Source organism: Drosophila elegans, unplaced genomic scaffold, assembly GCF_018152505.1.
Source record: "Drosophila elegans isolate 14027-0461.03 unplaced genomic scaffold, ASM1815250v1 contig_149, whole genome shotgun sequence".
NCBI lineage: Eukaryota > Metazoa > Arthropoda > Insecta > Diptera > Drosophilidae > Drosophila > Drosophila elegans.
Genome location: NW_024545513.1, coordinates 21,498,028 through 21,570,116, shown reverse-complemented (window position 1 = coordinate 21,570,116; position 72,089 = coordinate 21,498,028). Strand labels below are relative to the sequence as shown.

Genomic DNA, 72,089 nt, shown 5'->3' with positions numbered 1-72,089 from the left:
TATTAATCTGAAATTTTCTTAAGAAATACTTGGTTTTTCTGCGATCTTGAACTGAAGGTCAGAAACTCAAGACTAACTACTCGAGATTAAGAATCCAATATTAAGAACTTTTGAGTTCTGGATCCAGTTATAGACGTCAGCATCCGGATCTTGAGCAATTCAAAAATATATAATATAAATATATATATATATAATAAATGTTTAAAGGCATTGAAGCTTTGTCGAATATTCGAATTTTTCAATCGTTTCTATGGCAGCTTAATAATACAGAAGATATTTTTTAAAATTTAAAACCCGAATTCTGAATTGGAAAAGAACCAACTATTTTTTTATCTTTTAAGGGGAAAAAAACTTAAAAACTACTTTCCGTAAGTAGTTTAAAAGTTCAACCGATTTAAATGGCGCTTGGATTTTCGGTTAAAACCATACCATACCATACTTGACTAAATCTTAAATTTAAATTTAAAAACTTATATTTAAAGAGCAATCGGTATAAAAATACTAAAAAAAAAATAGATTCCCTTTTTGGATCAATTGAGTTACTTTCGTACTCAAATTAAATACACAATTTGGTTAATTTGGGAAGATTTAGGAAAATCTTAGGTATAGCGAAACTTTTATTTGCTGTAATTTCAGAAATGTTTTGTAATGCATATTAAAGTTAAAGCGTTTTATTCTAAGCAAATAAGCCAGCTTAGAAATTCAAAAATAACTGATATCATTAAATCGGTATGCATTTAGTAATCAAACTTATAGGCTTGGCTCGCTAATTTGTACACTTTCAGTGGGAACATCAAAACGTTCTACCCTGCAACGGGTTTACCGGAGTACCTACGATGATAAGTCATCAATATCCATTTATTTCGGAGGAGCAACCCCAGTCACTGCGTTGCTGTGATCCAAATTGCTCAGCCTCAACCCACTCCTGGCCAACAAATAAATGTTGGCAACTGAAAAATCAGAAAAAAACATTTGATTCGTGCTCAAAGCGTTTTTCTGACAGCTGCCTCTGCTTTTGCCTGTGCCTGTGCCTCAGTCCCCAGTCCCCAGTCTACAGTCCACAGCCTTCAGCCTTCAGGCTTCAGTGCGGCTTCGTGGGCGATCTGTGGGGAATGGTTTTCGAGACTGGCAAATCTGAAAGTGGAAACTCAAAGCCGGAGCTGGAACTGAAGCTGAAGCTGAAGCTGAAGCTGAAGCTGAAGCTGATGCTGATGCTGATGCTAAAGCTGATGCTCGAAAAGAAGCCGCAGCCGAAGGAGGAAAGAAACTGGGCAAGGAATAAATACATAACTGAATGTGACACGTTCGGCGCAAAGTACGGCAGAAGCCAAACAAAAAACAATACGACAAAGTGTCATAAAAGTTGTATACAAAACTTGAGAAGTAGCTGCAACGGCAGCAGCAACAATTACCCCACTGTGAGGGGGCCAAACAGAACAGAATGCGAATCAAGTGGAGATGCGGGGAGGGACTGGGGGCCACTAAGCACTTGGAAAATGACATAGGCAACTGCAATTGTTGCAACTTGTTGTGCAAAAATAATAAGGAAGTGAACTTAAAATGATTACACGATAAAGTTTTACCCTGCAATTTGCCATCGAGGCGGAACAAAGGCAGCGGCAAGAAGGCACAAAGATTTACATCCTCAATCTGCAGTTGTTGAACTTTGCACATGGACGGCACCACCATCATCCTCCATACCCCCGACTACCCCCTACTTCCTCCTTGCCCATCAATTTCGACTAGGGACAGCCGACACGCTTTCATTTGTATTCAATATGATTTTGGCAGGCCATAAAAAAACGTTTAACATCGGAGGCGGAGGTTGGTATGGAATTGGATGGTGATGCTGATGGGGATGGGACTAGGTTGCTGTTCACAGAGCAATGAATTGTGCGGCCGAAGTGAGTCAAGTGCTGGTGCTGAGATTTTCATTTCATATATTGCCCACAGCAGCTGCTGGGCCATAATCATCACCATAACGTATACGACCGAGGGCCCTGGGTGTTTCAGTTTCCCATCCCAGCCCTCACGAATGCGGCCGTCCATCTGGTGGGGCCATCTAGCATGGTCAAAGTTTATGGTAAATGCCAACCCTTTAACGCTTATTTCGGCTAACTTCTGCCTCGCTTTGGGTGATCTATGCCCTTCAGAGAGTGCTGAATATTTATACGGGTTACGTCTCAATACAATTGGTGCAAATAATCACATTCATATGAAAATGTGTTAAATTGAAATGGGCGTTTTCGTGAGAGAGTCAACCAAACTTAAATTAAATGGTAACGAAAAAATATTGTTATTGCTTAATTTATTACAAAAAAGAATCAAGTTTTAAGTGAATTTCAGTTGCTAACAACATACTGTTTCGTTTCACAATAATAATACTATTTAATATTCCGGTGACCTGGTTTTGATAATAAATTCAATTTTAATATAATAATAAATTAAATATTTATGATAATAATTAAATATTAATAGAAAAGCTATATGCTATAGTCGTCCGATCCGGCTCCTTCTGACTTATGTACTGCCTGCAATAGAAAGACAACTTTTGGGAAAGTTTCATGCAGATAGCTTTAAAACTGAGGGAATAGTTTGCGTAGAAACGGACTGATAGTCGGACAGACGGACATGGCTAGATCGACTCTCCTAGTGATGATGATCAAGAATATATATACTTTATAGGGTCGGAAATGTTTCCATCACTGCGTTGCAAACGTCTGACTGAAATTATAATACCCTCTGCAAGGGTATCAAAATACAAAGGAAAATGTCTGCATTTCAGTATTTTACATGGGTGTAGAGGTGTTTGTTTTTTTATAGTTTATGTTATTAACAACCATTTTGACTACCATTTTGGAATTTATAGTTTTTATTTATTTTCTTCCTTCTCATAATTTATAAAAAAACGACCTTTTCACATAAAATAATTGATGCTTTGCTGGTCTTACAAACAAAATTCTATAAATTACAAAATTAAACTTAAAGTTTCGGAAAATGATATCATACATATTGTTGCCACGAAAAGGTCGAATAATTGAGCTGAAAATCATCATAGCTTCAATGTTTTTAAATATTTACGCCTACAAATCGAATTTTAGATATTCTAATTGCCAAAGTTTGATTCCATTATTGTTCAAATTATGCCAGGCAAAAAAAGGGTGTGAAACTCATTTCCTAGGCTATGGGCTTCAACTGATTTTGTTTTTCTGTGTAAAAAACTATCATATTTTACAGGAACATTGCTATTATCCATTAACCATTTTGCAAATTAAAATGTAGTCTTAACAATTAAATAGTTGTTTTTTTTTCATTCCGTGTAGCCGTGTAGCTGTGTGACGTTGCTCTGTTTCGCTTCTGATGATAAGTTTTGCGACGTTCAGTTTCGAAGCGCAACTGATAGCGAGCTGGTCGGCCAGCGGAAGAATAAAATATTATTAGTTCAAGTTTAATTCACTCTTGAGCAATTAGCCAGAGATAAAAACAAATGGCGAGCAAAGTCGGTGGGTAGATGGGAAACCACCGCATCTATAAAAAGTGGTTACTAATACGGTTTCTTCCAGCAATCCTTCTTTTGGCACTGGAGCTTCTTGAGGTTGCCCAAAGCCTTGCGAAGCCAGAGCCCGGAGAATGTCTGGCGCCCACCTACATGACCCGCTTCACCGCCAAGCTCTTCCAGGGAATGATAAAGTTGGAAAATCGGCACGGCAACGTTGTCTTTTCACCCTTCGCCGTGCACGCCTTGCTGGCACTGATCTACAGGGCATCGGAGGGTGAAACACTCAGCGAAGTGCAGCGGGTCGGCGAGTTCAACCAGCACCCTGTTTTCGTGGCTCTGGACTTCGAGCGACTGATCAAGTTCAAGGAGCATCTCCAGAGTGCCAATCTAACTTGTGACTCCAGAGTATTCTACAACCACAAGCTGGGTAAAGTCAATTCCCGCTACGACGAGTTCTCCAAATTCTATTTTGACATCGACACAAGGCCTGTGGACATGAATAGCGGCAGGGACATGTCAAGCTGGTTACCCTCATGGATACAGGGTTCCGACATTAGTTCCCAGATGCAGGCGATACTCACGAACCACGTGAAATTCGAGGGTTTCTGGAAGCACAAGTTCGAAATAGGCAACTTATCCAAATTCCACCTCGCCAAAGGTAAAACGATCAAAGTTCCAATGATGTACAACCACGAAGTCTATGGCCTGGCCGATCTGCCCGAACTGGACGCCACCACCTTGGAACTGCCCTTCGAGGACAGTGCCACCAGCATGCTGATCCTGCTGCCCAATCAGCTCGACGGACTGGCTAACCTCGAGCAGCAGTTGGCCCAACCGGAGTTCGATCTCAACCGGATCGCCAACCGCCTGCACCGCCAGTCGGTCACGGTGGGCCTGCCCAGGTTCTGGCTCGACTTCGTTTGTGACATGGGCGATCCTCTGAAGAAGCTGGGCCTCAGCCAGGTGTTCACGGACAGCTCGAAGGTGACCAAATTGCTTGAACAGACGGTGCGCTTGGACAAGATCCTGCATAGGGCCTACATTAAGGTGTCGGAGTTGGGAACAGTATACTCGAGCTTTTGGGGTAAGATTTCAGCTACTTTTCGGGCCTAAAAACTACTACAAAGCTATCAATTCTATATATCCAGATGATGTCAAGTCACTGCCTGCCAATTCCAAGGAGTTCGTCGCTAATCGGCCATTTGTCTTTGCCATCCGCACCCCCAACTCAGTGTTATTGATGGGTCACGTAAAGAGTCCTAGGGAATAGAAATAAGGATCCAAAATCTTGCAAAATGAGGACTTCAAATGATTACACATTTTGATAATAAATTTCTTTAAAATGTACTTGTTCGGTTAGCAACATCAAAATATTCTAGTTTATTGTTTTATTTTCGGGGATTTTTGTTTGTGATTTTTCGACGAAAATTGGCGTAAGAAAGCTAATCACGACTTTCTTATCGTGGGACTCGAGCAACAAGTTCATCGGGGGCTTTCGCCAGAATTTGTACTTATTTGAAATTTGTTGTATTTTAATATTTGCTCATATATATTTTGTAATGCCGCCATTATTATATGTCGAAGAACTAAAAAAGAAATTAAAAAACAGCAAAGTTTTAATTTTTTTATTTATTTTGTTGACGCAGGTTTATATTATTTATTTCAATTCTTGAGTTTTTATTTTATTTAATTTCTGTTCAGCTTAGCTTTTTCACGTCTGCTTCCAATTGTCTCTCTTAATTCAAGTGTTACCCTATTCTGATCTTCACATAGTCCTTACTACTTATTCTACATTATTGGAACATCGGAATGGAACATAAGTGTTATTATTATTAAATTATTAAATAGTCACAACTTATATCCACTTGATCTATACAGCTTCCAATATACTGCAAACAATTTTTTCGATTGTTTCTATGGGAGCCATATGCTATAGTCGTCCGATCCGTTCCGACAGCAGCAGTTGGCCCAGCCGGAGTTCGATCTTAACCGGATCGCCAACCGCCTGCACCGCCAGTTGGTCACAGTGGGCCTGCCCAGGTCTAGTGTTTCTTCCGATGTTGACATGACCTAACCATGAAGATGCTGGGTCTCCGGCAGATGTTCACAGACAGCTCGAAGGTGACCAAATTGCTCGATCAGCAAAGATCCTGCAAAGGCCCCTTATTACAGTGTTTGAGAACGGAACTTCATTACATTACCCTTGTGGTAAGGATTTCAGCTACTTTTCAGGCCTAAAAACTACTACAAAGCTATTAATTCTATATATCCAGATGATGCCAAGTCACTGCCTGCCAATTCCATTTGCAAAGAGTTCATCGCTAACCGGCCGTTTGTCTTCGTCATCCGCACCCCCAACGCAGTATTCTTGATGGGTTATGTGAAAAACCCCTCAATAAAATGTTTTACAAATATACGCTTTACAATTGATTAAAGTTCGAAAACTTTACCATTACCATTAAACTGAAAATTATGGTAGCTTCAATGTTTTAAATCAGGGATGCTTACGCCAATGCACAATGTGCAAATTTCTTTTTGTAATTGCACATAGTAAGGGTTGGGAAGGGTAAGTTGTGAAGGCCAGCACAATGAGTAAGCTTGCTGGGCACAATTTGTTATAAGCCAGCAATTTTTCGTCTCTTACTTGAGAACCATTTTAGAAACGTTGCTGCTTGCAAAAGATTATTGTATTTGCATTGTCTGACGATTGTTTTTTATAACTATAACTGATTAATTTACACATTAAGTGACGAAACCTAAACTTTAACGAGACTCCATCGAAAAGTAGCCTATTTCGATGAGCCTAGCGTTTGCTAGCTATGACTTTAAAAGCTATTGTTTCACATAACCAAAGTTGGCTATCGCTATCTATTAATATAAAAGGCTTGTCTTATTTGCAGCAGTTGATAAGCTCATAGGTGTAGAGGCATTGAGTTAATTTGGCAAATGGTTTGCCGCAGCAGTAAGCTGGGATTGCTGCTATATTAAGGATCTGATCCAGGCTTAATTTCCGCCTTCTAAATTTTGCGCCCCAATCAGTATTATAAAGTCAAGTGCGAGCCTGCCGCATGTTATCCGGCTGCGATTGAACAAACGCAAATGAATGGTGTGGGTGTGGGTGTGTGTGCGGGTGGGGGTGTGGATGCGCAAGGGTATGAGGGTATGGTGAAAGTGCTGGGGAGTGGCCTTGTGTTTGTGCATCATTTGATTAACGTAATCGAATGACACGCCATATGTCTGTCATCCAGAGAGGCAGTCATCCAGAGACAGCCGACTCATCCACGTCCTTCTGCCATTCAGCGGGAGCTGAGTGAGCCTGCCGGCGGGCGAGTTAAACGAAGTAAGTCGGTAAAAAGTCACCAAGGCGTACATGTGAAAGTCACTTGGGCTGGGCTCTCGCATGTCTCTGTTTGATAAACAATTGACACTTATACGGCAGGGCGGATCTGGGGGCGCACACAACACATGTAGCAAAATCAATTTTCACCTTTTCCATTGATCAATTTCTTAACGGCAATGAAAACTTTTCTGCGAAGTAAGCTGAGCGCACGGCTGCGGAATGTCAAGCAGGCCAGGCATGCCAGTATGCCAGGATGCCAGGATGCCAGGCATGCCAGGACTTCAGGGATTGAGGACCACACAACTCCGGTCCTCGGCAGGGTAAGTGTGAGCCGAACTGGAGGTGGAGAGCCAGGCAGGCACAGATAGCATCATTTGCATTTCCACGCACACCCACCCACACCCACCCACACACACCCATACACCCACCAATTCACCCACCCATCCACACGCACGTTAACAGTTAGTTGGCCTGCGGAAGTGGGTCTATAGAATGGCCGTGGGTATGGGTATGCCCAAGCACAGTGGGCGGAATTAGACAGAAATCGGAGACTGAAATATATTTTATTGAGTTACCAAACGTTAACGGCTACTCCCACAGCCTTAAAGGTCATTGGGCCGAAAACAAACACTTCCATAACTTTTTCTAATTACATCAAATAATATTGTTTGGTTTAACGATAATAGATTATATGCACTTTTTTTGAGTTTTTAAACGAATGCGCATTGGAAATTTTTGAAAACGGTTCAAGTTGTCTCATAATGCCAAGACGCTCATCAAGTGGACATCGAAGCTACTAATCGATACATCTATTTTTTTTTTTATTTGTCTAATGAAAGGGAAAATCTTTCGTTAAATACAATAATTTCTCGTTACAAAATTTAAAAACTCTTAATCTGGGATACAATTTTACCAACAAAAATAAATTTTTTGGTCAGATTTTTTTTGCCATTTTCAATGAAGCGATGGAAAACAAAATAAATTAATAAGATCTTTAACAGTTAGATCTTAATTTTAATTTTAAGATTGTAAAGGATATCGGTTTTGAAAAAAAGCTAGTACGAGTCTGGCAGAGTTTTTATTGCGTTTTGCAATCAAACCTGTTCATTGTTAAAGAAAAAGAATCGCTGGTTTTTATAAATGACGGAAAGCCTTTTTCAAAAAAATTAAACATACATTTAAGCTTAAGCCCACGGATCCTGATGTGTAATATAAAAAAAAAAGTATTGAATATTCTCCCCACCATTTGTGAATATGTCAGCGACCACTGTGCATTGCAGCTTTCTCACTTTTCGTTTCGTTGCGTCCCATTAAAAATTATTTTGAAAAGAAAAGCAGTCGGAATCGGAGGCGGAGGCGGAGGCGGAGGCAGAGGCGAAGGTGGAGCAGCAGAAGTAACACACGGACATGGTCACGGATGCGGCAGATTCGGATACATTGCGAGGGAGATGGGTCCCCGTCCTCGGCCGGAAGCAGCAAATTTTCATTTTATTATTCCCGTTACGAGCCGAGAGAAAGGGGTTTCCGATTATATACGGTATAGGCTACCGATTCGTCTGGCCGTTGGCAAAACTGGATCCTGGGTGCGATAATACCGGTGTCTTCGATCTGTACAGCAATGGTATTTAAGATAAGGTTACTGCTACTACTAGTTGAGTTGACTGACCACTACTATCCGGTTTCGAAGTATAACAAAAAGAATGCATAGGGGGTATCCAATAGTCAGTCAATTCGACTACAGTTTTCGTTTTTGTGTATTTTGCAAAGTGCCTTGACAAACGCCTGCTAGGGGTTGACGGCGGGAAGGCGGCAGGAAGGCGGCAGGAAGGCGGCAGTAAGGCGGCAGGGAGCGGCATGAAGCGGTAGGAAGCGGCAACGACGTGTCACGAACCCGACAGGCATCGTGTCACGGCAACAGGGCGGATGAAGTTTGCTTCATTGGCTCAGCATAATTGTTTCCTTTCGAGCCACACACCCTGTGAAATTTACATGCCGACTCGGGGGAAGACGAGTGGAAGTGAGTGGACAATAGACACTGGACATTGGACAATGGACAATGGCGAAGTGAGGCCTGGTCTGGTGACTGTGAGTGAGCTGGTATCTGGAGCTGGACATGGTCCTGCACCTGATTCGTTATGCTGCGTGACATGTCCTGACTGGCGTCGACAGGCGATAATGATGCCAGCCGAAGATCGTCGAGTTTTCGTTTGGTTCTGCGGCCCCTCGTTGAGTCGGGGTCACTCACTAATTGATTGACCTGCCCAATTTTATGGCCTGTCAATGTCGCTGATTGACTGACCGACCTAACGACCGACCGACCGACTGCCTGATTGACAGATGCACAAGGCGTGATTGCCTCACATCCACAGCCATATCCACCCACTGCACGTCTGCCACCCGGTATTTTGTGCGCTGTTACTTTTAGTGCGACTCGTTGGCGACGGCGATGACCTCGAGATTGGTTGTGCAGCTCTTAAACGGACTCGTTCGGAGCAGCCACAGAAGTCGCATTTAATTGACCAATAAAACGGAGCGGATGACCAAATTGAATGCCCAACAACAGCAGCAGCAGCAACAGCGCAAAACCTTTTAATGAGTACGTTTCGGTGCTTATTTTTCAGGCTAAAAATGAAAAAATGGCGCCCAACGTGGGGCCCGCCAAGTAAAGGGCTGAAAGAATGGGCTTAAGCATTTTACCCCAGGGTAGACCCATTCCCTATTTAACAAACAGCTCCGCTTTCCTTTTCTTATTAGCAATTGATGTGCATACAAAATACAAATTAATTTTGTCATCCGCAGACACATCTATGTATATCTCAGTGAGCTGGTGTTTGGTTAACGTTTCCTTTGGCCTCTTTGTGTGCCGGCGCTCAACAGCAGCAAGAAGAGCAGGCGGTAATCGAAAGAGGAGCGAAAAATTGCCACGCAGACATAATGGCAACGTTCGAGGGGCCAAGTGGAGAATTTGAATGGAATCCTATGTCAAATGTCACACAGACCTACTCGATTGTATGACTCATTCACACACACACACACTCATTGGTACAGGGATCTCCCATGCATACGATAGGTACTCAGTCGGTTGGTCGGGGCGTCAACCAGTCTGTCAGTCAGCCAGTCAACCAGTCAGCCAGTCAGTTAGTGAGTTAGTGAGTTAGTCCGTCTGTCAATGGGGCAGACATTTAGCTAACGTGAATTCGTAAACGAATTGGGAACGGGTGGGAGCGATATTCTCAACGATGTTCCCCATTACAAATTCAATTACATGCTTAGCTACACTTTAGAGAAATTGAATTTTTATGTGCATTTATATTTAGTATATTTTTACATCGCCCACCCCATGAACCAGGTGGAGTACTGGAGCTAGAGCAGAAATAGTAGCAGCAGCAGTGGCAGCAGCGGGAACTTAAGGCTCTGCGGTTTGCTAAGGGATTCCATCAGCCATTTTCATAGTCGCATAGAGTCGACATCTTAATCGCCGCGCTGTGCATAAGTGGAATCGAAAATGGACCCATGGCCATGTGGCCACCCAAAGCCCCTCACTGAAGCTTGAGCCATCGAGACGATTGGGAAATAGATCGCTTCGGCTTGTTTAACTGCGGCGACACCTTAATTATGGCATTTGCCAGACACCACGAACACAAAGAGAGACGCGCTTGCATTTTGTCTTCGGCTCAACAGCATCCTTGCATCCTTGAATCCTTGAATCCTTGCATCCTTACAGCCATCCAGCCATCCGGTAAGGAGATGCAGAAAGGATGCGTGACAGACAAGAGAAAAAGGCATTGTCTCCTGACGAACGAAATTAGATTTCGGTTTGGCGAATGCCAGGGCCAAGACTTGGACGAGCACAAAACCACGCAACGCAGTTTACACACAAAACAAAAAAGCTTAACTGCATGGTAATCTGTGTAGGTATCGCCTTTAATTTAAACATTAAAACTGCGAATTAATTTCGATTCATGAAAAATTGTTGGTCTGGCTTGATTTACCTTCCTTTCTATCTAAATATCAAAGGGTGCCTTTATAGATATATAATTGTTGAGAACTTTGAGGTACAGTCGGAGAAAATTGTATAACGTTTTTAGGTTCGATAAATTTAGGGGTAAACTTTTTTTTAAATCAATTTTTTTTTTGCCTAATCAATAGTTTACAGTTTTAAAAATATTTTAAGAAACGATGTTTTTTCAAACCAATGCCATTTTGTTGATATATCATTGTGGAGGAAATATATTTAAATTTTATAATTCATTCGCCCGGAATCATGTCAGCAGAGTAAATTTTTTTTTTTTTGAGCCTCCGCTGGCAGCCCATTATCCCGTTATTTCTTAATATTTTTGCAAAACAAGAAATCTTAAAATAAAATTAAAAATTGCATTATTTTGTGCAAAAAGTTTTAAAACATTCAGTCTAGTACTTTCTTGCGAAAAAAATTGTAAAGATCATCTATTATTTTGAAGGTTAAATTGGCGCCTTAAAAAAGTAAGAAAATGAAAAATGTCTTTTGCAGAAAGCTTCTCCTGGCATTTTAATATAGATTTGCTGATCGTCTGCAGTCTCTTTTGACGGTTGGCTGCTATAACTATTTGATCCAAGGTCAGTAACTCTAGGAACTGGGTTCCTCGGTCTCAGATCAAACGGAGCTACTTCTTATTGACAAGTATTTGCTATAACTTTTGAGGAACAGCCAGTTGTATGGTTTTGAGTGTAGAGGGTTGCTCTGGCGCTGACATTAATGTCGCCAGCTCCCTCAACTCGGAGCACGATCCGCACATGTTCGTCGTACGCACAAGCTTCGTCTTTGAAGCTATCCCATCCTCATCGCCATCCCCATACCCATACCCATACCCACGTGGATGCGCTGCTGAGACTGGAGATGGAAAACCGGAGTGCATTGTAGACTTGTAGCCTGGGTCTCCGGTGGCCCAGCCAGCCAGAGTGGTTTAAGGCTGCTCCTTTCGGCTCTTGTGTGGCCTCTGGGTCGGCCTTTAATTTTAAGAGCGAAACAGCGAAATAACATGAAAGGCCATCCCACGAACGGCATGGAAACAATACTCGAAATTATTATGCCCCAGCGCGACACCCCTTTAACTGCCACAGAGGCGAGTCCTCGAACTTTTGCCCCCAGTCAGACAATGATTCCTAATTCCAAATGATGGTCACGGGCAAGGCAAGTGGTTTGTTGTCTCGTTCCGCCAAAAGACCAAAACCAAAACGAAGACGAATACGAATACGAATACGAAGACCAAGACCAAGTTCCCTGGGCTAATTGAAGCCACTGAGTCACCGCAACTCGGTGAGGGTATGCAGTCTTTGACTTGGTCGTAGAGTTTCGGTGCTGGCCTTCTTTCTTTTTGGCCGCTTGCTTGTCTCCTCTGCTGGCTGGCTGGATGACTGGCTGGCATTCCATTTCAATTTGTTGCAGTTACTTTAAACAATTACCAAGGCACACGAACAGCTGCAACGGAGCTGGAAAACAAAAATATTGCAAGAGAATGGGTTACTCAAGTGCTGCTGCTTTTGCTGCTGTTGCTGCTGCTGCTGTTGCTGCTGCTGTTGCTGCTCTTGGTGACCCAAACAGGTCGAGTTCTGTTCTTTTGAAAATGCCCCAATATAATTTAATGATGAACAAGGACAAGAGCTGCACCCCCTTTTTGGGTGTAAATCTGTAAATTTTATGCGACAATTGGAGCCAAAATGAAATTTGTACCATCCGAAAATGGGGAATGGGATGCGCTTTGTGGTCGGGATTTGGGACTCGGGACTCGGGACTCGGTACTCTGTACTCGGGCTTGATGATTTGATGAGGCTGCTTTTCACATATCCCAGATATCCTATAACCAATCCTTCCAACCTCCCCCCCCTTCCTCACCTTTCGGCCCGATTTCGACTCCGTTTCTACGTAAACGTGGAATACAAATTGCACTCATTTTAGTTTCTCACGTTTGTTGCATGTTGTACATGACTGCAACGCGTACGCACACAAATTGACACACACACACACACACACACACACACACACACACGTGCCACACACAAATACATACATGACCGAAAAGGAGGTAGGCCTCGACCTCTGCTTAGTTTCGACCCTCCCTCCCCTCTGCCTTCTTCGTCCTCTATATTCCATTCTCGATGGCAGAACGAAATGACTCCAGGACACCAGGACGAAAGGACTCCCAGGCACTCCTGCCCGCAGCTTCAGCCCGCTGCTGCTCTGTTTTCCTGTCGCTTCATCGGCATGCGACAAACGGAAATGTTGCTTTTATGCTTTAAATATGGCAACTTTGTGGTGTCGACAGACACACTCTCACACACACACACACACACACACGGTGACTCATAGATACTCTCACGAGCACACGGCCACATCTAGCACTCAGAAAAAACCAATACTCAATATTATACAAAAATCTGCATCTGCATCTTATTTTGTAAGAAAAGTTGGAGAGCTGTTCAAAAAATCATACCTATCTGTTTTCTTCATTATTTGCAATGCAATTATATATATTTGTTAATACACATGCAACTTATAATTCTTAAGTGCGTATTCTTGGTTGCATAAAGTATAAATATACTTGATCTCAATCATCCCTCTCTTCGTCTGCCTGTTTCTACGCAAACTATTCTCTCTGTATTAAAGTTCTTTTGAATGAAACTATCCAAAAGGGCATATTTCTATTGCAGGTAGTATACAAGTCGGATTGGACTATTATAACTTAATACTAAATCATACTTGCTTTCACAGGAACAATAAAAGAAAAAGGAAAAACATTTTGAGTTTTCTATTTATTTTGACCATACTTCGACATAAAGTCATGGTTACTATTACAGAATAACGGTTTAAATATTATTGAAATCGGTAGGCTATATCATATAGCTTCCATTTTACTGAACAATTGTAAAAAAATACATAATTATAACATAATTATAGGTACGAAAGCTTATAAAAATATCAGAAAACTATTACTATTTACGGCTTTAATCTTATCAAAACGGGACATGATCTAAAAATTCATTAGAAAATTGACATGGCTTTATTGTTTTTAAACATATACAAATTAAAATATAGCATTTTTTTTAGAATTTTATTTTATATGTTGTATGTATATAAACGTAGGCTTTTTGTTAAGCTCAAATGGGGTACGGTTCAAAGAGAGAGTTGATCTTAGAAATATGTTTTTATACATTTGAAATTGGAGGGATCCAACGGATGTAGCTGGTTAACCAGGCTTATTCCTGTTATACCTCTTATTTCAATTTGTTTGTTCAGTGCATTGACAGTCGTGTCGATTGCACGTCTTGCCTGGTCCTCATCCAGCGGCTGGTTGGGTTCGCTGCCTATGCATCGGCCGCATCCCCTTCATCCTTCGTCCTTCATCCTTCGTTCTTCGTCCTTTATCCATCGTCCTGAGCTCCCCTTTTGTGTGACTATATCGCAACGGGTGTGAGTGTGTGTGTTAGCGAGTGTTTGAGCGATCGACCATGAGGCCTTCATTATTGCATTTCATGATTTTGCGGTTCTTTATGCTCGTTCCTTCACACTAGGCGGGAACACAAATAGGGGAAGGATGTGTGGCTGTGGGGCGACTGAGCAGGTGGGCGTGGCCGTGGGTCTGGGACAGGACACTGGACGAGCAGCGTCTGCCATGTGCCATGTGCCATGTGCCATTTGCCATGTGTTTGGCCTGGCCGGGACTGGTGTCGACACTTTCACAACATCCACATCCACAACTACAACTACAACTACAAATACAGTGACAAAGACATCACAGTCAGGGCCAGGATATGGCTTTGCCCCTCGTCCCGCATTCATTTCCATCTCGAGAATCGACTCACTCCTCGTTTCCGTGTCCATGTGCCTCATTCAAATTTTCAATATCTTCTATGTGTGCTGCCGGTCGTTATCACGCATTTCCTGCCATTTGCATCGCCATTTCCATCTACATCTACATCTCCATTGCCATTGGCATTGGATTGGTAGCGGGAATGGGAATGGGACTGGGATTGGGACTGGGAATAGGAGTGGGAATGGGAATGGGTATGGGACCTGCAGCCACAAGACGCTGGCTACGTGGCCAGCAACCGACTTGACCAATTTGCCGCCCCTGCGGTTCCGGGCTGAGCGCATTAGGCCGCACATTGGGCCAGCATAAATGCAAAACCGATCGTGGACTCCTCAATGGCAGTACAATGGCAAGGGTTAAGGGCTAGGGGGTCACCAGCTCAGTGAGTACAATCGGTACACTTTGCACACATTTCAAAGCATTTGAAAACTGGCGGTGTTACTTTAAAGATACCTTAACTGCATCTCAGCAGAAGTACTAAATTAATTCCCTAAGGACAAACAATTTGGCGAGCATAAAATTAAACAAATTTTTACTATTATAAATCGAGTTATAAATACAAAATAAGGTCCAGTAACCGGCGCGTTATTAAACCTAACAAATATATAACAATTTATAAAAACAATTTTTGTATATATATATATATATATATATATATATATATATATATTTATATTGATATATATGAATTCACCTCAGAATCATTGCTGCTAGAACTATAATAAATGTTGAAAATTTATTCTGAAAATTTAATCCCCTAAAAAATATTTGTAACATGCCCTAAAATTTTGTTTTTCTATTTTGTTAAATTATTGGATAACACACCATAATTTTAAGTGACTAACACAAAAAATAAAGAGTTTTAACTTGTAGTGCTAGGATGTCAAATGAAGAAATAAAAAGATAAATAATGTCGCTTGTATTAGTAAAAACATAGTAAAACAAGAAATAAAGCAAACTTCGGCAAGCCGAAGTTCATATACCCTTGCAGCTATTGCAAGAATTAAACATTTTTGAAAACATTAAAATTATGATTTACTTTCGTATTTGTTTAAAAACATTGAAGCTATGATGATTTGCAGCTCAAATATTTGATAGTTATTTTATATATTTTTATTATTACTATGGGAGCTATATGATATAGACGTCCGATTTTGATAAAATTTAAACCACAATTCTGAATTATTTAACCATTACTATATGTCGAAGAACTAAACAAAAAATTAAAAAACAGCTAAGTTATAATTTTTTTTCATTTATTTTTCCGATTGTTCCTATGGGAGCTATATGATTTAGTCGTCCGACTTTGATGAAATTTAAACCGTAAATCGGAAATATTTTACCATTACTAAATGTCGAAGAACTAAACAAAAAATTAAAAAACAGCTAAGTTATAATTTTTTTTCATTTATTTTTCCGATTGTTCCTATGGGAGCTATATGATATAGTCGTCCGACTTTGATGAAATTTAAACCGTCAATCGAAAATATGTAACCATTTCTAAATGTCAAAGAACTAAACAAAAAATTAAAAAACAGCTAAGTTATAATTTTTTTTCATTTATTTTTCCGATTGTTCCTATGGGATTTGATGAAATTTAAACCGTAAATCGAAAATTCATGTGATTTTTCGAGCAGTGTAAGATACAGAATCTTGGAACTTTTCAAATCGTATTTTTTATTTGTGCACGGATAAATTGACAAGGTTTGTGTACCTTACATAATGGTTTTGTGTCGACTCGTATCCATCCCTTGACTGCAAAGGTATTACAACTGGCTTGCCAAAGTAAGTCTCCGTTAATGTTTCTCAATAATGTACGTTGTGTGATTCTTGTGTTTCATTCCCTAATCTAGTTTAATTATCATTTTCAGTTTTCTATTGTTCTAATTAGATCAAAATCAGGGGGAGCATGTCCAAACACGGTTGATTGATTTGATGCAATGCAATTGTGACTAAAATTTGAATATTAGTGGGGTGACTTTAAATTGAAACTATGGTGGCATTATTTGAAATCAATTTCTTGTAAGTCAATATTACCTTTAATTTATGTATTGTTTTTGACTATTTTTTAGCCTTTAACTATTATCGACTTAAATTAAGAATTCCTTTTTCTAAAGTCAAATACTTGCCCATTACATTATTTTACGTACATTTTTTGCGTTTAAAGTTCATATATTTTTCCTAAAGTATTTAATTATCTCCTTAATGAGCTCGCTTGCTTGTCATTTGTGACATTTTGAACAATTTAATCTAGGGGCAAGGGTGTTATCGTTAAACTTGTCCAGAATGTTGTAAAAGAAATCATATACGCAGAAAAAAGAAGAAAATTTCTCGAAAGTGTTGCAGTCTACAACAAATTTTGTTTATGCGAAAGTTATGGCCGAAGAAGCACCCTTTTTAAAGACACTATTTTTCCATTTCTTTTTTTTTTAGTTAGATACTTTATTTCAACTTTGTCCTTGCCCCGTTCTCAGGTGCATTAGCCCATAATATTTATTATATTATATAGATTATATAGCCGAAAAGTATTGTTAGTTACAAACTCATACCGCAAGTGCTCGTAAAATATGAACTATTTAATGGGTCTTCATTAATTAAGGAGTTGCTCTTAAGCCCATAATTCCTTAAATGATCCCCATCCCATTGCAATGGTTGAATTATCTTGGCATTCGTGCAGCAACAGACCACATGCTATATTCTCGCACACTCATGCCCCATACCTTCTGCCCCACTTCGGGCCGCTTTATCGGCCCGGCCAATGATCAGTGACAACTGGCTTCCTATCTGACTGGCCCGGCCATAATCCGAGTGGCCGTATCCGCTGGGGAGCAACAGCATCGCATTCAGCTGTTAATGCCACTGATTGCTAATAAATTGAAAACCATTTCAGCACGGCCCCTGCCGAAGGCAATAGGTGGCAGAGGATTTGCACTCGATGCCGGACACATTCGCATCGCACATGGGGATCAGGCGGTGGAAGGGTGTTGCAATCGGGGAATCGGAATCACACTGAGAATCAGAATCAGAATCAGAATCAGAATCAGAGTGAGAATCAGAATCAAAATCACAGAATCAGAATCAGAGACGAAGCCCCTTCAATGAATATGCAAAAAACAAGGCAAACCAGTGAATAAAATCAAAATAAAACTCATTTATCAACACGCATGGCACACACACACTATCCATCTCCATCTCCATCGATAAAGGTGGACAAATGTGAGGCTGCTGATGCTGTTGGCCACGTGTTGGCCAAAAGGGAAAAGGTCACAAAAGCAGGTTAAGCTGCTTTTTCTTTTTTTAAAAAAAGCGCACATCACGTTAATACCCGCTGGTGGCGTGTAAAAAGTGGGCGAAAGAAAGAGAGCTGCTTTTCCGCCGGGCCACGTGCGAACCACACCACTGGCGACCAACGACTGGGGACTAACGGGACCTCCGAACGACACCGATGACGAGCGATGACCCGACACACCGGCCGAAGTCTGACGAACGACATCGAGCGCCACCGAGCGCCGCCGAGCGCCGCCCGAAGCACTCGTTGGCGGCTTCGGGTTCGTCATCGGGCCGCGCCGAGACCAACGATTGGCGACGCCTTCGGCTTCGGCTGGCAATGCGGACCGCGGCCGTAATCCGTTCGCTGGATTTTTGAATTAGTTGCGTGTGGTAGCTTGTTGACATCAGTACCGGGTACCGGATGCGGATGCGGACACGTGCGTGGCCCGCAAATCTCTCGCAAATCTCGACAAGTCCTGACTTGACGCGACCCCCAAAATCACTGTTCATAGTTTGCCGCTTGGAGTTCCCCCAACTGGCATTTTAGTCTCACTCTCTGGGTGGGAAGGATCCATTCTTCCTTTTTTTTTTGTTGCACACCATACTCCGGTCGCACGTGTGTGTTGTTTTGAGTGCGAGGTGAGTGATTTTGATGCGCTGTTTTTTGTCTGCCCCCGCAACAGTTGCAGTCGCATTAAACTGCACCCCAAACAGAGACCAACCAGCGGAAGCAAACCAAACTAAAGCCAACCAAACCGAACCCAAAAACCAAACTAAGCCCGGCTGATAGCTGGCTAAAACCTGGCCTGCGGTCCTCGATGGTCGATGGTGCATATGTATGTAGATGGTAGGTGGTCGCCGGTTGTCCGTTCGTTCAGCTAGTTTTGTGGTCGCTTTGACGCGGTCGCGGGCAATTTGAAAGCCAACACCGAAACGCCGATTACGTTAAGTGCAGTCGAAAAGGAAGCAAAGTGGGAATCAGAATCACAATCATCATCATCATCATCATCACCATCATCATCGGCAGCAGTAGCAGCAGCAGACTGCATTGCATTGCTCGCATAACGAAAACATTTCGCTTTCCGCCCGATGTTGTATTTCATTTTCGCATCGCTCTTACTCATCCTTTGTCGTCGTTTTAAGTTTTAGTTGCCAGCAATTGCAGCTGCCAGTTTGCAATTAAAGACTAAAGACCAGTCCCATGCAAATTCTAAATGCTAAATGCTAAATGCCCAATGGTAAATGGCAAACAGTGAGGCAACCGAGGGGCGGTACAACCGAATGGCGAAATATTAAATACTAAATGCCACCTGCCAAGGGAAAGCTGTTCAGCCCGCCTGTTGCCTTCGTCCGTCAAGCACTTCGTTGAAGTCACAGTCGCCATCACCATCAACATCACCATCAACATCATCGTCAGCATCGCCGTCACCAATCTCCCTCAGGTGTCCTGATGTCCGGAGCCACCATCCAGCCACTTTGAGTGTGAACAGGTGAGTGACACAGGGGAAAATATATCCGAAACAGGAAGTTGGCGTGATCGCAACGGCAAGAGCAAAAGCTCTGAAGTAATGAATACGGAAAAATTTTCATTGCAAAAAACCAAATAAATCAAAGTGATTCTGACAAACAATTGGTAGTTTTAAAACAGAGTCAATCGATCGCTTATTCCATTTAAAAGCTAATTGTCTAGAGACGTTCATCACATTTTAGCAAACAGGGTTCTAAGTAGAGTAGGGTATCTCCATTACAAGGCAGCTCAGGGTATTTGTTGTATTTGTTTAAAAGTGTGAACAGGAAGATTTAAAGCGATGAAGTACATACAGCTGCGTTCATGAAAATAGTTGTTTTTTGTAAGCTTTTAAAAAACAACAATCAAAACTAGCTTTAAAGCAACTTTTAAAAATTCTTTCTCATATTTTCATGAAGCTAATACTATAAATTAAATGGGGCTCACAAAACCCACATTTTCATATTAAAATATTACAAAACAATCGTTGATACATTATTTTTTTAATTTTTATGTTTAAAACGAGATTAGATATTAAAACACTTTTATTTCAATACAAAGTGCAAATATGTTATTGGTATATTTCGATTTGTATATATATTTTTTACATTTTTTATAGAAATATCAAGAGTTTTAATTTTTCATTGAACAATCTAAACATTATCGAAAGATTTCTAAGCCTAATTTTGTTCATTTGTAACTAAACGTTAATATAGATTAAAACAAAAGTTCTCCAAGACTTGAAGTGTATATGTACATTAATAGCAGAGTCGGTTTGTAAAAATCTTAAATTTGTTAGACTTGGATGTTCCCAACATTTTTCTTTGTATCTTTTTGTTTGAAACCAAATCTACAGGGTCATGAAATTCGGCTGATTCAGTCAAAAAAAAGAGAATATGTTGATAAAGATATACTTTTTATTTACACGTCCAGACTTGACTGATTAAATTTAGTTTAGTTTAGTTTGTACATAAAACAATTTATGCTAATTTGCTGAATGCATAGATGTTAATGGTCTATGATCGCTTTAATCAATAACTTAGTTATTAAGGGATAGCTTAAATGCTGAGTGTCGAATAATTTTGGCCATTTGAAAGGGTCTCCACGAATAATATTGCTATGCCTTTGTCTCATAGTTAGCCAGCAAATTTTATTTAAGGCTCGTGTTAGTAAAAATGTGAAAATCTACTGCAGATGCTAGAGTGGAGTTTGTCTTCAGAATGCCCCCTTTGACTCGGGCTTCTCCTCGCTCTGTTCATCTCCTTCCAGCAGGATCGGCCAGCTCTCCTCCCCCTTTTTCTCCTCAATTTCATTGGGTTGGTCGTCGTCCTCCTCGCTGAACATGAGCTGGTAGGGATTTTGCAGCCCGCTCTCAAGGATGCCGCTTGGCATCATCTTGCCCTTGTTGTCCTTGGTGTCATCCGTCTCCTCGCCTTCTGTCCCCATCTCTTCCGACTCCGACTCCGGCTCCGGCTCCGGCTCTGAATCAGACTCCGAATCAGACTCCGAATCAGACTCACTATCGCACTCGCAGCAAAGGATCTCGTGGGCCAGCAGGGAGATGGCCTCCTCGCAGAAGATTTCCACCTCATCCAAGTCGTTGTCCGAGTCCCCAGCCAGCAGACTGTAGGTTCTTGTCTGCAGATCGGTTGGATCGGATGGACACGTAGCAATTGCCACTTTGGCATTGACATCTGGATCGGATTTGCTGCTATCTGGAGTATGAAATTGATTTGGCTTGGGACTCAGAAGGGGCATCGACTGCTTTACCTTCGCTATCCGTTTCGCCGGAGCTGGTTGCCTCACTGCTGCTACTTGAGAACTCCAGCTCGTCCTTCATTCTCACTCCCACTTCCACTTCCATTGCCTGAACTTTGATTGTGGCTGATCCCGTCGATATGCTCCTATGTCTATATGCTATATGTCTGAACGCCACCCGTTGAGATTCCTACTCCTACTCCTACTCCGATTCCGATTCCGATTCCGAACTTGTTTCTATGCGTGCCGAAGTGCTTTGCCAGGCAACTGCGATTGCGATTCCGACGGCGATTGCTTGAGATGGAAGCGGGAAACGACACTGCCAGCCAGCACGTAATGTCCTGGGCGCTTCCTCCCTGGACGGAGAATTAAATTTTATGCCAACTGCATTGCCCTTAAAGGCGAGGCGAAGGTCTTTCTTCGAAACGCAAGGGGCCAAGATGGAGCCAGAGTTGGCCAACTCCGTGCCCCACACACACACACACATGTGCACATCATGCACATCAACTGCGGAAAGGACACACAGGACTCTCGCCAACTGGCTACCGCAGCAAAGTTACGTTTGAAATTTTATTTCCATGGTCGGGACAGAAATGCAACAAATAAAATAAAAAAAAAACCCTGACCCGGAGTCGTTGTCATTGTATCACTCTCATCTGGACAGAGGCGACACACCTAAAATGCCGGGACATCCGGTTGGCCAACGGCAAGCCAAACGAGAAACTTAATAGGGCAGGCACAAATTAGCAGACAACAGACTTGCCGCAATGCAATTTATAAATTGATATAAATTATTATACGTGTAATTAACATATCGACGGCGGCGAGAGTACATTTCATTTAATTACTTGTTTTTCAGTTCAAAACTTGTTTCTGGGGTGCAGCGTGGGCGCTTGCGGTCTAAATAATTTAGCTCATCTATTACAGTTATTTATGCCTTTGAAGCATTTATTGAATTTAAAAATAAATTAATTAATTTGAGCTCAAATTACAAGTAAGATAGTTATGTTGGTGTGATGTCCCTTCTTGGCCCTATGTTTTCTTTATTTAATTAACTGTTAGCAAAGGTAGTAAATTCAAGTCAATTTTAATGTGTTTTGCTTTGGTCATTGTGTTTTTTTTGTTTTTTTAAACATGAAAGTATTACATTTTTGAATTTGTTTTAAATTTTTGAAAATGTAGTTTGTTGGAGATATTGCTTTTTAAACAAATAAGACCTATTTTTAATCTTATATTTTCTACGAAAGCTCAAAAATTTTAATTTAATACTAAAGTAGTCAAACTGTAGCATAAGTTGTTATTCATCACAATAGTAGACTATAGGAGAAACATGCACTACTATCTAATTTTTATTCACAATAAATAAGTAAATAAAAAAGTTAGCAATGCAGTGTAATTATCATTATGGTTTTAAATTGTATTCTAATATGAAATAAAATATGTTAAATTTAATACTAAACTATTCCGTTTTTTAGCATTGCTTATTGGACTCTCTAAACAATTGTCTATGGCTGTCAGTATTTTAAACGTATTTAAAAAAAACACTTTAACTTAAAAAGCCACTGGCTCATTTTTATGACAACTTTTTTGTTTATTTCAATTTTAAGTCACTGCGTCTTGGGAAAAAGTGACCCCTAACACGTTAGCCCACACGACAAGTATACCCCTAAGCTAAACTGCACTTGCTCAGAACTTTCTCTCGTTCCCATTTCCATTTCCACTTCCATTTCCATTTTAACTGGCTTTCCCCTGGACCGAGGACCCAGGACCCAAGACTCAGGACCCAGGACCCCCGGCCTGGACCACTTTGGCGAGCCACAATTTAATTTCTGTTTTGGTTTCGGTGCAGTTTTTTGCAGCAGTTCAGTAGTTCAGCCGTTTCGCCTTGTCCGTTCGTTTTAGTGCTTTACTGCCTTACTGCCCGCTTACTGCCCGCTCTACTGCCCGCTTACTGCCCGCTTACTGCTGTTGTGTCCAAGACCTTCCGGTCGTCAGAGGCAGTCGTTTTGTGGTGCGTCTTTGGTCGGCATTGTGTCGCGTGAAATGCTGGTCCTTCCCTCGGGTCCCGCTTCCTTTTTGCAATATCCAGTTTAAAGCCTTGGCGCCAAGCGAAGGAGAATGGGAATGGGAATGGGAATGGCGCTGGGCTGAGCTCACTGCGTTAACGAACATAATAACCCTTTTCTCTCTAATTACACACCAAATTTACTACAAACGAGCAATAAAAATCATCCAAGCAAAATCTCTGCTCCGGCCACAGAGAAACCCAGCATCCAATCCACCAGAGTAACCCCATCCACTTGCCGCGTTCGCAGCGCTTAAATGCAAATGCTTTTTTCCCATGCACAGCACAAAAACATTAACAACAATGACAATAAATGAAAGACATTAATGCTAAGCGATCCGCATCTCGTGCCCACATCCACTTCCACGTCCACAAAAGAAATGGGTATGGGTATGGGTATGAGCATGGGAATGGGTATGGGAATGGGTATGGGAATGGGTATGGGAATGGGTATGGGTATGGGAGCCCGACGTTGACGACGATTGGCGACGGCGACGGAGACGGTGACGGTGACAGGCTGCCTCGACAGTCAATGAAATAAAATTAAACAATTATGAAAAAAAAGGGCTTAAGCAGGGATGCTCGCTTCGTGGATTCCACCTAAGCACATCACATTTTGGAGCGTTTCCCTAGTTCCTAACAAGGATATTCCGAGCACGCCCTTGCCCCCGATCACTGCCCATGTATATACATGTATAATTATTTGATGCCGTAGCTCTTCATATCTGTCTGGCCCCATCTCAGTGGCACCGGTAGTAGCTTCCACTTAAACCTCATTCACTCACTCACTCACTCACCCACTCACTGACTCAGTCACTCACTCACTCATCCGACAGTGGGGCAAATTTTACGCGACGTAATCGTAATATGATTATCGTGCCACATAATCCCCATCTTCCGCACTTCCTCTGTGTGTGTGTGTGTGTGTGTGTGTGTGTGTGTGTGTTCCTCTGTGTGTGTGCGTTAAATAACTTCCTTCCGGTGGCGACAACATCAACCGACTCCGTGTCGTGGCATACTCGTGTATCCGCTTCCGTTGAATGATGCCGCAGAAATGCCCCAAATCTCATATCATCATTTACGCAGTAATTTTTGAGGCCAACTGGATGATGAGCACGCCAAAGCCGCCGCTGCCCCCTCGGAATTATCCAATTCAGCCAGAGGACAGAGGACAGAGGACAGGGGACAGGGGACAAAGGACACTTTGGCCTCAGTCAACAGGCAACTGCATCACCCATTTACCATTTTCCAGAGCTAGACTCAGATTCAGATTCAGATTCAGAAGCGTAATAAACAAAGCTTCAGCTCGCAACTCATGCGAGGCGAGGAGCAGGCGACTGTGGCTGTGGCTGTGACTTTTGCTGCTCGGTGCTGAGGGCACGTCCATCCTGGTCTGGGGCTTTTTCCGCTCTCCGAGTGTCCTTATTTTAATCTCGACACAAGTTAACAGCATTGTTGGCAGCCGCGTGCCATCCGTGAGCTTCCACTTCCACATCCACATCCACATCCACTGCCGTGCTCTAACTCAACATAATGCGCACAGCTCGACGGCACTCATCCTAACCGCATCGCATCGCATCGCATCGCATTCGTCCCTAGTTTCAGTTTCAGTTTCAGTTTGTGCCACCGGATTCCCCTCGTCGGCGTCCTTGTCGTCCACATCCTTGTCATTAGCAGTTAGCATTCAGACGACGTCGTCGTCGTTGTCGTCGCCTCCTCGTTGCCTTCGTTGCCTGTCGCCTGCCGTTCATAATGTTATGATGGCTAAAAGCTAATTGCGTTTGTCTGTGTTAGTCGCTGACATTTGGCCTCCTCATCTCATCGTCCTTGCTCCTCCATTGCCATCTCCATAGCCGTCGCCATCTCCGGCGTCGACGTGGCGGCATTAAGTGTCACTGGAGTGCGTGATCCTTGTAAGTCGTCTAGTTACACATGTTTTTATAACCTGCTCTGCAGGAATACCCTGTTGTTCCGGCTGCCACCACGCGGGTGGATTAGTTGGGGGGCCAGGAAAGAAAGTCCGACTTAAAGTGTGATTGTCTTTGGCTCAGGGCTTAAAAAGAAAGGGTTGCCATTTCCGGGAGCGCACAAGGATAGTTGGCTTTCATAAGGTGAAAGCATGGAGGTTCAGCAAGTTAATTCCAATTAATCATGTTCATCGCCTTAAAACATGACAACTTTCAGAAATGCAGTGCTTTTGCAATCAATAGCTTTATAAATTCCTAAAAAATGCAATAACTAATTTAATGTTTCTTTTACCTGTGGATATATAATATATATCTGAAGTAAAGCACATGAGGACTCACTGGTAAAAAAAAACATAGTGTATCCCAGCTATTTTTTACTCATTTTGATTATTTTTCGCTTTGATTTTCGTCTTTTGTGGTTTTTAAAAATATTAAAATTATTTAATAGACTATTTTCGGAATTGATTTAAATTTCTGAAAACTAAATTTAAATTAAAACTTGCCACGCTGGCATATTAATAACAATATAATTAAAATTAAATTAAATTAACTTAACTTAAATAAAATGCATTTAAATAAAATATAAACTACCTAAAATTTTTCACAATAATAACATATTTCAATATTATGATAAATCATGAAATGAATTATTGTATTTATTGTATTATGATTTGATATTTTAATTAAATATTATAAATCAGACATTTATTTTAACTCATCTATTTTAGTATCAGTGTACAGTCCACAGTGTACAAGAAAATAGTCAATTATTTCGGTGTAATTCAATTATAAATATTTTCGATGCAATAACTGGATATTAATCTGTCGAATTGTGCTCGATAATCGCAGCAGCTGAGGAAGTGCCTTGTCTTTTCGCCAACGTCATCGTCTTTCGACTGCGGTTTTTCCCACTTTTCCCACCATTCCCACCTTTCCCCGTTTTCCCAGTCTACCCAGCAAGTCCTTGTCGTCGGCGTGTCCTTGATGGCCCCGATCAACTTATTGCGGTGTCACTCCGCAGGGCGACCTTCGGCCACCGGCTCGAATCGCTTAATCAGCCGGACCCAATGACCGACTAAGGCCCCTATGACTTTACCTGCCAAGATGCCGGCGAGGAAGGCACTGGACAGGACAGGACTCGCCCGCTTATAGCTGACAAATCACCAAGTGAGTCCGAGTCCAGAGTCCAGAGTCCACGTCCACGCCGAGTTGACAATAAGAAGTGTCATCATTAACGAACATCGGCCCGGCAAACATTTATCAATGGCAAACAGGCATTGGGGCGGACAAACAAACGAGTCGGCAGGGCAGGCAAACAAATGATGGGGCCGAAACGAAGGCGTCAGGAACTTGGGCAAATTAAATCGGTGCTTAAAATATCCTGGCCCAGAAGGGGTGGCGGGGTGGGCGGTTCAGGATGTGGTGCGGATAACCGCAGTTGGGACTGAATCCTCTTGGGGATGCCTCAACAGTTTTGTTTCCCATCATCCGACGAAATCAAGCAAATCGTATTAAATAACAGTTAATTACAAATACACACGACCCGGCCAAGGACCCAGACTGCCGTCACCCATTTACCACTTACCACCATCCACCACCCATCACCCACTAACCACTAACCACCACCCACAACCCAATCTCACCCTTCGTTTTCCACCGCTGCTGTGACCAAGTGTTTTCCTTGGGAGCTAGATTTGGGGTCAAAGCCAAATGGTTGATGCTGAATTAATTAATGATTCACTTGAATGATTGATTGTTTGACTAAATGATTGAATTATACGATCGGCCCTCAGTCCTCAGTAGGGGAAGCAAAAGTGTGCTGTAACCTTTGACCGTTGCCCAATTATTTAGCCAGAAACAGCAATAAACACGCCCACACATCTTTTCACTCTCGATACGCCAGTAAATATGCCAATAAGTCGAAGATAAGCTCTGCCTTTTTAACTTTTTTGGCTGTTGTCCTTCCTCATTTCACATAGCCCAAGATGCTAGTAAAGTTGCGTAATAGTTGCATAAGTCCTTTCCCAATCAAAAGTGTATTTGACTCACCTTTCTTATAACATATAAAAGCTTTGCTGCTTATTCCAAAGGACTATTTTCTATAATTATCTACCTTTACTAAAAGTTTAAGGCCGACTAAAGTTTGGTTTTATTGAAGCTTTATTAAGTCCTTAATAATGCAAACTTGTTTTGCAGCTATGCAGATTCCTGGGAGTGTGTAAAAGCATGCTAATTGAATTAAGTTTAACATGATTTCAAAATGGAACACTTTGCATGCACCCAAACAAAAAAGTTGTCATAGAAACTAAACTATTGTTAACTAAATTTTAAATCATTGGAAATCAAAAATGAGTGAGTATTGAATTAAAACCCGTAAAGTATCAATATAAAACTTGTGTGATTTAAAAATAAAGAATTAGTCTACAGTTTTAGACTTTTCGGGTATAGAAATAAATACTTATACCTTAATATTGTCTGTAGTTTATTTAAAAGATACACTTTTGTTCATTTAAATTGGACTAATACTAAATGCTACAAATATGTCGAAATAGATACTCCATCATTTTTGCATCAAAGGATTAAATGCTCGAAGGCCAGGTCTTGTGAATTTTGAAATTTCTCCTGTTTTGATGATAAACTAAACCTATTGTGCTGTCTTTAAGATGTCTTAAATTGTTTTTAATGTTTATTATTATTGTATTAGGAGAATAGGAGGCGGAAGCCCCTTAGCTAACACAAAACCTAACCAACCTGTGAGAGTATTCGGTGATCCGCCAACGAGAAGCTATCTCCGTATCCAAGCAAAACATCTTCGGGCTGATTTTGGCTGCCTGAGTGGTAGTGGTAGTGGTAGTGGTAGTGGGAGGATACGCACTTGGCCTCCAGCAGAATATGGCCAGATAAGATGCTTAGACAAAGGTCTCAGACCAGTTTTAGCCTTGTTGCACGCCATTCGAGCCAAACACTTTGGGGCACGGAAAGGAGGGAGTGGGCCCGAAAATGGGCTTGGCAGTGTCGTTGACAGCCACAAATTTTGGCCTGCCAAAGCCGTCGGAGGAGAAGCAGAAGGATTAGAAGGAGGAGGTCTTCTCCCCCAGACAAGTCTGAGCCACTTTTGGGCCAACGGCTGGCTGTCTGGGGCTTCTGATGCTTCTTTTGCATCTGTGTGGGAAATCCCAGACGCTCGATGGCCAAATATTCATACATACATTTATGCGAATTTCTCGATGCAATTTGAGGAGGCGACGGGGCCTTTGTGGTTCTCTAATCGGCCTGGAGTCCGGTCAGTTAGTAGTGGCCAAGTGGACGGCCATCCAGATCCAGTTCAACTGCCCATGCCTGTGCCTTATCAATCTGCGCATCATCATTGCTCGCTCATTGTCCTCGCTCGAGTCACCGTTTTTAACTGCCGGGTCTTGGTTAACAAACATCCCATAATTTGATTAGTGACATTCTGCACAGGCATTTGGGTGAAAAGATAAGGAATGCACACACCAGAACACACACACATGGCGGTAAATGGACACTGGACATTGGACACTGGATACCGAACACCGGACACCGGAGACTGTGTGCCTGGCAAATGGCCAAAGTTGCAATTAAATTAAAGGATGCGTCGGACTCGTTTAGCCACCTTGCCAGGGATGTAGCAGATTGCCAGTTGCACGTGGCAGGTACGAATACCGTACAGTACCGGCACCAGTGCACTGTCAGTCGATCATTAATGAAGTGTCCTTTGGCCAGGACATTGCAGTTTAAAGAGCTGCAACCGCAGAGCAGAACCGAACAGAACCGAACCGAACAGAACAGAGCATCCGGCCCCTAATGCATTGACCTCCCAAGTGCTCCGCATGCGTGTGTTTCGCTCCCTGCGCTCCATGGCACTATCCTTATGGGTCCGGGTTCGAGCCCCACTGCCTTCTGATGGCCCGTGATGGCCACCCACCTGAGTACCAGATGCCGGGCAATTGAATGCGTACCCCCGAAACGGGCCACAAGCAGCCAGCATCTACCCCCGGCGAATAATTCCATTTACTGGCTTTTTTTTATCACTTATCCAGCTAAAGATGTTTGTTTTATTCGCCTGCTTTTTTATTTATTTCCTATTTATTTACTCCTCCATCTTGTTGCAGCTGCCACAGCTAGCCAGCCGGTGAGTTATGACCCGGACAGTGGGGCCATCGCTCTGCGCTGCTCTGCTCTTCTCTGCTCCGCTGTAGTTAACATTGCAGGAATTGGAGGAATTAGCAGCGCAGTGCCCAGACACACACAACTTGGCCAACTTGAATAAACTTCTCCGTTGCACCCACACTCACACCCACACCCACACTCACACTCACACTCACAACCACACCCACACCATCAACCTCATCCTTACCCAAACACAAAACATTCGCAAAGCAATTGAAGCACTTGGGCAAACGATTTGCCCGGCCAAATGAATGGTTGTATGAATCAGTACACTGAACAAAATTTTCGCTAAAGTCTGTTTAAATTTGAAAAAAAATTCACTAAAACTAGAGCCAATTTTTCCTCAACAATTTTCTTATACTAAGAGCGAAATATCTTTAAATAGTTCCTGAATTCCTAAAAATTATGATAAATTTTTCTAGAAAATATGTTTTTTTTTCATACAATTTTAGAGACTTTTCCGTTTTTAGTAAAAAATCGTTTTTAAACTTTCTAATGGGTTGAACCCACGCCATCATTAAGTGCAAGGCATAAGACTACTGAGCTTCGAATTTTGTAAATATTAGGACGATTTTTCTTGATACCAGAACATGTTTATCACTTTTTGTTTTACAATTAAGAGCGATTTCGCCCTCAAATTTATAAAATATTTTTAGGCATTTAAGTGAAATTCCATTTTTTTGAAAGGTAGGCCTTAATAAATTTGTTGCCTTTAATTTAAGGGTGATTTAATTTTTAGGACGATTTTCCAGTATTATGAAAAATATTTTTATGAGTGTAGTATTAGTAACTGCGCACTCCTCCCAAACGTTGGGGAACATTGGGCATACGCACTGGCAACAACAAAGATACGCTTAATTTCAGAGCAAGAAATAAGCCTTTGCATTCCTGCAGTCGCATGAAATGTTCATCCATTGCAAGTGCTTTAAAGGACGCGGCTTTAAAAATATACATTGTGGGTCTTCAAAATCGGTTTTAGGGACAAACAAAATAAAGTAATCAATAATTTCTCGTACATGTTTAAGCCTAAGAAGCCTGTATTTTGCTTAAACTTGCCGACTTGATTTAGCCAATTTCATCAAATAATAGTTAAGCTTAATCGGTCAAAACGTCCCTTCACTTGATTTCCATTTTGTTTCGATTGGGTTTCACTTAAGTTTTTTCATGGCCCAATGGACTACTAATGCAGCCATCTGTAGCTATATGTATTAGAATTTGCGACAAGATCAAATTTCAAAAATAAAATACAAACATTTAGCTAGAACGAAAAAATAACTTCGGTGGCGAAAGTTTATATCCGTTTTGACCAGTTCCTAGTTAAATGATTATTTTTTAAGGTTTTCATATAAATTAACCACTTGCTCCTATGACAGCTCTTTAATATTGTGGTACGATTATTTAATAATGCAATACTGAAATCATACAAATCTACAATGTCTTGAGTTTAAAAACACCGGAGTTATGACGATTTCACTTATAATTTTTGGATCTATCCTGTGCTTGCTAAATTATATACTCGTCCGATTTTTACAAACTTAAAACGGTATTTTTGATCCATACAAATTACTTTATTAAAGAGTATGGGCGTGTGTGTTTAAATACAAGTTAGGTTTATGCTAAGTTTAAGTAGAAACGGACAAGCAGACTGCGTTGCAAACGGTTGATTAAAAAAAATAGACTCAGGGTATAAAGCCTTTAATAAAAAATCCATGTGAAATCAATTTATTGCATATTTCGGCATAAACACAAGAAATGAAGATACAGAGCTGTAATATGCCGTCAAAATTGCCTTAAGCATTGTATGCAATTGAGATAGCGCCCACACAGCACCACCAACATGGCGGATGAGCAATATTTTTGTATTGCTTTTGATATTGAACTGTTCTCTAATTGCCTTAAACTTTTCAATAAAAATTATTGTGAAGTCTTATTCAAAAAAAAAGAGTCAAATGCTAAGCTCAACAAAATTATAATTTAAGAATATAAACGAGAACTTTAATGTTAATAAAAAAGTGCAAACAACCTTTAGATGAAAATATGTTTTACAAAAATGGAGTCCCAAATAACTAGGCTTAAGCTTTGTTAGAACGCAATCGTTGTTTTAAATATTCTTGTTGGTGTACGGTAAATTGTATGTCGTTATTAAATCTGTATGCTTGCTAGTTTTCTAAACTATAGTTTTAAATGAAATTTTTAAGTTGTAAGCAATAGTAAAATGCAAGCAATATCAGAATGCAACTACAATTTTAGGCCTATGCATTTTTTATGGTCTTCGTTACCCCGAGTAGGTTTCCCCCAAAGGAAGGGTTTGGTGTAGGTATCTAAGCATTTGGCAGTTGGATAGTGTAATGACTTACCCAGAAATAATCCGTTCCTGGTTGGCTAAAAAAAACTGTTAAGTCTCTGTAGCAAATGAATTGGACGGGAAATTTAAGGAGAGTGTAAATTGAAAACTTATTTATTTATTTTCAAATTTTGATTTTGATTTTCATCTTTGGTTTATTTATTGGCATATGTTTGCATTCATTCTGGGCCAGCTGCACTGATTGCTTTCGTTTTGATTTCAATTTGCGGGTTTTGTTTTTGATTTTAAATAACCTGCAGTCGAATGACCCCTCCACTAATCGCACATTTTGTACAAATTGATTCATTCTTCTGTCTACGGTTTTTTTTAAATAGTTGAACACTTTTAGCAAAATGTTATTTAATAAATATATCTCATATAACTTATTTCACACTCTTAAATAAACATTATACTTTAATCACCCTCAAAAATGTCCGATAGGGTTGGTAATTCTAAAATACCAACTCTAGAAAGTATTTATTAAATTAATTTTTTAATTAATGCACTGCATTAAAAATAACACATCCAAAACCGTCAGATATGGTCAGCTTATATTCCTGGCTTAATGTGTAAAAAGTTTGGATGAAACTTAAATCACTGTGCTCAGTTCACGTAGTGACGATGCGCACATGAAATTGCAGAATTAAAAATGTGGAGTAATCAATTGAAGTGAGTCATTTTATCCTTACAAAATGAATAAATTTCGATACAATACAATTTATAGGTAAAAGGCTTAAATATCTGCTAGCAACGGTAGAAAGTTTAAGAACATGTTATACATCTTTACCACAATGTATAATCATTTTTCTTCACAAGACTTAGTGGACGCCAAGAATTACAAAATGGAATGCTGTCAAAATGTGAGAAAATAGCAAGTAGCTATGATTATCCTCAACTTTCCCAAAGGGAATTGATTCCAACCCAATCATTGTGAATTGCGAACAGCAGGCGGCTGCTCCAAGAACTGCTAAATTAGTAATAGTAGAATCCAAGACCACTGTGCCATGGTCCGAGTTCTGTCTTCTGTCTTCTGTCTGGACCTCTCTCTTCGCTCGACTCTTCCTGTGTAAATTCAATAAAATGCTTAATAAAATTGATTGATTAGCTGCAAATGGCAGACGATGTCCGCAGCGGTGGGAAAGGGTAAGGGAATGGGAAAGGCAATGGAACATGGTGTGGTGGTCCTGGTGGCCGCATATTGCACATGCTTATTTAAAGGCATTGATGCCTGGCTCGATTCCTGTTTCAAGTGGATGCTGAGCCATATCGCAGACTGCCATGCTGAGCTCGTCGGCTTCTTCTGCCACATTTGCGATTCCCTTTGCCGTTTGCCATTGTCCTGATTCCACACACACACACACACACACACACACACACGTGAGAACCAGGACCAGGACTAGGACCAGGACCAGGACCAGGACCAGAGCTCACTTACGAGGCCGATGTAGTTCTGGCTGGAGTTGGCATACCCCGTCGCCCGTCGTCCGCTGTTGCTGTTGCTCTTGCTTACACAACTGTCTGTTGTCTGTACATTATTTGAGCTTGTGCCGGCATTTGTTATTTTGCTTTATCCTTTTAGATGAGGGCAACGCAAAGTAATGCGATTGCCTGGGACGGGAATAGATTCAGACGAAGTCGCGCATTCTTATCCAACTGACAACTGCACTCTGCCATCTTCCTGCACTTGTCAAAAAAAAAAAAAAAAAAAAAAAAATCGAAGTCTGGCAAAGAATGTATGCATTTATCGCCTGGAATTAGCACACTAGTCCCCACCAATCCTCCGCGATTGTGAGAATAGGTGCAACACAGTCCGTAGCTTGACACAGTCAAATATTTTCTTAAGTCGCCAGAGCAATAAACTATTTTTGCGGAAGGCAAGGGGGTTCCATGACCAAACTTAAGACGTTCAATCGGAAATGTAATTTGCTCTGCGACAGGAAAAAATAAGTAAACAAAATATAGCTAGTCTAAAAGCAACCGCATGTTGGTTTTTTAAAAAAAGGTTTCCGCTTTAAGAAAAGTTTATATTGAGGTATTTATAAATGAAAATATAGCAAAAACTGCAAATTTCCTATTTAGTTTCAGAAATCTAATAACTATCAGGAGAGATCATGACTATATTTATTGAGTACTAGCAATGTTACAGATGTTTGATAAAATGAAATTAAAACCGATACCTGAATTGAGGCCCATTATAAAAAATGTATGAATGAAATTTGACTTTTTTCATTTCATGAATTTTTTTATTTCATGAATTTAAAGTTAAACCATAAAATACATAATTATAATGCATTTTAAATAAATAGCAACCATTTCAAATACAAAATTTTCACATTAACTATTTTAATATTAAATGGCTTGATTATATTTTTATGTTTTCGAACTCAAATTTTGCAAAAAAAGTGAGCTGCAAAAATATTAAAAATAGGGCTTTTTAATAATCAATGAAAATTCAAAATGCTTTAAAGCGCAGCATAATTAAAATTTTTCAAATAACCCTTAGATAATTTTTTTAAACACTTTGAATAGTTAATTCCTAGCAGCTAAGAATACTATAACTCCTGGTACTTTGTGTCTCTTTCGATGAGTCCTATTTAATTGTTTCTTACCAGAAAGTTGACTGCTTTTCCGCTTATACTCTGCCACTTAGGCCATTTTAAGCAAATGCATCTGTGAATTACATCTGTGAACTCCGAGAGACAGACACCGCCTTTCCTTTGGCTGGGGCTGCTTTGTTGGTTTTCAATTATAATGTCACGCATTTATGCCTGCGCTTATTTATTATTGTGCTGATGCAGCCCGCTCCTTCGGTACTTCGGTCCTCCGCTCGTATCCAGGCTCAACTCCTCAGATGTCCTGCTGCCTTTGCCATCCTCAGTGTCCAATTAAAAGCCGATGCTGCAGCAAGGATTTGGACGGGGTCGTTCGAGGGGCGGCGGAGGCATTAAGATGGGTTAACTCCTCTAACATCAGGTGCTCGGCTGGCCGTTCGGAGTTTGGACTGCTGCATATTTGATTTGTGCATTTAAACATTTCAAACAAGCTGTGCCCCCACTCATCTCCAAGTGGCAGTGGCAGTGGCAGTGGCAGTGGCAAGTGCAGGCGACATTGCCTCATTCGAAATTCTCTTTAGAGTAATTTCAGTTATTATATTGCTTTGGCTTTGTTCATCCCGGCTCTTGCTGCTGATGTAGCAGCAACTTACCTCCTACCTGGGCATTATTTATTATGAATGATTAACAGGCAGCTATTTGGAGAGCGGACTCGCCAGTCCGAGGCATCGAACATCTGCATCTTCATCAGCAACAGCAACAGCATCAGCATCTCATATTTCCATCCGCATCTGCATCTCCAACTGAACCTCCACTTCCATCTCGGCTGTCGCATCCGGCATCTGGCATTTGTCCTGCCGCTTGGCCTGTCACCTCTTTCCGGCTGTCCCCTAATCCGGGCATAAATGTTGGATGTGTCGAAGGCTTTCTGAGCGGACAAGATCTGAAAGGCTGGCCAACCAGACGAGAGGTTAGAGAGAAATTAAATGCCACCTGCGGCCTGCCCCACAGTAAAGCCTTGGACGTGAGGACGACCACAGCTTGCACTGAAGTAGACATTCGAGATTATTCAAATTATTGTATACCCGATCACATTAGGCGTCTTAGGCTCATTCCTTTCCAATTAACTTAATTAAACGAATTAGAACTAGAACAACAGAGCAGCCATTTATAATTCATTATGCAAAAAATGTTCATAGCTTACATCAATACAATTCCACATTAACAATAGAAAGGCTAAGTGTCTGTATCGTTGAACTAAATCAGACTTTTAAATTGAAGTTTCGGGCGGTTTTTGGAAGGATATAGCAGGTTCAACTACTGTATAATTTTTGTACTAAGCTAAATTATTGACTTAATATTTACTGATTTACCATAATTTTATCATTTCCATATTGCCAATAGTGAGTCAGTGAAGAATATGAATATAGACTTTTCTTTTTCCAGCTTAATGGCTGTATCGTTAAACTGAATCAGATTTTAAAATTGACGTTTCGCGGGGTTTTTCAAAGGATCTATCAGGTTTGACTACTGTACAACTTTTTTATCCCGTAGCTGTCAAAGGAATAATTGGTGCATTTCACTTTGGTTCCATATAAATTAACGGAGCTTTTGTTTTAACATTTTTGGGGGTTCATCCTATGTTCGTATATATGTACATATATCATAAACATATGTATGCCATTGCTGCCCATGTACTGTGGTGCATGTGGTGCAACGTCCAAGTGTATTGTATTTATATTTAGTTCGAGTAAGTCATAACTTTTAAGTGTCGCATTGCTTCACTCTCGGCCTTTGGACTTTGAAATTGCAAAACTCGAACTCCGACAGTCCCCCAATCTCGCAATCTCACAATCTCACAATTTTGCAATCTCCCAGTCTAGCAATCCCCCAATCTCCCCAATCCCCAGTATTCGCAACCAGCTCTATCTGTGCCTCACTCTTTACTATCTCTGTCTCTTGCAGTTATTGGCATGCCACGCCCCCGCAAAGCGTAGCAACAGGAGCAAGGAGCAAACGAGAAGGAGAAGGAGAAGGCGAAGGAGAGGGAGCAGGAGCAGGAGCCGGAAGAAGTAGCGTAAATAAATATGATAAAGCTTAAGAATATATAATAAAGGAGAAAAGACGCAGCGACAACAGCAGCAGCAGCAGCGGCAGAGGCAGCGGCAGCAGAGGAAGGAAAGTTTAAATGAAATAACGCAATATAAAAACATAAATAACTAAGGAAAGTGCCGAGGAAGGGGCCAGCGAAGAGGAGGCCAAAAAAAAGTAGGCAACGACAAAAAAGAAAGGAAGAGCAACAGAAGAACTTGCAAGTTGGCAGGCGGTACAATAAGGTGAGCCATACACTTGGCCCCCAGAAAACAAGAAAAAGAAGAAGAATAAGAATAAAAAGAATAAGAAGAAAAAGAAGAAGAAGAAGAAGAAGAAGGGGGAAGAGAAAGAACAGGAGCTGGAGAAACCCAAAAAGATAGAGGAGCTGTGCAGCCGGACAAGAGAGAATAGAGCTCAATTACGCCGCCAAACTGTCGTGTCAGCAACAACGTGAAATGTGCAATTCCTGGCTGGTGCTCATAATTGCGCTCTCCGTTGTCGTCTGCCTGTGGAACTCGCAACAAACCGAAACATCCAAATCATGCCCAGCCGAGTGCATCTGCTTGTCCCAGACTCAAGTAAGCTTAACAATCCACTTGTACTCTATCTAGGGCCAAGTGCTGGCGGGGATCTTGGTGGTCTGTGGAAGGCTCTGCACAGTGGTCGGCATTGTGCAACAAAAGATTAGGCCATCCATATATACATACATATACATATATAAATGTGATCCCAAAATCCAATGCAAACAGAAAAGATTATCGCCCTAAGACGCTGAAATTAGCAACCAAGTGACCTCCCTTAGAATTTATGTTCTATCAATTCAGAGAATGTCAAATACCGAAAAAAATCCTTTTTGAATATAAAAAATTTAACATGAAGGAATTTAGCTATCTATTTATTTATGATATTTATTTTTATGAATCTGAAATAATCCATTTTTGATGTTTTGATTTTGAGAATACATAAACATAACTCAGTACTGCGTGGTTTGAGATGCCAATACTCAAATTAGTATTGGGTCCTGCCTATAAAATATATTTCATTTATTCAGGTCTAAAATACTTTCAATATTTCGTGTAAATATCCAAATCATTTTAAAACGTCGCTTAATGTAAATGATTAAAAAAATCAAGTCGAAAGTTAAGACATTGCTTTGGCTCCCAGGCTAGGTTTATTTACAGTGTATGGCTTGCAAATGAAAATTTTTGGCTCTGTTTAACTCAGTTTTTAATAGTCTCTGTGGGATAAGTGACAGGACAGCATTTTCAATATTGACTTCTATTAATAGGCTTATGTGACTAACAAGCGCTGTCGACAGCATCACCGGCTTGTCATAAAAAAGTGGTATACGCAACTAATAAAAACAAAGTGGCCGATGAACAATATTGGGATCACATCGTCTAAGTATTGAGCTCATTTGAGCACCCGCCACCTCGAATCTAAAAGAATCGAAACACATCTTTGTCAGAGCTATGAAATAGACACAAAGTTAAATTTAAAGTGCAAACCAATTTGGCTTCTGAAATTTTGTTGTCTAAAATATTACATTTGCACTACCATTTTCTTAAATCGGCACTGCTATGCGATCTGTATAAATTGATCTATTTATTATTCAATTTGTGCTTACAACAAGGTTAAAGATTCTCGGCATAGTTGAAGTTAACTTCCATTCTCGTTGTATTTTGAAGTAGTGTGGTATGGCTAATTAGGTTTTTGGCTAGCACAAAACCATTGGCAACAGAACTTGATATAAAATATTTAAGCAGGCTTAAACACAAGTGCAACTTGCCCCAACTCAAAGGTTTCAGATTAACTATTTTAAGTTGGACCTGGTATTGGTTGAGGTAGTCGGCCCACAGTGCGGTGGAGTTGAATGCAGAACCATCATCGGCAGCTCCAGCAGTGGCAGTGGCCAAAGGAGGAGACCCGAGACAGGAGACAGGAGAAAGGAGAAAGGACTCTGGAGAATGGAGAAAGAGCTCGAACAGATGCAGGAGCAGGAGAATCGGGAGGATCTCTCTGGGGAAATGGTGGTCAGGCAATGGCCACAGATGCTCCGGTCTCGTCGGCACAGTGATGAGTACGGAAAATTAATCGAAAATGCAGGCAAATGGTTTATTTTCCTTTTGTTTCTGCGTCTGTCTGAGTTTCTTGTGTGCCACGCCTACAGGCTCCACGTCCACCGCCCACCGCCCATCGCCCCCACACTTTTGTGTGTGGCCGTATTCAATGGTGTCCCGCGAGAGTTTTGGAGCACGCTTAATGCGCATCCTTATTACCAGAGGGAACTTGGCATCGTCATTTCTACCAAATTGAGAACTTAAGTGATTTCATTATTCCGGATTATAGACAATGCAATGATTTACTCAGCTCTCGTTCTCCACTTATCTTTTTCTGCCCTTTTTTTTGTTTTTTTTTTTTTTTTTGGGTGCGGTACGGTTTGCTGTATTGAAGAGGCGAAATTAGTTCAGGCCCCAAAAAAGGTAACAAAAGTGAAGCACACTTTTTGGGGTCAGGCCCCGTTCGCCTTTCTCCGTTCACCGTTCACCGTGCACCGTTCTCCGTGCACCGTTCTCTACTCTACATTTTCCTTCTCTTTAACCGACAGTGCCAGTTAAAGTTCAGCGAACAAGGGACTTTTTAACCGTGTCGCTTGAATTCGCGACTGTGAATGCATAGAAACGAAATTTCATTAAACGGAACAGCACAGCAGAGAACAGCACAGAACAAGACTGAACTGAACTGAACTGTACTGAACTGAACTGAACGGAGCCGAATCAGAACGTAACGTAACTGAGGCAAAAATAACAATTCTGGGGGGGGGTTTTTTGGCGCGAAAGGGAAAGGGAGAGGGAAAGGAAAAGGAAAAGGGAAAGGGGAAGGCAAAGGCAAGACCCTTGCCCAAAAGGAAAGAAAACTTTTAATTCGTTCATTTAAAAAGGTGAAGCGTATGAAAATTGTGCAAATGTTACGCAAGAAGTGCAGCCAAGGTTGGGCAAAATCAGGTGAGATGGGACTGGAGACCGGTGGGCGGGGTCAAGAGGAACGTGACAGGCGATGGACAGTTATGCACAGTTAACTTGGCGACCGGAAAGGAGCCTGTGCAGTGTACACTCCAAAACATACACTCGCAAATTGTTTCGCTGTAGCCAGGAACAACACAATGCTCAGCACAGCTATCGCAGATTGTGTCCTTGTCAAAAACTTAATTTCGTGGACCCAAAAAAAAAAAAAAAAATTAATTCCTTAAAAGCACTTACCCTTTGCTTTATTCAATAATTGCAATCAAATTTTAAGTTTTATAGGGTAATAGCTCAAAACATCATAAAGAAATCAAAAATATGTTGGTAACTTATATAAAATTCTGAAAGTCTAAACTAAAGTCTAAAGTCAAATAATTGATTTTGCTTATTACTGCATTAGAAAACATTTTAAAGCAAATGAATCAAATATTTAACATCTAAATTATTTGTTTTTTTTTTACAAGTTTTTTATAGTTTGAATATATAACTCATTAGATCACTGGTACATTTCCCTCTTTTTCTCCAAGTGCAAACCAAGAAATTCTTGGCAGAAAACGCACACATCAGCACATAAACGTTATACAAAAAATGCAAAGGCGCAAAGGACGAAGACCGAGAGCGAAGGATGTGCGAAAAACAATGCTAGACAAGGGTCTCTCGCCAGAAACCACGGACTCGCTCCGTAGCGCCGCCAAAAACAAGAATTCGATTTAATTTTATTTTCAGCAATAAAGCCACAAATTCAATTTTCGCGCCACGCATCAAACAAAGTCCCATTCCGTCGTCCTTAAACCATCGCCATTGCCATCGCCATTGCCATTGCCCTCGTCCCTGGTCCTTCGTGCCGTGGCCGATGTGGCGTCTGATCTGATTGCCCAACGGCTGTCAGTTGCCATGGCGTGGAGGTATCAATGGCGCCCACGGGAAAACGGGCGGGGAACTGTCATAAAGCAGGGACACACAAACTGATTAAGAGCGAAAACCTTTGATGAGTCCGATGAGTCCGCCGCTGACAAAGCCAACCTATGGGGGTTCCCACATTGCAGAACAGGGGTCCTCGTTCCCGGCGTTTGAATTAATGTAACATCAAAAGGTGACCCAAAGAAGACAGCAAGAAGGAAGTAGCCAAAAGCAAACAACCAAATTTTGTCGGCCAAAAAGTAATCTAATTAAAGAAAAACTCATTTTAACGACGTAGTTCAACTTCGAAAATGTCTTATATAATGATAAATAATGGTTCGACCTGCATATTAAGTCAATTTTCTCTTCTCAGATAAAATATACTAAATGTAACTAATTCGCAATTTTCTGCCAACTAGAGCCTTGCTTTAAAAAACATTTACTTTAATATTATATATTAAAAAAAAACAAGTTGGATATACCCTTGCACCTTGTACCAAAAACACTAAAATAGTAAACCACAACTCAATCTCTGTGTATATTCGTATAAATTAATAATCAACGAAGCTATGTATTTTATATAGTCATTTGATTAGGCCCGTTCCATCATATATATTATTTGCAATAAAAAGAATACTTTTGAAAACTGAGAGACGGACAGACGGACATGCCTAGAGCAATTCTCCTTGTGAGGCTGATCAATAATATATATACTTAATTGGGTCATAAACGTAAAAAATGTAATTATAGTTTCTTCTGCTAGGATATGCAAATAGGTCGATTCCTGATGGGCGTATCTTGCAAAGGCCCTATTCTCTCAAGTTTGCCCGAACCGAAAAAAGCATAGTAAATCCAAGTAATTCATTCATTTTTCGCTTCGGTTTCGAAGGCAATGGATCAGCTACTTTAACAATAGAAATATTACATATTGGTTGTAACAATGTATTGGACTTTTTTCAAAATAAAAATAAAAATGAATTAAACTTACAATAAATGAAATGAATTTTAAACAAACGGGACCCATTATAAGACTTGTACCTTCCACAGTTATTAATAATTCTAAAATTAAGTCTTGCAAATTAAAATGCGTTGTATTTATACTATGATTTTGTGTTTCATTTAATTAATTTGTATCAGTGCAATAAACCAATGCAAACCGCTTGTCCTCAGGTGCTGTGTAACACGGGCGGCCTAGACCAGATCCCGCTGCGCCAGCTGCCGGCGACGGTGGAGAACCTGGCGCTGACCAAGAACAACTTCCCGATCATCAAGCCGGACTCTTTCGCCGGCCTGCGGGCGCTGAAGAAGCTCTCGCTGGACGGCAACAACATCACGCGGATCAGGCAGTTCGCCTTCCGCGGACTGCCGCGCCTCAAGGAGCTGTCCATCCAGTACACGCCGCTGCAGCTGGTGGCCCAGTTCGCGTTCGCCGGCCTGCAGAACCTGTCCACGATCCTGCTGAGCCACAACCAGATCCAGCGGATCGAGGGCAACGCCTTTGCGGGCACGTCCAACATCAAGCTGATCCTGCTGACCAACAATCCGCTGATCCGCATCGACAGCTCGGCCTTCTCCAGCCTGACGAACGTGGGCCACCTGATCCTGCCGTCCGGCATCCGCAGCATCGAGCAGGACGCCTTCTTCGGCATGGACACGGTGGGTCTGCTGAAGCTGGCCTACATGGACCTCAAGGAGGTGGCGCCCTTCACCTTCCGCGGCCTGTCCAATGTGCTGCTGCTCACGCTGCAGGAATCCGATCTGGGGGTGATCTGCGCGGACGCCTTCACCGGACTCACCCAGGTGGAGACGCTGCAGGTCCTCAACAACAAGATCGACTCGATCGAGGAGCTCAACTTCACCAGCACGGCGGCCATCAAGCACCTCAAGTTTTTCGGCAATCACGTGCTGGAGACGCCCGACCCCAACGCCATCATTGTGGACGGTGTGGAGCACCTGCAGCTGGTCAGCAACCACTTCCCCTGTGGTTGCCACATCCACACCCTGCTCGACGGACCGCTGGCCGAGGGGGCCCACAACCTGAGCGACTTCCTGCAGAAGAACTACTGCATCTCGCCGCTGGAGGTCAACGGGCGCGTGATGAGCGAGCTGGACATCGACTCGATTGGCCGCTGCTCCGACCAGCTGACCAAGGGCAACCTGGGCAGTTCGGCGGCCTCGCTGGCCCTCGGGATCAACTCGATGCTGCTCATCGCGGTGGCAAGCTGCGCGGAGTGGCGCCACTTCCGCTTCCTGGCCCATCGGTTGGGCCAGCTCCTCGGCCACGTGGCCTGGCGACGGCGCCGGAAACGGCGGAAGAACCATTAGGCGGAGGTCTCCTGCACCAACCACCGGAGGTAGGTAACCCAACATTCTTCACACAAATAACAGACATTTCTTTTAGATTCGTAGCATATTTATCTGAGCCAATTCAAAATAGGTTTAGGAACTTATCATTCAATTTTTACTTTGCTGTTGGTATTCAAGCTACCAAAATACCTTCCAAAACGAAAAACTCCATACATTTTATTTATTGAATCAATATTATTGAATCAGTATTAAGATTACCGGAGAAAACAAGATTTTTAACCGTTCCAAAACGATTTAAATAGCCGTTGAATATATCTAGCAACTGCACAGGTCCTTCAAGCCGGATGTGAAGTTTGAACCCTTTCACTGAGGGCTCAGAAAAATTAATGCAAAAGCTTTTATGAACTTGTTAATCATAATAAGTTATTATAGCATACGATATCAACAATAGTTCTTTTGTAAAATGTTTAGATGCCCTATTGCATGTTTCATGGTAATGCACAATCTAAAACTTCTTCTCGTTTTCCGAAACTTTTCGAAACGTACAGAAATCTAATTAGGATGTGACTTACGAACATACATTCAATATCGAACTGCTTTTTTCTGAGTAGGTCTTTCCAAAGTCTGGCGACACCTGCTCTGTTTCAGTTTTTGTCTCAGAACTCACGATAGCCACAAAATTTGGCTTCCGGCCACTTTGTCCGTTCCCTTTGGCCAGCCGGCAAATGGGAAATGGTTTCAATAGCCTCTCATCTTTAAATGCAATGGCAAACATGGCCAACAGAGTGTTTAGTCATCGTCATAAGTATTCCACGCAGCCCAAGCCAGTCCAATCCAATCCAATCCAATCCGCTGGCCCCCGAAACCAATTGAACTGCAGGCAACATCAGTTCCCGGATACAGTTTCATTGTGGAGCGCTTTAAGAGCTGTGCTGCAGGGTGGGTTCTCGGGTTAGCATACAAAACGAAAACGGAAATTACAAATTCTATTCACTCGCCCGACTGTGGCACTCTAATTCGTAGCCGAAGCCCCACTCCAGAGTCCACAGTCCACAGTCCGCAGTCGGCAGTCCAAAGATGCCCAGCCCCCGGGCCACCCAATGGGCCAACCCACTTGGCCTTGCAGCCGGAGCAGACGGAGCAACTTTGATGGAGACGTTGGGTCCTTGGGAGCGGTACCAGGCTATTCTTCAGCCGCTTATCGCAAAGGATTTAGATTTATCTAACTTGATTATGAGGCCGGGGCAGAGCGCCGTTCGTCTTTCGTCTTTGCCTCGCAGGAGAAAAGGGAAAGGCGTTCGAATCCTGGCTGGCCTAAAACAAATGCCCAGAGAAATCATTGAGGGAAATTAAAACTTTGTTTACTTTTCAGTCCTTCCTCAGTTAAATAAGGGGCAGGAATCGGAAGAAATTTTGAAGCGGGGCTAAAAAGTTCAGTACAAAAAAGGACATTTTTTGTGTGCACTTCTGTTTGCATTTGCATGGTCCTACTTGCTCCTGGCTCCTTGCTCCCTGCTCCTTGCTCCTTGCTGGCCACATTAGATGTGGCCTATTCACTTAATCAGTTTTTTGGCTAATTGAAGGACAAGCAGCCGGCAGGCAGGATGCGACCAGACCGCTTAAAGACTTAAATTTACTCTTTCGCTTGGCAGGACGACATGGACGTGCGATGGTCGCCAATGTGGCTGGCTAAACACGTTTCCCCTTCGTCCTGCCACGCCCACTTGGGACACCATGCGCCCGCCCCGAGGACATGGACGCCCATGTTGTAGGCGCACTTTGCTCTTTGGCGCTTTGGCACTCGTCCGCAGATCGTTAACTTAATTGTTCCGCTTGAAATCCGAAAACTGCCAACGCTATTGTTGCGACTGATAGTCGTGAATGGCCGTGACCACGCCCCCGTACAGCAGCCGCCCCCCTTTGGCAAACGCCTATGGCAGACAGAGAAACAGAAACAGAAACAGAAAACAGGATGAGGAACAGGAAGAGGAACAGGAACGGGAACTGAAACTGGAATGCAATAAAATTGGCGTGACTAACTCGGCTCTGGGAGCGATGCGAGCATTGCAGATGAGCTGAGCTCGAGGATTGGGTGAGGATTGGGTGAGGATTGGGTGAGGATGGACCATGCCATGCCACGCCATGACATGCCGCATGTGGCAGCCACGGAAGGGCGTAAGTCGTGCGTGCCTCGGCCAACGTTGCCGCTGTCATGCAATCAGCAAATAGGCGACCGCAGCAAAAGTCGCGTAATTAACGCGAGGCCAACATCAGGACTAGGTGGCTGCCGTCACCACCGGATTTCCCATTTCCCATTTGCCATTTGCCATTCAGAAGCTTAAATTGGAGTCCCGAATCAAGGCTCCGCTCATCCGTTTGAGTCCACCGCTATCCATCTATCCATCGATCTGCCCGTCTATATGTCTACATGTCTATATATCTAGCTATCTGGATGTGATGAATGTTCAGCCAAGGTCCGGAGCAGAGCAAACATGGGAAAGTGAAGGGCGATATATAAAATCATCGACGACGAGCTGTAAAAACGTGTAGCGAAAATTGAAATGCAATTGAGAGTTTGCAAATTGAAAGGACTGGATTAGAGAGAGGGCGTGCTGTGCTGTGCTGTGGTGTGGTGTGGTGTGGTATTTTTCGATAGCGCCCGAGGAGTCTTTAGCAGATTGCTCACAGTAAGTGTGCCCGTTATCCGATTGCCATATAGCCGTGGGCGGCAAACGCTGTGGTTAACTTGTGTCATTAACGAGCGGATGTGTGTATTTAAGCCAACTTGGGGTTAGCTTCCCCTATTACTTTCCGATATTTTCCTTTCGAGAACCCATCCGGAATAATCCTCTCCAAAAAGGCAATGCTCCATCATCTTTATCTAAGCTGCCCATTAACGTGTATCTCTTGGCCCGCCCAAGCATTTGGTCGAATCACTGCTTACTCATCATATGCAAACGGATCCCAACCACTTGCCCACTTTCCCACTTGCCCACTTGCCCACTTGCCCGTCGCAACCCTTTACCCCGCCACAGTGCAGAAATCTGTGGCAAATTACCAGCGACATAAATTAGAGCCCGGCCACAATGGATACAAGAGTCTAGTCGAGTGCGCCTGAAATATGACAACGGCCAGTGGCGCGTTAAGCGACGTCCATTTGCGTGTCATAGGGCATTTTTATACACATTTGCCTGGTTGAGAATTTATTGAGCTAATACAAAATTTAATCAGCCAGTCTTTCTGCTGCCGCCATCCCACGTTCACCCACGCCCTCCGTTCTCTGCACTTTTCTGTGTATTATCAGGCTCGAGGCCACCATAAATAACTGAAAGTAAGGTCCATAGCCGAAGTCTAGGTCCAAGGTCGGGGTCGATTTAGCAGTTGGTATAGAGTCAGTAGTCGGGAGTCGGGGGTTGGGAGTCGGCAAGTGAGGCGGCAAGCGAGGCGGCCAACAGCTGGCGGCGGAAAAGGATTGGCATTGGTCCTTACACTTCATTTAAAGTCAAGGAGTCGCACATAAATTTCCATGCACATAATTAAACGACCAAATGACAAAGCAAAATCGTTAGGTCGAGGTCGAAAAGAGGCGCCAATGGACGGGAATGAAGTTGGTTGGACGGGATTGGGATGGGTGAACTTGTCCGGGCAAAAAATAGGGAGGTGGTGAGACGACCTCGGGTTAAACCCAAATCTAATAAAGTATGCAGCCGGATGACCGACCACCCCTCACTAAGCACCCCAAACCTCACCAGCAGCTGCTAATTTGGTGTGCGTGTGTGTTTATCTAATAACGAAAATTATGAAAATCTATGTGGGTGTCCTGTCAATTAACGTCCCCCGTAGTGAGTCGAACGGCATATAGTCAAGCACAGGCACACCGGGCGTATGAGCAATGCGGGCCATGGCTTTTTGTTTGCAGGGGTGGGTAAAAGGGCCGGGGCATTGACGTGACCAGATGTGGATTCTAAAATATGGAAAACTAATTACCGAGGCTCCCAGAAAGTTAGGCGGTTCATCAACAAGGGATGTCTTTATGGTTAAACCTATTTTTTATCGACTATATAAGTCCTTTATAACATTACTTTGTAAGGTAGAGCAAAAAAAAAACTCATTTATTCTAATTCCATAGCCTTTATTTTGGATAAATGTGTAAGGAATAAAGAAAAAATAATATAGAGAAATTTGTTTTCTTCACCAAAATCGGTGTTCATGCCACATAAAGTGTTTGGTATTTAAAAAATTGAATTTGCTTACAGTTTACCAAGAAAATTATTTTCCAGAAATCTGTGAATTATTATATTAGCATTTTTATGTTATTAATATTTAGTTAAATCCAAGCTTAACATTATAAAAGAAATGCAATAGAAATTGGATTTACATAGGAGAACGTAAATGATAGCTTATTGTTGATTAATTAAAGTTAAACTGGTCAAAATGTATCCATTTTGTTAATTTCTGCCCAGCCAAGGTGGTGAAGCATTAGAAGAGGGACCCGAAGCAGAATGCCCTCACCTTCAAAACCCATTGCCGCCTGTCAGACTCGATAACTCACAGTTCAAGCGAAAATGGTAGTGGAGTGGGAGTGGCAGTGGGAGTGGGAGTTAAAAGCAGAAGGTCGAGTTGGGAGCAACGGAACAACTTTATCAGCGCGATTTTGGCCGCTAACTGAGACTAAGATTGCGACTGACACAGTCGAGGCCGGGGCAAAAATGCTTAAGTAAGCTTAGTGAGTTCAGTCCCCACACACCCACTCGGCCCCGCTTAACCCCCGAAAGCCTCCACTCTCCCCCCTCTTAACCCATAAAGCATTTCTACACATGTGCGCCCTTTTGTATGCTACAATGAAACTCAATAAGAGCAGGAAAAAAGGGGAAGAGGGCTGGGAAGGTAACATCAGGGGCCAGGCTCAACAATTTAAAAGTTAAAAACTTTGCTGCTGCCTTTAAAGCCTTTAAGTATTTTAATTATGTAGGATTTGAGCTCCTGTTGCCTGTGGCCCCGCTCCACGCTCCATGCTCCCCACTTTGAGCTCCTTGCTCCAACTTTCCTGTTGAGCTCACGGCCCAAAGCCCGGTAAAATTTGTAGATGTCAGTGTGGAGTGGATTGGAATGAGGTGCTGGGGGGGAGGGGTGGGGAGGCCTGACTGCCAACTAATTGAAAAATCGCCTATGCCCGAGGCTCCACTTGTCTCAGTTGGCAAACTTTTCTTTTTCTGCTGCCCGGGTGCGTGCCAGATTCGGGCTTTGGGCTTCGGGCTTTGGTATTCGGTATTCGAGGTTCGAGATTCGAGATTTTGAGATGTGACCTGATGTGACACATGCAAATCACATGAGCCAGGGTCTAAGTGCTTTGGCTGTCAGCCATGTCGGTGCGACTGTGGCTCAAATATCTAAATCCGCCCCGATCATCTCACTCACAAGCCGACACCAGACAGAGATCATCATCATCCTCGTCATCCTCCATTCACATTCACATTCCCATCCACATGCATATCCACATGCATATCCACATCCACATGCACATCCACATCCACCATCCACATCAACAACATCTTCATGCTCTTGAGTCGGCAATATAAATCAAATCAAAAGCACAAACAAGCCGCGAGTGTGTACACAATTCAAGTAAACTCCATAGAGAGATTGCCATGCCCGAAAATCCAAAGGAGAAAGGAGGAGGGATTCGGTCCAGAGACCATAGACCATCGACCCACAGACAGACGTTCAACTGGGACATAAATCAAGGCGCCGCCAACTTTGCACTGCACTTGCTCGACCAGGCCAGGCCTTCCAGGACAACCAGGACAACCAGGACATCCAGGACGTACCAATGTCAAGGGGATGGCCGCACACAGATATATCTGCTCATATAGATATACGATATATACGATAGATAGGCATGTAAGTGCACTCGAATGTTGCTTGTTGCGATGATGACATCGTCATCATCCTGCAGGATGGGGCACCACCCTCCGCATTCCGCATTCGTCCTTGCTGCGAGTCGCAAAATGCTGTGTTGAACATCAATCTGCTTGAGCTATGACAACGAAGCGTTTTATTGTTGTAAAAACACACACACACTCACACACAGACAAAGGAACCCACACATATAATAGTAGTAGTAGTAGTAGTAGTAGTATAAAAATGGCGAATGTCCCTTCAAGAGCTCAACTAGTTGGGACCCTGTGAACTGCCAATGCCAATTCAACGAGCTAAACGGACTCGCTTCTCAAGTTTTTCGACTGAACAGTTTGTTTATTACTTGACAAGTTGCGTTTCGAATCAGTTTAAACTGTAAACTTTAAAGGCTTCCAAAAGTCAGAGCGCCGGGTTACTGAAACTTCATTCAGACTTGAGATTTCACTTAAGGGGTAACTCTGTTGGTAAACTTTTCGTATACTTTTTAAGATCTCTTAGTGCTATGTTTCATGTGCGGTTTGCTGCGAAAATAAAGGCTTGTACTGTAAGACATCTTCTTAGGTGCAAAATAACAAGTAGATGCATGCAAATATATGTATACTTTTGTCCCCACAAATGCTGATCATTGTTACGAAACTCTTTTGCTTTTTTTCCAGAGAACTGCAGACTTCAGCTCAAGATCATTGAGGCGGAAACCGAATTCAAGCCCCATCTCCCCATCCATTAAAGTCCCTCTGATTATTGACTGCCTGGGTATCTGTCATCTGCTATATTTACACGTGATGTTTATGTATTTGCATCGTAGAGTAAAAAGCTACAGATTGCCAAATGTAAAACGCTGCAGTTTTGCTATCATCATGCGAAATCTGAGTGTCTGATGCTGATGCTGATGCCGATGCCGATGCTGTTGATGTCGCTCGAACTTCCCTTCTTGCCATCCTGGCCCAAAAAAAGCTGAACCCTGGGCTAATCCTGCAACCAGGATACTGCATCCTGCATATCCTGGGCCCGAGGGGCCAACAACATTTGTTTGTTAGTTGTTTACGTTAACGTTTCTGTTGCCATTTCGTTCTGTTTGCGCTAAATGTGAAATACGAAATACGAAATGCGAATTGCGAAATGCGCGGGAAGCAATCTGCGAAATGCGAAATGCGAAATATGAATGCAAAATGCGGACTGCGGATTGAACAGTAAATTATTATATCAAATTTCCAGTCGAATGTGTGTAAATCATAAAGTGAACACATATGGACGACGGCATGGACAAAATCCAATGTAAGCGTATTTAAGCATATGTATTTGTATTTGTATATGTGACAAGTTAAATATATAAACATAGTTATATGTACGGAAAACATTTTTTTTTGCATAGTTGATAGTTCATAAATAACTGGGATATTTATTGGCCAATTAATAAAGATGCTATTTATACAACCATCTATATATGTGAAAATAAACAACCAGCAGAGACATAATCTGCATTACCTAGCCAGATGGATAACGTATGTATATGGATGGGTTTATATATGCATAGCAAGTCTAGTCAATTAATGCCACTGTATCTTGTATCTTTGTATCTACGATAGCTATTCTAAAGCTAGCAGTAACCAAACAAACAAACAAACAAACAAACAAACAAACAAACCAAACAAACAAACCAAACACGCATTTGTACTTATTTTATAAATCGAGTGAAACTATACGAGTCCGCTATATACGGAGCACACACTATAATTATATGGATAAATATGTGATAAAATGTTTGCAATGCCACAAACTCACAGATCTAAGGAATGGGCGGTGGCCCTTTTCCCGCACTGCAGGCTGTACATATCAACAGGTTACAGGTGGACAACTCTTATCAATTACTAACTTGCTTATCTAATTTGTGAAGACAACTACCATGTACATTTATAGCGAAGCCCAACTAGCCCAACTATATCTATAAGTTGGCCTCAGAAGGAAAATTAAATGTAAGTTGACAACAATTTGTTCAACAATTTCAGGCAAATCGAATGAAACAAAACAAATCAAACGATTTGTGTAGCAAATGAAAAATGTTTCCAAGCAAATTGTTTGTGTGTGTGTGTGTGTGTGTGTGTGTGTGTGTGTGTGTGTGTGTGTGTGTGTGTGCGCGTATGTGTGTGTGTGTGTGTGTTATTGCATATCCTTTCTAAAGGCCCAGGAGAATTGATATTTCAATTAGACTTCGCATTGCGAGAAAAAGCACACACGACACGTGCAATAGTTCAACACTTAGGCATACAAATATACATATAACTAACGAATAGATATCGAATTTTTTTTTTTGTCACCCAAAATATGAGAAGCATTTCCTTGTCAACCCTAAAGCTGCTATAAGAATCCCAAATCTAATACCAAAGTAATCCATTATTTCTAGTGAAAAGTACATATAAAAACTATCGATTGTTAATACTGCGATAATGTCTTCGATTAAATGTAAAATAGCATAATTGTGTGACCTAAGTACGTTTCCATCATCATTATTTTATGTCTAAACTAGAGAACGAGCTGGGGGAAAATAAGAGAGCCATCATAAACGCATTGCATTATTATACTATAAATATATAATGTTAACTGTAGGCTTAATATGAGATATACAGGTGCATAACGATAATTAATAACGATAACGATAACGATAATGAGATAGCAAGCTACAAAGAAAACTAAACGAAATGAAAGCAAATTCGAAAACATGAACGAATACCAAACTAAATTCTATGAAAAATTGATAATCCATAATAATAATAATAATAATAGTAATCAAACCTACTATCGAAGAGGAAGCCAAATAAAAAGAATGAGCAAAACAAAAACAAATATAATAAATTCAAAAGCCAAGCCAAAGGATTATTTATTTCTGGTGGAGGTGGGACGACAATAAACGGGGCGCTCTGTCCGCAGAAAGTAGGCGTGGCCGAATGGGGCGGCGGATAAGGGCTGCCAGGGTTGCCAGGGTTGCCAGGGCTGCCAGGCTCCAATAAATCAAGCATTGGCGCATCACAGATGCTCTGCCTCGCCACGCTGGCCGAAGCTTAAAGTCCCCACTGCCGGTCCTTTTATCACCACCCAGCCTTTGTCTTTGCCAGCATCTTCCACTGCCGCCTCGGCTCCTTCATTTTATGTTTCTTGTTCCGCTTTGCTAGTTTTTTATTTATATGATGCAAAAGCTTTAAATGCGTCACCAGCAGCAGTAGCAGCAGCAGAAGCAGCAGCAGCTCAAATACCAGGACAACCCAGGAGGGGCCAGGCAGAAAGGACTGCCGGCGCGGGGATACACAGCAATTTCAGCAACAATAATAAATATCTCGAGTCAACCGCAGCCACAGCAAAATGCAAAAAAAAAAAGAAAAAGCCAAACACGACAACAAAAATGGAACAAAAAAAAAACACGAGCCACACAAAACACAAACCCTGTCGCTTTTTTCGCCGCCCGACTTTTGTCCCAAAAAAAAAAAAAAAAAAACAAATGTATGCATAAGTCGCCAGCGCAGTGTCTGCAGAAATGATTTCACCCAGTGCTTGCCGCAGTTGAAGGCTCGGCACTGTGCCCCAATTTGGGGAATCCTGAAATCTCAGCACGGAGCAGAGGATCACCAAAATCAGTCTTCATCTTCCGTCACTCAGGAATCATTTTTGGATTTCTGACAACAACGTAAGAACTTTGGCACTACTACATATGTATATGAGTTGAGCTGGCGTTTTACAACATCGTAAACCGTGAATTTTTTAGTTCAATACTCTGATGATGATAAAACTTTTTTTGACAATGAATTATTTGTCCTGAATCAGTAACTTACCAATTGCCGAAATATCTACCAAAACAACGAACCATTTTCCTATTCAGTAAAAAGTAAATTTAAACTTTAACAAAGAATTTTTTTTATTTAAGTCCCAGTTTTATTAACACAGCATTGATATATATATTTTATTTTTAAGTTTTTTTTGTTTTTATAATGCCAGCTGAGTTTTAGGTATCTTCTTCTAGAATAACCCTACTTAAACGTTCACTCCTGTTCCATTCGAGCATAAATTTGACAGGACATGAGGAAAGTTAAAAAACTATCGCCGGCTGACGAATGAGCGGATGGAGGAAGTATCGCTTGGCCCCGCTTGATGGTACTCCTTAGACCAATTACTTTTGCCAGCACCTGTATCACGCTGACACTCACACTCACAGTCGCACTCACAGTCGCACTCACAGTCCCACTGACATGCAGATGCACAGTTGGTCCTTCGGTTTTGGCTGCTCCTGTGCGCGAAATATGAGCGGCATTAAAAATTAGTCCAAAGTACTGCTAAGTGCGGAAGCAGCCGCGGCAAACTATCAACGACAACTACTGTACAGCGATGGCAGCCGGCAGTTACGAGGACCGAACAGCGGTGGGTCACCAGTTGATACCCTGGCTAACAGGATATCCATATACCCATTGAAGGAATTGGGAGAATGGTATCTGCAATAAGTCGCTAAGAAAACATACATAAGTGTAAGAGGATACCCTCAAAAAACATTACTTGACTAAACATGGCCTTAAAAATAAGCCAAGCATGTTATATGACGAACAAATTACCTTATGGTCACATGAAACAATTTCCCAAATTCAAATGAAAGGCCATGCTTGGTTCATTATTTCTAAAATTAAAAAATTTGTAATAAAATCGTTTTGCATTTTCAGTGTATTATATTTATTATTATACGCTGATAAAACGCTTTCTAGTTTTATACCTTTCCTAGTCTTCAAATAAAAAGTGGTAATTGAGGGCAGCTTCCTGCTGAAGGAAATGTAATTTTCAAGCCTGAAATAAATTTGAAATTTGTATTTGGTTTCATAATTGCATGCTGATAAACGAAAGCACGATTTCCCAGTGCTCGAGACTTTCAACCCAGATACCCTGTCCAACCTTTTTACTCGCGACTGTCTGTGTAAGTATATGAACTACAACAATGCGCCCCACACACAACCACACACACACACACACACAGACACACACACATTCCAGTAGCGAAAAGCGCAGAGAAGCTAGCGTGCCATATTTTTAGTGTACAGTTAGCAGTTGTGTATGTCCTTCCGCCCAAACCACCATTTTGTGCGTGCACAACAGAGCTGGCAATGGACCACGACTCGTGTCACATCTTATTTGGTTTGAATACCATTTGTTGTGCAACAAACATACAAAACTATTTAAGCGAAAATAAAAAAATATATATTAAATTTCGGTAGGGTGAATTCATAAGTTTGTTCTCGATTAAAGAAATACAAATTATGTAGAAGTTAAGGCTACACAATTTTTAAGCTACTACTTTGATAGCAGCACAACCTTTTGAAACCAGTTGCCTTGAATAATTTTGTATCTAGATTAAAAACGTTAAGTTGCCCAGTATCAATCATTGCTTTTGAATGTAGAAATTTTAATAATTAAGAACGATACAATTATTGTTTTTATATCTTTATTTGAAATTCAACCAAACGAAGAACTTTATGTAATGAAAAACATATAATGCTTTCTTCTTACAATTAGCATTTATAAATAAATTTCTTTTTGAAAATTAAAATTAATTAACGAATAGCGGACTGAAGAACGAAATTGAAATTGACATATTTCATATGGCATGAGGTAGAAAAAAGTGTGACTTTTTTCCCATGCTTTCGGTTGTGCCGAAAAAATTGCCAGCCCATGGCCATCTCCAGTGGGCAGCTACTACTACTACTACCACTACCAACGGCGCTTCTAGTTTTGTTGGTTGAAAATTTTAATGCCACATTTAGCGCTGGCGACAATGCTGACGTTGGCCCCTCTTTCGAACCCCCTTCCAGAAAATTCCCACGAAATGAGCGGGGCTTAAAGCGTCCCGAAAGTATTCCGTGTTTTTTTTTTTTGTTTTGCTTTTTTGTGTTTTGTTTTTTTTTTTTTTTGCGGATGGTGTAGGATGCCCAGTGGCCAACAACAGGCAACAATCGACATTGGCATATGCCACACGAATATGAGCAGTTGCCAGTTTTATTTGCGTAGGGAGGGGGGTGAAGGGGAAGGGAGTGGAGTGGAGGGGAGTGTCCACTCCATTGGCCAGAGAAACGAGCATAATTGGCAAGTTGTATCCATTGGTAATGGCTACCGAGGACGAAAAAGTTGGGGTGCGGAATGGGGAGACGCAAATGGAAAATACAAAACGAAAATCGCTTAAACTGTGCAAACCAATAAATTTAAAGCAGCTTAAGCGATGAACACGAAACAAAACAGAGCAAAACAAAAACAGTCTGGCAAAAGTCCGAGTGGGCGGCACGGCAATGGGTACCCTGGGTGTCCTGGGTGTCCAGGGTGTCCTACACAAAAGGCTACTTTGGAGGCGTGTGTGTCCTGGTTGGAGTCCTCAAAAAATCATTGAAATTAAATGCAAATCAGCCGACAAAAAGGATAAACACATATGTCCAGGTGAAGGGGTTTCGGTTCTCGGCGGGAACAGCAATGTGTGTGTGTGTGTGTGTGTGGACAGCAATGTGGATCGGTGGTGGGTTGGGATTGTTGCGTGTCACTTCAGCTAGCTGTTATTTCTATGGCCAGCTGGTTGTTTAGTTTGGTCGGTCATGCATCATCGTCATCAGCAGCATCACCATCATCATCAGTAGCATCCACATCATCATCATCATCATCCACATCATCATCATCATCATCATCATCATCATCATCATCATCATCATCATCATCATCATCATCATCATCATCATCATCATCATCATCATCATCATCATCGTCATCATTATCGTCATCAGCAGCACCACCATCATCAGCAGCATGGTCACCATCATCATCATCATAATCATTTTCATCACTTTCAACATTTTCGTCATCCGCAAATGCACATAGGTAAGCAAAGCCCAACCAGCACTCACCGTATGTACTGATGCACCCAGAAAAAATAGAGTACCTTTCTAACTGAGATTTAAAAGCATATTCCTTTATAATAACACTCTAAAAGACTATGAAAAAATGTATTTTTGTACTCCAAATTAGTTTTTCGTAAGGCATATCAGTGCTGTTGGCATTCAAAAATAAATTAACAATTGGGAAAGTTGAATTTCACACTGAATATATAAAGAGCGTAAAAATCATTTTTAAATGCTAGACAAAAATAATTCATTATATAAACGATTATAATTGGAGACCAATAAGTCTTAAAGCGTCCCATTTCCCTTTGTGTACGCTCATGATCAATATGTATATGTTATATATACATCCACAACTATATGTGTAAAGTCGGCTTTGGCTACTCTGAATGTGTGCGTGTGTCTATCTGTCTGTGTGTGTGTGTGTGTGTGTGCGGGTGCCCCGCCCACCGAAGCCCACCCCGCCCAGCTCTCACTGTTTTCACTTGCTGCACAAACACAACAAACACCAATTGAACTGCAATTGCATGCAATGCATTTTGTATTTTGCATTTTGCATTTTGGATGCCCCAGACAAACACTCAACGAAGTGGTGGATGGGGCTTTTCGCTCGACAGAGGCATCTGCTGGCCATGAAATGATCCTTAAAAGACCACAAAACGATTTTATTCAATTAAAATGTCAAAAACGGTGTTTGTTTTCGTTATTTAATGCTATAAATATTTACACTTTTATCTATGCCGCTCTGCCTCTCATCAACCCACATTGTTGAGTGCATGAAGAGTCCATGATGGAACGGAAAAGGAAAAGTCATTCACTGAACGTTCATCGATAAAACTATTTACATATGTGTATTTGAACGGCTTGAACTGATTGAGAATCATAAGTACTTTGAAAATGCGGCACAGGGAGCAATCGGAAAAGTGATGAAAATATTAGTGTATCTATACGAAAAATGTGGTTACAAAAGACCAAATTTAAACTTAAAATTCATAATTTACAACTAGTTTTAATCAGCCTTTGAATGAAAAAAAAATGTACTGTTTTAAGAAGTAACATATTCATAGTCAGCAAACAAAAGAGTAACTAAGACATTTTCTCTGTATGTGGTCAGTCATTAAACGTTCATTAGTTATTTACTTAAAACCTAACTTTGCCATTCTTAACAAGGATACCATAAGCAGTACATTTATGCAAAATCACCATTGTGGAGTGAAAGCAATCGGATTTAAGTGGTATTTATTTACACAGAGGTCAAGTTGATCTTTAAATAACATTTTTGTTATCGTTTCTTATATTTTAAAATTACCCGCAAATCGAAAAAGGAAAATGATGCCTTAAATGGAATGGCAAGTAATTCGGCAGAAGTAAATGCTTTCACTTTCGATGCATTCTGAAATTTGTCACTTTAAAATAATAAAAGTCGATAAAACGTCCAAACAATGGGTAGCGTATGTGATCCCGGGTTCAATCCCTAGGCTGGTAACCAATTTAGTTTTTTTGCTAGGTCATAGCTTAGGAAAAATCGACCCAACTTTGTTAGTTTTTAACATGTAAGCATAACATATATGTAACTAGAGACAAAGACGATTTATCGCGGTGTTAGTTTATTAAAATCGGACGTCTATATCATATAGTCGTAAAATATCATATATGAAAAAAATGTAGCTTCGCTGTTCGTTTCTAAATTATCGATCATATCAAATTGATACTGGACGTGTATAAATATTAAATTGTTGCGCAATTGTCAGTGCAGTTTATATAACTTAACATATAATAACTATTAAAAGGGAGAAACAAACCATTCCCTAATGCAAAGCTTGCTGAGAACTCCAAGCTAAGCTATCTGTATTGCAATGCAATCTAACTGGTCAACAAGTTTCTAATTCGTCAGATTGTTTCTAGTTACAGGGCCATAAACATTGCTTACATAATAATTATTTTGATTATCATATTGAAAGGGGCGACGGGGACGAGTCCTTAAGGGAAGAAGTGAAAACGAAGGGCAATGTAGGCATAGCCGATAATTTGTTGCTGCTGTTAGGCGAATATTTTTGGCTTATTGCAAATTTTGAGCACGTACAACTCGTAAAGACTATTTACGATTCTAATAAAAAGTGTGCCCCAGCCCGCCTTCGACTGGCCCACTGTCATCCTTTTGAAGGAGTAACGAAGGTGGAAGTCCTGCCGGGGGTCCTTACAATAACGACCCGTTTCTTCTTGTGTGTGTTTGTGTGTGTGTGTGTGTGTGTGCATGGAAATTGTTGAATTTGCTACTAATTAAATTGCCGGCGCTGCTTGAAATTTGCATTCGCTTTTAATAAACTTCCCAAAAAGAGAGTGAGGGAAATGAAATGACCGTGGTTGGGACATTGAGACGCCCTTATTAGAGGGCACATATCCCTGACAAGGCACTGACAAAGACATTTTAGCTGCTCCGTCAGGCAGCCGGGGAAAATCTGATCGAATTCCTCGCCCTCTAGACAGAACCCCTCCCCACCACCACAGCACACAATCACACACATTTAACGATGCGGGGAATCCATGTAGATGACTCCGACGATTCCTGGATTCCAACTCACCACCGATGGTATCCCACAATTCGTTTTATATTTGCCATTCAATTGTTTTTTATTTGCTGCTATTGCTTTCTTGCACTGCTCTCTTTTTGGCCCTGTTTCCTCGTCGCTTTCTGCACTGGTTGCATTTTTAAAACTCACTCTCGTCATCGCGCGTATTTGTGGGGTGATGGCAGGCATTCTGGCACTGGCCAATTGGGGGAACCAACTATGAACGTTCATGTGGAAACGACACCCCAAAACTCAAGTCCATGTTCACTGAAACAAATAAAATAATAATAAATAGATAAATAGATAAATAAATAAATAAATTAATAAATAAATAAATAAATAAATAAATAAATAAATAAATAAATAAATAAATAATTAAATAAATAAATAAATAAATAAATAAATAAATAAATAAATAAATAAATAAATAAATAAATAAATAAATAAATAAAATAGATTTGCAAAGAACCGATTATCTATGTCATGTAACCGCCAGAGAAAGATAACTTAAAGTTAAGCTATTGGGCAACTTAAATTCGCTTACAATTCTTCGGTCTGAAATCCTTACAGTCTGTTGTCACACGAATCGTTAAGAGATTTATACTTTTAAGCCCAAAAATATAACTCTGGCGCCCTTTTCAACTAAAAAATTGTCTCTAATTAAAAGTATTTAATTATTTTTGTATAAATTCAAAAAGACATTGGAAAATCGGCAATGCGTAAATCATAATATTGGTCGTTAACTTAAATTATATTTTTAAAATAGGCCAACTAAGAATGTGTGATGTATGTATGATGTATGTATTTGGATAAATCCAAATTTTACAAAACATAGCCGAGAAATACATATTCGAAAAAGTCTGCCTACATCTAATTTGCATACTATGTGATTAAAGATGTGTAAAATTACAAAACAAACAATTGGCAAATAACGAGTCACGCCTTTTATAGAATGTGTGATGTATGTATGATGTATGTTTTTGCATAAATCTAATTTTTTGAGAACATAATTGCATATTGCGAAAACTTTAGTTAAATTTAAAATAAACAAATGTGTGATGTATGCTTGTTGTATATATTTGCATAAATCTGAATATTTAAGAACATACCCGATAAATATATATATATATATATATATATATTCGGCAAGGTCTGCCTATATCTAAAATGCATACTGTGTGAACTTAAGATAAATTAAAAATAAACAAACTGCATATGGCCAGACAATATAACCGATTACTATATATATATTCACATTGTCGAAAAAAAGTAAACTTGTTGTTGTTTTTCTACAAGTGCAGGGTATACCCGTAGTCATCAGTGAGCGAACTGTTGGTCGCAACGCTGCTTACGTGCCCCGTTCAGTTGCATTGATTGCCACCTGTCAGCCACCTGCAACCGTGCTCCTGGCTGCTGCCTCATGGCTTCTGCATCCTGGTCGCTGGTGGTGGTGTCTCTCGTTTTAAATCAATACAACAAATTTCGCGGGTCGCCATGGACTGTTGGTGGCACCTTCCTCATTCCCGTTCCCATTCCCATTTCCTGCCAGATCCTTTTGCCATCTTCCTTTGCCGCCCCCGGCCATCTGATCCTTGTGCCGTTTAAAATGTTCTGAGTAATTAACACGCGGCGTGTGTAACCCCAAATGGTCATACCATGGCGAGGGTTTAAGGGGGCGGAGCAGGGGTTTTTGCCACTGCGAAAATGTGCAACGTAAGCGCAGCAATATGGAGCACTGGGACCCACGCACATGGCCAAAAAGTTGCACGTCCCCATCGATGGCTGTGTGAGCAACTTTTATTTATTGATTTAATACTTTTTCAATTTACTGAAAATGGCCAAAGAGTTTCCGCTGTGCGACTGTGTGGGTGTGTGTGTGTGTGTGTTTGTGTGTGTAAGCGTATGTGTGTGCAAGCCATAACTACCTTACAGTGGCAAGCAACTAATTCGGGACCGATGGATCCCCCGTTTCCCGCAGCTGACAGCTGGTCCCATGGACGAACGGAGAATCATCGATGTCCTGGTCATAGCCATTACAGACTTTGTTCACCGATTACCACGGGATGGTCACCTGGGGATGGCAAAAACTAGTTAGCACAAAAAACGGTTTAAAACAACTTAAATTCTAAAGAGCGCGTGTTTCAAACGACAATTCCTTTTTTTAAGGCGGTTCAATATCGCTGCCACATAGTACAGGCACACAGATAACTCACGTAATCTTCATATATTGTTTCTTACACATTGTCTTGCCGCTTTCAATATAATACAATTTTTTAAAGGTTTTCTTTTAAAATAGAAAGACTAGTCATTTTCTTAATGTTCAACTCCTTAAAAGGGTAACTTGTAAGCGGAACATTAAAGTTAACATTAAATTACAGTTTTAGGAACTCTTTGAAAAACAATCCTTGATTTAAGACATAATGGACTGTTAAAGGAATAACAGACAACTATATCCGATAGCTGCCACACAGGAATAATGGGTACAAATTTGATAAATTTTCTTGTTTTTGCCAAGCATAATGGTTTTAAATCGACTCGAAGGGCATTAAATGTTGTACTTGCCGAAGTAATTTTCTCGTTCTCGTTTTTCAATTAAGTATATATGGGCTTTAGTATTCTTTTGGACTATTTTGAATAACTAACTTCTTAATTTAACTATGATGGACTTAATTTAAGTCGTTCATTCATAAAGTCAAAATTTAGTCCATATTAAGAAAACTTATTTCTAGGTGAAGGTAAATAAGAAAGTTTTTAAGAAAAGTTTATGTATATTTAGTGATGGTGTGTCAGAGGCCTTGCCAAAACCTTTTTTTTTACTTTTTCTCTATACTCTTCATTACAAGTCCTTTGAAATGGCTACTCAAAATCGTTGATGCTTAATTTAAGTTATAAGCAAACATTAGTTGCGGGCAAAAACATTCCTCCAGAAGGCAAGCCTAACTTGCATCAAAGAAATGTTAGACCAGTCCCCGAGCGCAGCGATACCAGCGAATTAACAGCAGGGTCCCCAGTTCCCAGGTTCTGCATCCTGCATCCTACATCCTGCATCCTGCATCCTTGTCGGCTGTCGCTGTAATCACTGTCAGCTGCTTTAACCTTGTCCTCCCAGGGGCTGGCGAATGGGACACCATTCGGCTGGCTTTTAATTCAGAATTAAATATCACAGGCCAAACATGGAAACTACAACTTTTCGCCGTATGGCGTATGGGATGTGGGCTGTAGTCCCTAGATCGCGGATCTGGATTCTTTATAATTAGCACTGACAGGGACTGCAGCTCGGTCAGGTGGACAAAGAAGAAGCGCCTTCATGGCCCAGTGGGCCCACTGACCATGACCCTGCCCCTGCCCCTGCCCCTGCCCCCAAATCGTTTGGGGGAAGATGTGCCGTTAACCGATGCTCAACCGTGACGCCAGCACGTCCTTGCCCTTGTCCTTGTCCTTGTCCTTGCGCTGAAGTCGGAGTCGAAGTCCGGAAAATTCACGTAAAAGGCGGCAACAAAAGCAGCAGGAAAAGTAACTGTAAATGGTAAACATTCAATGAAGCGAAATTGATTTGATTCAATTCGAAAGTTGAAAGCGCGCAAAGAATAACAATAAAAAAATAAGGACATACCCGAGGAGGGTGAGGTTGGAAAGGAAGCCGCCGAGCTGAAATTTGATTAATACACCAAAAAAAAAAATATATGTAGACAACTGAACTCTCAGTCGGGCAATTGCTCGTCCTGTAATAACCCCGCATTGTCCTGCGAATTAAAGATGCATCTTGCAGATGCGCTTGCTCCACAGACATGCAAACAAATACACACGCGAACACATTGACATGCAGTCATTTGTGGCCCATGTTCGGTGAAAGTGAAAGTGAAAGGGGACTACGGCCCATGGCACACAACTGACACTTGTCGTGGAAAGCTCCCAATCATATTTCTCCATTAACAAAATTCTTTCATTTCAAAATTTAATATAAGCAGAGTCATTGTTTCCCAATCCTATAAATATCTGTATAGGATTGGGGAAACAATGCCTCCAAAAACTCGAACCAAATCATTTACTGCATCTAAACTGAATTGCTAGTCACAAAGTTTGCTTATTTTCCGACTTAATGATTTCCTGGAAGAGCTTGGCGCTGAAGCGGGTCATGTAGGTGGGCGTCAGCCATTCTCCGGGCTCTGGCTTTGCAAGGCTTTGGGTAACCTCAAGATGTCCCAGTGCCAAAAGAAAACTATTTATAGCGGCGGTGGTTTCCCATTCCCACCGACTTTGCTCGCCATTTGTTCTTATCTGTCTATCTTCTTGCTTAAGAGTGAATTAAACTTGCGCTAATAATATTTACATAATTCTTCCGATGGCCGACAAGCTCGCTTCGAACCTGAACGTCGCAAAGCTTATCATCAGAAGCGGAATAGCCGGAATAAAAAAAAATCAAAAAAAAAAAACAAATATTTAATTGTTAAGGCTACACTTTAAATTGTTTCTATTAAATAGTTTCGTACACAGAAAAACAAAATCAATTAAAACCCATACCGATGGAGAGGGGTTTTTCACTCTTCTTGCCCCTGGCATATTTATTTACTTGTATTATTAACAAGAATGGAACCAAACTTTGGCAAGCTGAAGTTTATTTACCCATGCAGTCATTGCAAAAATTAAATATTCTTTAAATCCTCTAAATTTCGATTAATATGCGTAAATGAGTATAATCTTTGAAGCTATGATGATTTTCAGCTCAATATATTCCTATGGCAACTATTCGATATCTTTCTCCTATTTCAATCACTAGGGACGGCAGTATATGTGGAGACATTGGGCACAAGGAACGTGTGCATAGAAGACAGCTATATTTAAAAAGAATTGCATTTCAACACTTAAAGAAAATTATTTGGTTCAGGAGAAAGGGCGGTAGAAGTGACATATCTAATTTTTTTTAACTGAAGCTCTTGAACCCGGTTAAATACATACATTTATCATAGTGACGCGACGAATGGCCCCATACTTGCTTGGATTCGATGCTCCGTACAAAAGTAATTCAAAAATATATATTTTTTTTGGTAACTCTCAAAATAACAATTTTTGGGTGTTTGTTTGTCAGTTTCAAAAAATGTTAAGGTATAAATACAATTGTTTTAAAATGATTTTGCTTGTTATTTTTTTTTAATTTTTGCGTACATAGTTTTTGCGATTCCTCAAATTTTGGTATACAACACTTAATTTAAAAAAAACATTTTCGAAAGTTATTTCGCAACAAAAACGGCAACTTATCTGAGATATTAGAGCAGTTAAAAGCAAGAATTTCCTCCTAAAAGTAAGCATCACCAATTTGACATTCGCTGTATGTATGTTAAGGATACAAGAATACGCGAATTCTTTAGAAAGAACAGTTTGTTGGCCGTATTTTAGTTGACCATTATGCCGTGTTCTCACCAGATGCAGACAATTTCGACTGGGTAAGAGCGGTACAATGGCGTTGTGGTAAGCGTGAGCGGTGGATTGGTGGCACCGGTTGGTTGTAGAGGTAACATAAATCAAAGCTCGGAGCTCAAAAGCGAGCGACAGGCGCAGAGACAGGACCAGAAGCACACAAACAGCCAAAAAGCGACAGGAAAAAGGACATCCACGCACACACAAATGGCTGCAAAAGCGAAGCTGCATCATTGTGACATGGGGACCGCAGGAGGCGGGAGGCGGGAGGCGGGAGGCGGGAGGCGAGAGCGGAACGGAAGTGCCACCTGACAGACATCCACCTGCATTTCGGCACGTGCAATTGAAAAGCTAAGACGACGAGCGGGCCCAAGAACTCCGGAGCTTTGAGCGAAATTAGACAGAGCATAACCAGAAGCATCACAGCCAGGACACCGGGACACGAGGACATCGGGACATCGGGATGCCAGGCAAAGGGCGGATGCAAAAAGGGGTCCCCCAGAGGCAGTTTTGGTTTGGGGATGCCTCCTCGCGTCATTGCCAGTCATATCCAGCGGGGATAAGCGCACTTTATGCAAAACGCAAAACTTTTTTACTTCTCGCCATCGCGCACCGTTTTCCCTCACACTCCAAACACTTAGAGAACATTCTTCAGTATTAATACGTTTATGACACGTGGCCCAAAAGTAACACAGTGCAACAGGGAACATGTAACTGCTGTTTTGACTTCGGTTTCTAAGTGCCATTCGAACTGATTAACTTGTTTAATTTTGAGTCAAATTTAATTTTCAACAAAAGCATTTCAAATTTCATCTTTATGCCTTTAACATTATTGTATAATATATATGTTATGAATATTTAAATTCTTATTGCACAAACAAATTGTTTTGAAACCGTCAAGATGAAAATGTACGCTCAAATATTTAAAACAAAAAACTTTTGATTTAATTTAATCAAAACGTTTTCAATAAGCCTCGGTTTTCCATTCCTTTTGTTTCATCAACTCCAATCTATGAGCAAAATTGTACTTTTTAGATAAAATTTTGCTCATTGATGTATCTGCCCTGGTGGTATTTCATCGAATGGTATTTTTATACAAAAATCCATTGCATATTTTTTACTATCGGGTATCGGTTCTGCCAATTTTGTTCATTCTTTGCCCATTGGAATTGTCATAGGTTATCTTGCTCGCACTTACGTAAAATCGTATAGTAAAAAAAAAAACTTTGCAATGAGTGAGGCCAACAAGGTAGTGTCATAACGCCATAAGGAAAAATAATATTCGATTTATATTAGATTAGAAAAATTAGCTAATTAAACAATCACAAATTGGCTAATAGTTCTGAGGACGGGGCAATACCGAATGATAAAGAGGCATTGAAGGTTTTTTGAAAATCAAAATATAATAAGTGTTGGTATATGTACTTATTTTTTTTTTGAGTGCATGTCGTTGACGCGTTTTGGCGGACGAGAAAAGCGCAAACAGCTTGTGATTTCAGCTCGAACTCCAGCTTAGGTTTGGGTTTGGGCTTGGGTTTCGGTTTGGGTAGGGGCTTGCTTTTGAGTTTGAGTTTGAGCTTGGGGTTGTCCTTGTTATGTCGCCGACACTGCCTCGAAGATGATGGCGCTCTGCAGAGATTTGCCACCGGAACGACAATCGTGAAGGGGCGACAAGTGAAAGCTGGGTGAAAGTAGGTGTGTAAGGCACAAAGGCGATGCCAGGAACAACGGTGAAGGCGCTGGGAATTGATTGAATAGTGGAGATGTGGCAGATGAAAGCCAGAGGACATGGGACACGGAACACAGGACACGGGACACGGGACACGAGACACAGAACAGGGACTCAAGCGCTCAAGTACCTTTTCTAAGAATTAAGGCATCCGATGGGCATAACATGCTCTGCACTCCATCCATCCTTCCGTCCCTTAACGAGCTCCTTGGCATCCTTGCCCCCGGCGATTTGATTATGCTAATGAAATAACAAGCCTATAAAACTGAAAAGCAGTGGAGAGCAGCGGGAAACGGAAGTGCAAAAGAAATAAAACTATGCCAATGTCAATGCCATTGCCAATTCCAATTCCAATACCGATTCCAATTCCAATTCCCATTCACACGCACGCACATCTACGGAATGCGGAGGTGTAAAGTGAAAAGGTTCCGCATATTTGGGCAGTTAAAAGGATGCCGCGTTAAATGGAAATGAAAATTCGAAATTGAGCCGAAGCAGGTTGCAATAAAATCAGAAAACATTAGTGTGCTACGGAATATACTTCACTTAGCTGCATTTATTAAGTGCCTTTCTAGGGACACAACAGCTTGTAATCGCTAGGTGAAGTGTGACTTCAAAAAGCAAGCCTTTTGAAGTGCAACAAAAATGAATACAAATGCTTCCGCCTTATGGGACACTTAAAATGCTCCGCAGAATGCTGTTCTCTTTCTTTCACTGTTCACTCTTTTCTCGACTTTACCCTACCTTGCGCTGCTTTTCACACGGTTTTTTCCAGCTTTTTTGCATATTTATTGTATAGTTTTGTAGTTTTATCAAGTTAGCTAGTTAAAAGTCAAGATGCCACCAAGTGATGGGTGGCGTAGAAGCAGCACCTGCTGCAGGTGGATGAGCACGTGCAACGTCCTTCCACCCCATCCCGTCTCCATCTCCTTTTATTAGCTACGTGAGGCGGTCTCAAAGGGCGGAAAAGAGTGGGCGGGGCAGGGGTCGGAGGTCATCTGGCAGTGGGGTCTTTAAAACTTGCTAGGCGCTGGCGATAAGATGAGCGTGCTTAAGTTTTATTGGCGCATATTTAAGCTATTAAAAAATTCATGCATAAAACGACACACACACTAACAGCCAGGTACACCCACACCCACAGACACTCGCCGCCCAAGGAGAAACCAAATTAAACAAGAAAAGAAGCAAACTTCGGCTAGCCGAAGTTCATATACCCTTGCAGCTATTGCAAAAATTAAAAATTCTTGAAAACATTAAAATTATCATTTACTTGCGTATATGTTTAAAAATATTGAAGCTATGATAATTTGCCGCTCAATTATTTGAATGTTCCTATGGCGGCTATATGGTTCGTTTTCCGATTTATACAAAATATACAAAATAAAAAAAGTGAAATTTATTTAAAATTTATTTTAAAATATTTTTATCGTTTTCATGGGAGCTTTATGTTATAGTCGTAACCGTAATTCTGAAATATTTAACCATTACTATATGTCGAAGAATGCTATAGTTGTCCGATCCGACTCGTTCGGACTTATATACTACCTACAATAGAAAGACAACTTTTGGGAAAGTTTCATGCAGATAGCTTTAAAACTGAGGAATTAGTTTGCGTAGAAACGGACGGATAGACGGACATGGCTAGATCGACTCGTCTAGTGATGCTGATCAAGAATATATATACTTTATAGGGTCGGAAATTTTTCCATCACTGCGTTGCAAACGTCTGACTAAAATTATAATACCCTCTGCAAGGGTATAAAAATACAAAGGAAAATGTCTACATTTCAGTATTTTACATGGATGTAGAGGCGATTGTTTTTTTATTGTTTATGTTATTAACAACCATTTTGACTACCATTTAGGAATTTAAAGTTTTTATTTATTTTCTTCCTTCTCACAATTTATAAAAAAAACGACCTTTTCACATAAAATAGTTGATGCTTTGCTGGTCTTACAAATAAAAGTCTATAAATTACAAAATTAAAATTAAAGTTTCGGAAAATGATATCATACATATTGTTGCCACGAAAAGGTCGAATAATTTAGCTGAAAATCATCATAGCTTCAATATTTTTAAATATTTACGCCTACAAATCGAATTTTAGATGTTCTAAGGAATTGCTAAAGTTTGATTCCATTTATGTTAAAATTATGCCAGGCAAAAAAAGAGTGTGAAACTCATTTCCTAGGCTATGGGCTTCAACTGATTTTGTTTTTCTGTGTAAAAAACTATCATATTTTACAGGAACATTGCTATTATCTGGGGAATTAACCATTTTGCAAATTTAAATGTAGTCTTAACAATTAAATAGATTGTTTTTTGTTTTTATACCCTTGCAGAGGGTATTATAATTTCAGTCAGAAGTTTGCAACGCAGTGAAGGAGACATCTCCGACCCTATAAAGTATATATATTCTTGATCAGCATCACTAGGCGAGTCGATCTAGCCATGTCCGTCTGTCCGTCTGTCCGTCCGTTTATATGCAAACTAGTCTCTCAGTTTTAAAGCTATCTGCATGAAACTTTCCCAAAAGTTGTCTTTCTATTGCAGGTAGTATATAAGTCGGAACGAGCCGGATCGGACGACTATAGCATATAGCTCCCATAGGAACAATCGGAAAAATAAATGAAAAAAAATTATAACTTTGCTGTTTTTTAATTTTTTGTTTAGTTCTTCGACATATAGCAATGGTTTAATATTTCAGAATTATGGTTTAAATTTCATCAAAATCGGACGACTAAAGCATATAGCTCCCATAGGAACAATCGGAAAAATAATTGAAAAAAAATTATAACTTTGCTGTTTTATAATTTTTTGTTTTGTTCTTCGACATAAAGCAATGAAAAAAAATTATAATTTTGCTGTTTTTTAATTTTTTGTTTAGTTCTTCGAGATATAGTAATGGTTAATTATTTCAGAATTATGTTTTAAATTTTATCAAAATCGGACGTCTATATCATATAGCTCCCATAGAAATAATAAAAATATATAAAATAACTATCTTATAATTGAGCTGCAAATCATCATAGTTTCAATGTTTTTCAGCATATACTCAAGTAAATCATAATTTAAATATTTTCAAAAGTATTTAATTCATGCAATAGCTGCAAGGGTATATGAACTTCGGCTTGCCGAAGTTTGCTTTCTTTCTTGTTTGTATTTGTATTTATTATACAATTTCATCCTAACGCTACAAGTTTGGAACTTATAAGTTAATGCGCTAGTCACTATTTTATCAATCGGACGACTATATCATTTAGCTCCCATAGAAATAATAAAAAAATTTAAAATAACTATCAAATAATTGAGCTGCAAAACATCACAGCGTCAATGATTTTAATGTTTTCAAAAATGTTTAATTCTTGCAATAGCTGCAAGGGTATATGAACTTCGGCTTGCCGAAGTTTGCTTTCTTTCTTGTTAAACAAGATTCAAATTTCTTGTTTAAACTGGGCTCTCAAACGGTATAGAAACAGACGGACCAACGAATATGGCTGTATCAACTCGTCTTGACGTGCATATGAAGAATATTTATACTTTATTGGGTCGGAGATGTCCGTTTCACTGCGTTACAAAATTCCAATTTTATCATGCCCCCTGCAGCGGCATTACAAAATATATATGAGCATATATTAAAATACAAAAAATTTCAAATAAGAACAAATTCTGGCGATAGCCCCCGATGAACTTGTTGCTCGAGTCCCTCGATAAGAAATTCGTGATTTGCTTTCCTATGTCAATTTTTGGCGAAACATCTTAATCAAAAATCCCAGAATATAAAACAATAAACTAGAATATTTGGATGTTGCTAAGCGATCAACACTTTAAAGAAATTTATTATCAAAATGTGTAATCATTTGAAGTCGTCATTTTGCACGATTTTGGATCCTTATTTTTATGTCCAAGGCGTCTTCACATGATCCATTAACAACACTGAGTTGGGAGTGCGGATGGCAAAGACAAATGGCCGATTAGCGACGAACTCCTTGGAATTGGCAGGCAGTGACTTGGCATCATCTGGATATATAGAATTGATAGCTTTGTAGTAGTTTTTAGGCCCGAAAAGTAGCTGAAATCTTACCTGAAAAGTGCGAATATACTGTTCCCAACTCCGATACTGCAATGTAGGCCCTATGCAGGATCTTGTCCACGCGCACCGTCTGTTCGAGCAATTTGGTTACCTTCGAGCTATCCGTGAACATCTGCCGGAGACCCAGCATCTTCAATGCGTCGATCATGTCACCATCGGAAAAGACACTGAACCTGGGCAGGCCCACTGTGACCGACTGACGGTGCAGGCGGTTGGCGATCCGGTTGAGATCGAACTCCGGCTGGGCCAACTGCTGCTCTAGGTTGGCCAATCCTTTCTGCTGATTGGGCAGCAGGATCAGCATGCTGGTGGCACTATTCTGGAAGGGCAGTTCCAAGGCGGTGGCGTCTAGTTCTTGGCAGATCGGCCAGCCCATAGACATGGCGATTGTACATCATTGGAACATTGATAGTTTCACCTTTGACGAGGTGGAATCCGGATGTCCGCGTGTTGCCTACTTCGAATTTGTGCTTCCAGACACCGTGGAATTCCACGTGGTTCGTGAGTATCGCCTGCATCTGGGAGCTATTGTCGGATCTCTGTATCCAGAAGGAAAACCAGCATGGCTTGCACGGCGAAGGCTGAGAAGGCAACGTTGCCGTGGCGATTTTCCAACTTTATCATTTCCTGGAAGAGCTTGGCGCTGAAGCGGGTCATGTAGCTGGGCGCCAAACAAAGAAAAATGGAATACAGAAGTGTAATTTTTCTTAAAAAAATTAAAGACCAGAAAAAAGCTTGCAATTTAAAATAAATAAATTTAAACAAAAAAAAAATACATGTAAATAAAATATTATTCTTTGCTGCTCAACATCAACAATCAAGTCTTTATAATTTAATCTTTATTTCAAATAAAAAATAAATATTCAACCAACAAAATGTTTGATTGACTTTATACTTATATATATTAAGCAATCCAAATTTGTACGAAAATTTTAGTGGGTACCCTACAGAATACATTTAAGAGATAACAGTAACTATTTGTTGAAATGAATGTTCTTTAATCACGCATACGTACTGTTGCCTTTGCTCAAATAGATGTATATGGTACAAATGTGATGTCTTATGCTTTTAAAGCTCTCAAGATGGACGAGCTGCTTGTGCCGATTATAAATTACATTTTTACTTTTTTCGTGAAATTGTAGTTTAATTAATGAATTTCTTCCTTTTCCTAACCGCATATTCTTTCCGATTATGATATTTTTATGCTAATCTTGCCACATAGAGTGCGTCCGCAAGGCAGATAGCTTGGAAGTTCACTTAAGCGCAGTGGCGGATAGCCAAGCCGTCGGGGGTATCAATCCGATCCCCGACAGCCGGAAAATAACTCCAGATGGTAGCTCGAGATGGCTAGTCCGAAGGCGAGCTGGGCAATAAGCAAAACGTTTTATGTTAAATACCGCATCGTTATCTGTAAAGCTGTATAGGGCAAAGGGCAAAGAGCAGAAGCTAAAAGCGGGAAAAGGAGTACGATTCGAGTTGCAGTTGTCCGGTTTTGTAGCCCACGGCGCCTGAAAATGCTGCAACATTCGCGCTGCAGCGCTAGTTCGTTGAAGTCCCTAACCCGGCGCAATAATAACTATAATAATCAACATGGTGGCCATTTGCCACAAGGACACCCACCCCCATCCCCATCCCCACCCACACACACACACACACACACATAGAATGGCTGCTGTTGCATGTTCTTCATTTCGTTTTCTTAATTTTATACATACGTTTATTTTCATTTTGCTGCCTTTTTGTTTGCTCTTTCTGCGCTGCGGCTTAATCCAACAACCAAGCCCCCTCCACCCAGCTTTGTATTTATTGCAGGAAGCCACCCCACGCTCCAATGCGATGCAAAGTCCACCCCACTCAGCTCGTCGCCAGTCTGGCATCTTTTTAGTATTCATTAAACTGCATAATTATACAATAAGTGCAATGGCTACGACTTTGCAACCGCCCACTCCCACGCCGCCCACAACCTCTATCACCAACCGCACGCACTTCGCCCACCACCCCAGCACCCCATTGCTGCCACGCCCACCGCCCTACTGAAAACAAACATATACATATACATATACATATACATATACATATACTTATACATAGCTTTGATGTGGCCTGTGTGCACACACCACACACATGTCCATGTGAGCGGAAGAGTCTAATCGAATGCAAAGGATAATATGTCTATGTATATGTATAATGCACAAAATGGAACACTTAATTGCAACAAGCTTAAAAATGCAATGAATTTAACATTATCGTTGCACAACAAATCCAAGTAAATAAATGTTGTTTAAAAATAGTCGTAGCCTGTAATGGCAAATTGAGACAAATTCGACTCTTTGGCAGAGTGGAAGCACCTGATTAAGAAAAATACTTATTTGCGATTTCACGCTTTAAAAATCCAAATCCAAAATGAAAGAATTATATATTTAATGTTTAATCAAAAATTAAAAACAATGCATATTTAGTTACATAATATTATATTCAAATACTTTAATTATTGTGGAAATATTTTGTATTAAATAGTTTGGTATGCTTTTAATTTAAGTTAGATAGAATTTTAATTAATTTAATTTATATTTAAAATAACTAAAAACTGCAATGTATGAAAATGAGCACAAAATATTTGGACTTGCTAGGCTTCTTTTACCAGTGTATGTTAGTCTAAGAAACAGCATTTTAGAGAGTAGAAAAAATATACATGCTTTAAATTAATGTCCATTCATTTATAATTTATTTCGATTATAACCGTACGTTGGAAAACATCATTAAAGTAAATTCCCTAGCTGGCCGATTTTTGCA

The 72,089-nt window shown here is 40.9% G+C and overlaps 4 protein-coding genes and 1 long non-coding RNA gene across 5 annotated transcripts; 3 read left to right on the top strand and 2 right to left on the bottom strand.

The window, feature by feature from the left end:
- The first annotated feature begins 3,403 nt into the window (after positions 1-3,403).
- On the top strand, positions 3,404-4,870 carry LOC108147610 (antichymotrypsin-2-like). Its single transcript, XM_041710537.1, has 3 exons — positions 3,404-3,503; positions 3,564-4,583; positions 4,648-4,870. Exons 1-3 carry the CDS (start codon positions 3,488-3,490, stop codon positions 4,767-4,769), a joined length of 1,158 nt encoding a protein of 385 aa, XP_041566471.1. The 5' UTR covers positions 3,404-3,487; the 3' UTR covers positions 4,770-4,870.
- Positions 4,871-18,359: 13,489 nt separating this feature from the next.
- On the top strand, positions 18,360-36,393 carry LOC108147633. The gene is made up of 3 exons (XR_001774527.2): positions 18,360-18,595; positions 19,100-19,446; positions 36,306-36,393. It is a non-coding gene; the product is annotated as an uncharacterized LOC108147633 (long non-coding RNA).
- Positions 20,424-21,460, bottom strand: LOC108147632 (clumping factor B). The gene is made up of 2 exons (XM_017274288.2): positions 21,234-21,460; positions 20,424-21,178 (listed from the first exon to the last, which is right to left on the bottom strand). Exons 1-2 carry the CDS (start codon positions 21,325-21,327, stop codon positions 20,679-20,681), a joined length of 594 nt encoding a protein of 197 aa, XP_017129777.1. The 5' UTR covers positions 21,328-21,460; the 3' UTR covers positions 20,424-20,678.
- Positions 36,394-36,489: 96 nt separating the features above from the next.
- On the top strand, positions 36,490-49,323 carry LOC108147746 (chondroadherin). The gene is made up of 3 exons (XM_017274477.2): positions 36,490-37,012; positions 41,528-42,711; positions 49,240-49,323. The coding sequence occupies exons 1-2, from the start codon at positions 36,890-36,892 to the stop codon at positions 42,680-42,682; spliced, it is 1,278 nt and encodes a 425-aa protein (XP_017129966.1). The 5' UTR covers positions 36,490-36,889; the 3' UTR covers positions 42,683-42,711; positions 49,240-49,323.
- A 19,778-nt stretch (positions 49,324-69,101) lies between these two features.
- Positions 69,102-69,678, bottom strand: LOC108147609 (serine protease inhibitor 42Dd-like). Its single transcript, XM_017274248.1, has 2 exons — positions 69,288-69,678; positions 69,102-69,223 (listed from the first exon to the last, which is right to left on the bottom strand). The coding sequence occupies exons 1-2, from the start codon at positions 69,676-69,678 to the stop codon at positions 69,102-69,104; spliced, it is 513 nt and encodes a 170-aa protein (XP_017129737.1).
- Between the last annotated feature and the right edge of the window lie 2,411 nt (positions 69,679-72,089).

Excerpts from the sequence above, each read along its gene's own strand:
- LOC108147632 (XM_017274288.2), bottom strand. The coding sequence starts at position 21,327 with ATGGAAGTGGAAGTGGGAGTGAGAATGAAGGACGAGCTGGAGTTCTCA. Across the intron at positions 21,179-21,233 it reads CGGCGAAACGGATAGCGAAG|ATAGCAGCAAATCCGATCCA; the intron begins GTAAAGCAGTCG and ends TTCATACTCCAG.
- LOC108147746 (XM_017274477.2), top strand. The coding sequence starts at position 36,890 with ATGTGCAATTCCTGGCTGGTGCTCATAATTGCGCTCTCCGTTGTCGTC. Across the intron at positions 37,013-41,527 it reads TCTGCTTGTCCCAGACTCAA|GTGCTGTGTAACACGGGCGG; the intron begins GTAAGCTTAACA and ends GCTTGTCCTCAG.
- LOC108147610 (XM_041710537.1), top strand. Across the intron at positions 4,584-4,647 it reads AGTATACTCGAGCTTTTGGG|ATGATGTCAAGTCACTGCCT; the intron begins GTAAGATTTCAG and ends CTATATATCCAG.
- LOC108147609 (XM_017274248.1), bottom strand. The coding sequence starts at position 69,678 with ATGTCTATGGGCTGGCCGATCTGCCAAGAACTAGACGCCACCGCCTTG. Across the intron at positions 69,224-69,287 it reads AGTATATTCGCACTTTTCAG|ATGATGCCAAGTCACTGCCT; the intron begins GTAAGATTTCAG and ends CTATATATCCAG.